This window comes from Fundulus heteroclitus, chromosome 2 (assembly GCF_011125445.2).
Source record: "Fundulus heteroclitus isolate FHET01 chromosome 2, MU-UCD_Fhet_4.1, whole genome shotgun sequence".
Taxonomy (NCBI): domain Eukaryota; kingdom Metazoa; phylum Chordata; class Actinopteri; order Cyprinodontiformes; family Fundulidae; genus Fundulus; species Fundulus heteroclitus.
This window is the reverse complement of record NC_046362.1, coordinates 25,388,144-25,459,564: the sequence shown is the minus strand read 5'-3', so window position 1 is coordinate 25,459,564 and position 71,421 is coordinate 25,388,144. Positions and strand designations below refer to the sequence as shown.

Genomic DNA, 71,421 nt, shown 5'->3' with positions numbered 1-71,421 from the left:
CACTGGCGCTGGCAGGTGCTACACTTTGAAGTGTTCCAGAAACATCTGCAGCCTGAGCTTTTAATTACCTTCTCTGTTACCCCACTGCTTCCTATCGGTCCGTCTCCTCTGCTCCGTGCCTCCTACATCCTACATCCTACATCCGTCTCCTAAACAGATTAAAGGGAAGACTAGGCCGTGTTTGAGGGTTTGCGTCCTAATATGTATTTATGCGCATGCTGGATTGAACCAACGTGGACATAACGACGCTAAATTTAAACAAGAGTAAACTGTGAAAAAGGCCTTATGTCTTCTGGATGTTTATTGAGGATTCAGTAAGGCAGAACCTGTGACAACATAACATCACAATACTTTTTTTTTTATCAAACAAATGATCAGATTCAACAATTGTGCAGTAAAACCACTGTGTAAATATCTAAAATGGATTTACTCTGAACAAGGTCTTTACAGAGAATTATTGTTTGCATTTCTGATTATTGCACCTTTCTATGTTTGCTAGAAACCAAGAGATGAAAGACGAGGCTCGCCGGGGAAAGAAATAACTGAGGGAGATGTTGACACAGTGAGGTTTACATCAGCATGTATTGCTTGGAGAGAAAAAAATACATCGGCACTTAGAGATTTCCTTGTTTTATCCACACTAGTTTGACATCACCACATTTTAAAGGAGACCTATTATGCTTCCTTTTAAACAAGACATGACAAGCCTATGGGTTATACAAAACATGTTCATTACATTTTTTTGCACAAAGTCATCCTCAGATAATGAGATTTCGCCTCCTCAGTTCCATCTTTTTTGAGCTCCTTTCAGAATGAGCTGTTTTAAGACGCTGTCGCTTTTATGCAAATAAGCCATAGCTGGCTGCCCCCCCAATTTAATGTTTACACTCGTGTTCTATACATGTGAAAATGGCTGCAAGCAGATGCACAATAGTACAACCTTAGCCGTTTGACCCTGAGTCAAAACAAGCGGAGCGTCCTGCACAGCAAGCAAGGATGCAGTTGCTTGGATGGTAAGTTTATAAAATGAGACGGTGTGCTAAATGACAAATGATGTTCATGCTAAACATCCATTGTACAGTGCATACAGCGGTAACACCAGCTGATTAAGTGAGCAGAGCTCCGCTTAGGTGGGTAGGTGACGGGCAGTGCCCGCTCATTCTAACTTAAAAATCTGGAGGTTTTTGAAATGACTCGTTTTCAAGACACCAACAAAACACTTAGTTATTGCCATAAAAATTGCTGGATGGGCTTTTTTTTAGCACTTGGACTGTTTCTAGAAGCAGTAGAAACCCAAATGGAAGTACAAAAATGTGCAACGTGAATTTTGCATAATAGGTCCCTTTTAATATCAGACAATCATAACAGAGTAAATAGTAAGTCCAATTGTCAAATTATGGTTTCATTTAATTAGGGAAAAAAGCATCCAAACTAACCTGCCCTATATGAAAAAGTAATTTCCCCCCCAAAAAAAAACATTTTACTGGCTTTTCCACCCTTGATGGATGAATTTTGCCCCACTTGTTTTTGGAAAATTGTTTTAATTTATTCACACTCGGATTTCAGCATAAAGTTAAATGTATGCTTTAGCATCTCAACCGGGTAAAATGTTTATTTAAAACAATAATCAAGCCTTGGTGCAGGCAGACAAAACCCCAGCAGGAGTCTGGCGAGGCTGGGAGCGGACATGCTGACAGGGCTGAGGCTCGAGCTGATCAGGTGTTGGACGAGAGCAAAGCAAGACAGAGAAATCCAGGAAATCAAGAACAAGGTCAGGAACACGACACGGCAAACAAGGAACGCTGGACTTTGAATCACACTTGGCTTTCAATAATCTGGCAAAGGCTGGAAGGAGAAACCCTGCGTGTAAAAGCAGAAGAACAGGTGAATGGAATGAGGCTGATTGCGTAAGCTCTGGTGGAGCACAGGTATCGCTGAACATAATAATTAAGTCAAGCACAGTCAGCCAGAACATGACACTGGGTTCTTCTGTGAGCCCCTGGAGGAGTCATGGATGTGATTTTGGAGTCATTTTTTGACAGGCTGGCCACTCCTGTTACGGTTCGCCACTCTTCCATGTTTTATCCGTTTGTCGATAATAGCTCTGACTTTTATTTATTAATGTCCCAAAGCCTTAGAAATGGCTTTGAATTAAATCCTAACTGGAAAACTGTATTTTTTTTATTTCCTCAGGATATTATTTTCTTTGTGTCTTACTGTGTTTGTGTATCTTAAGAACATAACTGTGACAAAAAAAAAAAAAAAAAACACTGAAACACTGATAATCTATAAGGGGGTTAATACTTTTCCAGTGCCTTGGCAAACAAATCTTGAACATAACCACTACCAGATGTCATTTCAGAGCTTGGCTTGTTCAACAAAGGCCCACTAAAACATTCTTATATTAAATATGTCCACATAAACCCTTCATCCGCCACTATTGCATTTTTTTTTCTCCCAAGCTGGAGCGATTGTTACACACACACAACGACATCCACCCCATGTGAACTCGCAGCCCTTCAGGCTTATACAAACTGGTTATTGCTGGCAAGCAGCTCGCTGGAAACTGTTGGCTGAACTGGGCAGCTACAGTGTTTGACAAATTAGCTTGTCATCAAAATACAGGGGAGACTATCGGTGTTCATCTGCAAACATTTACAAATAGGAGAGAGCAGCATAAGGAAGAAAGAATGAAAGGGGACTAAGAGTTTGTTTCAGGGGGATTTACAGTTTCAAATATGGAAAAAACCTTCTGCTATGCCATACCTGGGATTTAGATGCCAGAGAACGTGCTTGAGGACATTATTTTTCTTCCTACCCTATTAAGCACAAAGTTATGCAGAACTACCCCTAATGCTATGTTACACTGCTTGTCATCTGACTGAAGGCAGGCTACTATACTTTTACCTTGTTCCAAGGAAGGGATTTTTTAAATATTCAGAAATGTTTCCAGCTGGACAGTCACAGTATGGAAACCAAAACAGCACCACTGTTTCCAAGGAAGGCCTTTACAGCTTTTGTGGATTGATTCCTTCCAAATAGACATTCAAAAGACTGACTCCCTTTATTTTGATCTATTTTCAAGAAACCAGCCTTGGGTAGCTCAGGTGAACCGTTCATTTCAACCTTTTTGTCATAAGGTGACTTCATCAATATGTTGCTGTATTTTCATTGGCTCATACTTGTCATTTTGTCTTTCGAGTCACCGGCCACAAACTTGTCCTACTCTGCCCCCCTTAGATCGCTACATGCTAAATTCAGTCACTTGAAGGCATGGTGAAAAGACTGTAGATAACTTCAGCAGTGCTGAAGCCATGCTTCTGCGCTCCTCCCCTTGTGCATGTTCTCTGTCTCACTCAGTGGGAATGCAAACGAGGAGCTACTGTGCACGTCTTCGGGAAACTGCAAAACATAAAAGACGATATTGATTCTTGCAGCTGTGATTCAGTTCCCAGAGTTTTTGTCAGAGAGCAGGTCTGTAGATTCAGTGTAAACACCACAACTCTATGGTTTACTATAGGTTCACTATAGAATAACTAGAGATGATATTGTGTGAGAGGGATGTCTGTTTAGAAGCCAACCACAGCCTGTCAGCATCAACTTTTGTTAAAGTAGCTTCATGCCAATATACTTTGCGTTGTTTTTGCAGCAATTGACAAAACTTTTGCTTTTCCCTTTTCAAATTAAATCAGTTAGATTATGTAAAAGCTATATTTTGGTTTTAAATTTCTAAAACTAAGATATGTAAGGGATCAAAAACGCGACAGAAGATGTGGCAGGGCAGTTGTATGATCAACACATTTGCAATTGTTGGGATGCCGTTGTAACATAAATAAGGTGCCCTTTCATTATAAACGACAACAGCCTAAGGGGGCCACTAAGTAAGAATGTAGGGTAGATAATATTTCAGGACTTCTCTCAGAATAAACGTTCCCTTAGGTCACCGGATGTGTTCGAGCTATAATTTTCATCCATCATGTGCGGGTTAATATGGAAGCAGATGCAGGTTTTCTTGCTGAGGTTCAGGTAGAATAAAAGGTGAAGTGCAACCTAACCTACAAATTACCAACAAGTAGGCCTATAGTAAAATTATGAAAGGAATACCGTCACATTCACATAGATGCTTAGAGAGATGTGAATGTTTTTGTAGGATGTTTGAAGAATGGGAAACCCCCTCTCTCATCAGATAAATGTGTTAAAGTGTAAGTACAGGAGCAAACCCTCAAGACACACATGGATGCTTCATGCTGTAGTATCCTCCGTGTTCACATAGCACCATCAGTGGCCGGCTGGTGTTCATTTTAAATGTCACTACTGTATGTTAGCTGTACACTGACATGCCCATGAGTGAGGCTGTGGAGGGAAGATTTACTGCAGGGAGTCAGCCTCACTCTTTTCCCCTCCCGTGCACGGGCAATGCACACGCAGCTGCAGGACCGCTCTTCTGCAGCTACACTGCCCCCTGCTGGCTGTTAAAACGCACACTCTCCTGCTCCCAAAAGCTCCCAACAGGGACTTATTTCACCCTTTTGATAAGTCTCATGGAGACAGGGAATTCTCCCTTGCGTCGAAGGCAGCATGCAGGAAAATTCAGTCTCGTCTGACAGGATCTTGGGCAATGCGGATGAAGCTGGGCTTTAGAATTGCTGGCTTCCCACAACTCATCTGTTTCCACGTGGCATCATGAAATCCCAACCACAGTCATTTGACCCAGTTTGCTTCTGTTTCTCCTCTGTGTGCTGCAGCATTTATGGGCTGAACAGCCCTGGTAACAGCAAAACACGCTCAGTAAAAAAAAAAAAAAACAGTGGATATCCAAAAACTGGGATTTTATTACAGCTAATGCTAACAGAGGATTCCCAAAGGTGCTGTAAATTAGAGCTGATAAAAAACACTAAGCATGCATATTGCTTGATATCCACAGTTGCATTCACCTAGATTCTTCTACATTCACAATACGCACGTACACACTCGTTCAAATGAAGCATTTCCTCTTTAATCATAGCCTTTTTGCAATTACGAAGAATCTAATTGCAGTATAAGGAGCACACTGTTGGTAATCATGTAAAGGGTTTGGCTGTGGCACTGGATAATTAGGTTTGCTGTGTGCGCCTCACTAATCACAGGGACATTTAATGGGAGCGTAGAGCGAAGGACTAAAACAACTGCATTTAGCTGTGATAAATTCACTGATCACTCAGTCAGCGTGCACCGTCCCTATCGGCTTTCTCACTCATTATCAAGTTTGAGCTCAGCGAAACACAACACATATGGACGCCGAGAATATAACAATCCCTTCGCTGTGAGCACACCAGGGTTTATTAGGAGAAATCAGCAGTAAAAGCTGCTGTGATTAGCATTAATCACCAGGTGTTCGTTGCTTTCATTCTGCTTAGTTTACCGCAAATGTGCCACGTCTTCATTTAACAGAATCTGACTTAAGAGTATTTACCGGTTGTTCATACCCCTTGCTCTTTTCCACACATGGTTGATTTTCAACCAAAGACTTCAATATTTGTAAAGTGGAAGGAACTGACAAACGTTTCACACTTAGAAAAAAAACGTGTGGAGTGGACTCGGTCCTGCCCCTTTAGTTTGATGTCTCTGGATAAAGTCCAGTTCATGTAACTGCATTAGGAAGTGAGGGCAATAGTAAGTAGCCCTCTGTGTATAATTGTATCACATTGCCAATACAGATTGTTAGAGAACATTAGTTCATAAAACAGCATCCTGAGTTCAAACATCTCAGTCACTGTTCTATCCATGATCAAGACATTAATCAGATAAGCAGCCGGGAGTTGGAAAGTCTCTGGAGGAGGTGCGACGATGCACAACTCGGGTGGGAGAATCTAACAACTCAGCCAAAATAAAAAGCATATCATGTCATAAAGTAGAGGTATATATCCTTTTAAAGTGTATAAAGTGGCTAAAACTGTGCCTCCTGTAAGTGTAACTCACTCCAATATCAACTTTTTTTGCAGATAAACTATAAACTGGGCCTAAGGTTGCTACATTTATGTTACTGTGCATTTTTTATACTTCTATCTGAACTGGAATGAAATTATGAAATGAAAAGTATTGTCTATACACGTGCAACCGGCCCTTTTCATAACTTCATGACGCCAAAGTAGCCCCATATAGAAATGAGTTTGACACCCTTGCCATAGGAGGTCCCATTTGCAATTTAGCGCTCTCTGAGTCCAAGATGAAACTTTTTTGGCCCATGTACAAAGAAAAAAATCTTTGGAGGAAAATAAACATGGCACATCACCCTAAACACACAGTTTCCATAATGAAGCACAGTGGAGGCGGCATCATACCATGGGGATACGCGTCATTAGCTGGAACAAGGAAACTGATCCCATAAACAGGGTATTCCTTGAAGAAACCCTAATTGAGGCTGCAAAGGACTTACAGCCAGAGATACAATGGAATGGTTAAGTTTAAAGCAGATTCATGGGTTAAACTGGCCCCATATATATAGAACTAAATCCAATCGAAAATCTGGGGCAAAATGTGAAAAATACTCTTCACAGATTCTTTGCATCCAATTCTCCTGAGCTTCGGATCGTTTGGAAATCATATTTGGCGAAATGTCAGTCTGCAAATGTGCAGAGTTGGTGGAGAATAAAAAGAATAAACGATGGTCTCACGTGGTACGAACCCAGGAAATGTTGAATAAAAAATAAAACGGGCTGTACTTTGGAAATGTTTTATTCTACTAATTTTGAAGACCATGTACCATCGTTCTTCGACGTCACGGTTTACAGCTGTTCTGTGTTGGTCAACAACACAATTAAACTTGTCCGCAGGATGAATTCTCACGGTATTTGTGTGTTCACAAACACACGGGAGGGGTCCATCTTGTACCGCCCCGGCATCAACCGTTTGTATCCGAGCGAAAAGCGGGTCGGGCCAATCATGTTTTAGTATTGTGGTTAAAGGTGAGACATACCGGTGCGACAAAAGCAAGAGCGGTTGAGGACGCATGCGTAGCTGCTGCTATCACGTCTGTTTAGTAAGAACCCACAACTTCATCTTTGAAAGAAGAACAGCAATAAGTGCCTTGACCAGCTTTACCTTCTTGTGGTTTCACATGATGCGTGCTGCTTTTGTTTTAATTTGATACCGAGATAGGCTAAAAGCAACCTTTGGTAGGCGGGCACTAGGTGTCGCTTCGGCCAATCGGCTTGGAAGAGTTCTGCTGAATGTCCCTCCTTTCCCCAAACGGATTAGATAACAACCAGTCTCGGATTGATAATGTGCAGAACAGACCGTGCTACACACAATCAGACAATACACTGCTGTGCGTGTTGCGTGGTTATAATGTGACAAAAAGGTGACAAAGTTAAATGAGCACAAATACTTTTGCAAGGCTCTGCGTTTCTTTACATGTTTAAAAGAATTAACTATTTTTTTTAGGCGCTTTTAAGAGCATTCGCTTCAGGACTGACTCCTCAGGCGACCTTTTTTCCTGTTGTACGCCGTCGCTGTACCCTTGAAAATGACTCACTTACCACAGTGAAACAAGCTTTCGTCTCCTGCCAATTTGGAATCTGCTCCTGGCAATGTCACCACTGCTTTTAGAACGTGATTACAGCATATGTGCCAGCTACATGATCTAATGGGCTTATTTAAAGCGAACACATAAGCTACATCATGTATCATGTACATTGTGGTGGCGTGACACCTGATTATTCATCACTCCCCAAGCGCAACCACTAACCTTTCCACAGTCAACTCCCTTCACGGTCCCCCATGAGTTTCCTGTCCTATTTTTCCGAGGAATAATTACCAGCACCCACATATCAAAGAAGTGGGATAATTCATCAGACAGTTTGGAATTTTTTATATATATAAAAAATTGAATATTTTAAGATTTTTTTAAGTAGATAATTGGAGGAGGTTTAGTTCAAAGAGATGTAAAATGTCTGAATTTGCATGTATCGTCACAAAAATGTGAACCAAATGGTGCATAGGAAAATAGAGGATCATATTTTTGAGAGCAGATTCCAAATGGTTCCCCGGACCCGTCTAAGAAAACAGCTTCAGGAAAAGGCAGCTGGTATTGGCTTCTGACGAGCGGCGTGGCGACTGCGGCGGTGCGGCCATTTGTTCCCCAGTAACGTCGCGCTGTAATGATGTTGGCTCTGATCACCGTTCTGCCCGGCCAGGTTTCACGCCAGTCTATTTGTTTTAAACTTCAAACTTTTACACAGGAAGTGCAGGCTGAAGCTAGTAAATGAGTACCAGAGGAGGCTCAGCCTGAATTTTGTCCACGACTCCTGAATCTTACATTCAAACTCTGCAACAAAACTGGCAATATAAGATATAATCCAGGAAACACGACAACAGGAAACTACTTTACCTATTTTTGCACATTGTTTAATAATTATTACAAAACAAAACAGCTGTGAAAATTTATTTTCTGTTTGCATAAACAAGGATGGTGTTAAATTAGCAATGTACTTGTTAGCGACCGCCCCAGTAAACAACCTATTCATGGCCAAAGTCACAACATGTCTTTGTGGCCGGAGCAGTAACTGTAATTAATATTGATCTTAATTGCCCGCTGAGTTGAAAACGTCCCATTCTATACAGAGCTGAAAAAGCCATCCATCTATTCTCTGTGCCTACATGCAGGTGAGCCGCAGCATCTCCTTGTTGTGAGATACGAGGCGCTCCCTTCACACACTTCCAGCTCATCCCAAGGTTATGACACACATATTTACAGTAAATTCATACCTTAGGGTTATTTTGGCATCTTTAATTAATCAATCGTACATCTGTTGACCGTGAGATAGAATCAGAGCACCTAGGTAAATGTCACAAACGCGCTTGGAAAGCCACAGATAAATTTAGCAGAGATTTTGTTCAGAAAAGTTGCCGTTGCACAACAACATCAGTGCCGAACGAGACTGAAACTCTAACTTCATGTCATCAGAGAAAAAGAGCTAAAATGTATTAAATGACTGACTTTTTGGAAGTTTTGAAGGAGACATATTAAAAAAAAAAAAAAAAAGCTGATAGTATCCCAGAATCAAAACATTTGCCTTTTTTTCTTTCACAATATCCATTTTTCACAAGATGCCAACACTGCTGACCATTTGCATTAGCATTCCTTGTAAAGATATGTAAAAAGCCTTCAAATAAATTCCTCTTTTATTACCGTAGCAAAACATTCCCACTGTAAAACATATAATCAAAAAATCCTGCCTTTAATTTGAATACAGGTTAATCCCAAATTACAAAATAATAACTTTTAACAACGGCGACCAAAGGCCAGCGGGGGCCTCAAATAATAATTAACATTACAAGGATAGTAAAAATAAATAAATAAAAGATATTTGCACTCAGATTTATACATACTGAGCTAATGCAGTTACTGAATCATGAAATGTTATTAAATTAAAATTTTTAAACAAAAGTTTTGAATGTAAGACTCAAAAGAACTGACATTTTATGAGAAGAGCTGGTTCCAGAGTAGCTTACCACGAGAAATGCGACAGTCGTCGCCTTTACCCTGGATACATCTTTGTGTGGTGGCTCTTGTGAATCTCTCTCAAAATCTTAAATGAGCTTTGCTCCACAATATTCTGGAGGCTGCGGTTAACCTGGTTATTGTGCAACCATTTCCACCACCCCTTTTCCTTCCACTCAACTTTCCATGAATTTGGCCCGTGAACAGCGCTCTGAACAGCCGGCTTGTTCAGCAATGACTCATTGTGGCTCATACTTCTCGCGGATGGTTTCAAGGACTGTCTGCTGAACATCTATCAAGTCAGTGGTCCTCCCCATCATTGCTAGGCCCACAACTTAAGAATAGGATTGCTCCTCTGAGAAACTGGATTTTGAGTTGCCATAAGCTGTAAGTCATAATCATCTTAATTAATGAAAATGAAAATTTAAAAGACAGTTTTTGATGTAAATCATTGAAATAAAGTAACTTTTCATGATATTCTTACTTATTGAGGTGCACCTGTATACATTGTCATACCTTAGTAGTTAACCCTTTTAGGAAGTCCAAATTTAAGAAAAACGGGTATCAGCTGCTTGTCAAATATCATATACATTGCTGTAAATGGAGAGGTTCTACTACTTGTTTTGAAATTTTTCTTAACCAATTTAAACTGTATTACACCTCATTGAAAGATTTGAAATCTGTGTCTGCCAAAAAAAGTAACTGCCAGTATTTCTACTTTTCTTTTGTTTTAAATCTTGCTTTATAATCATTCATTGGCCTTATTGTTTATGTGTTGGTTCTTGTTTTTTAGCCCCATTGTTTGTCAATTTTTCTCTACCCATGTTGTAATGTTTGTACCTCAACGAGTCTTTGTACACTATTTGTTTGATATATTAATAAATAAATAAATAAAAATTCAAAAAGTTGTCTTGATGGTGTTATGATACCGATAAAATCTATTGTTTCCCACAGCCATAAAGCAACAGTTTACACAAAAGATTCCTGTTCCTATTTTTTTTGTGTTGTGTGTGTGTGACTCTCAGAAGTCTCAGAATCCTTATTAATTTTTTTTATTCCTCAAGCCTCAAGAGAGTTTAGTGCAGAACTCGAGTTATGACCAGAGACTGGAGGCCTTTCAGATGAAGTTCACCGCAGCAACGACAGCTTCAAAATCCCCACTCCCGTGTGGTCACTCGCAGCGCTCTTTGTCCCCGTCTCGGCGGGAGGGATGGCGTGAGGCTGAGGGGTCGGGGATGGAGGTGGGGAGCGGCGAGTGAGATGGATGGAGAAAAGGAGAGAGGCGACAGACGTGGACCGTGCAGGGGTGGCTCAAGCTGTTGGGAGCGGGGCAGCACTGGCAGATGAATTACCAGCGACATCTCCATCCCTGCTGACAACGGACTCTCCCTGTCACACACACACACACACACACACACACACACACACACACACACACACACACACACAATAACATGTGTCTCAGTTGATTGAAGCCAGCGGCTTGGCTCCACACCAGGCACAGTAAGAATTGACTGTCACCCTTTTTCTCCATCATCCCCCTACCTTAAACCACACATGCACACACACACACACTCACAGAGTTATATATGTATGTATAGGCTGCACTCTAGCTCCTTTTCTCCTTCTGTAGCCTCCGCTCCTCTCTCTGAAATGTCAGGCTGGCAGGGGGTTGTATGAGGTTCCTCTGGAGAGCAATAAAAGCTGATTGGAGTTAAAACAGTTGGTCAGGCCTCCCCGCCCCGGCATCTGCTGGATTACAGTCAGCCAACCTGTCATCTGTGAAATGAAGGCCAGCACGGGAGCAGAGAGGAGAGGCCGCAGCAGGGGGGGACGGGACAGACACAACCAGAGACGGAAAGGTGATGGGCTAGACTGCGAGGGGAGGGAATGTGTGGCTTCGGTTAAGCTTCGCTGTGTAAACTTTTCTTTTTCTTTTTTTTTTCCATCTCTATTTCTTCGCATTTGCCAGAGGAAGAAACAAAAAAACAGACAACGGGATCAGAGACAAAAGGAGGAATATCCGAGGGGGTCACGCTGAGGGTCAGACGGGCACGTGTGACCTTTACATGAACCATTTCATCTTTTATCCCCGGTGTATCACTACCTCTAAGCACAGGACGGCAGAAACATTCCCGTAGATCAACCTACCACCCTTCACTGTACGCTTCACTGTACTCACTCTTCCGTGCTCTCTCTCTCTCTTTCTCTCTCTCTCTTTTCCGTCACCCGTTCCTGAACCCACACACGCTGTCTCCACCTGCTACGCTCCCCCGAGGGAATCATTTTCACTCTAACAACTTCAATTAACCTTCCCCTTTCGCGCGCGCACACACACACGTGCGTCGTTTCGCGCGGCGGGCCGGGCACGCAGAGACGCACACGTGCGTCACGTAGACGGCGCCTTCACGGGCGCGACACCCCTCCCATATCAATCACCGGCGTTAAGGTCACCGGGCTGGGAGACAGAAGCCTCTGGTTGCTCCTCCGCTGACACGGAAAACAGTGTGAGGCCACACGTAGCAATGCAATATACATGAGCGGGCGCTGTCCTTAAGCAAATAACGTTGTCAGGAGCATAAATCCTCTAAAGTAATTAGGGCGGTGAAAGCCGAAAGAAAATGTGTTTCATTTCACGACCAGCTTCTAAGGCTGGATTTGGGGTTTTATTGTCTGACCTTTGGAGGGCATGGGATAAGATATCTTCCCAGGCGGGGCGAGGCATACGTGTTCACGGTTTGACGTTTACATGTAGTCATCAGGGCTGTGAATAACATTCGCATTTTGGACGATTCGTCTGACAGTTTGGATTTCTGAGCTGTTGACTTTGTGGATTTACTCTTCCACATATGTTCAAAAAATATATATATTGATTCCCACCAATATGGGGTTAAATGTCCCTACTGGTTGAATGTTTAACTGGTTTTGTCAGCAGGAATTATTGGCCTCATTTAAACTGGTTGGTTACCCGGAACAGACTTTTAGCCCACAGACATAGTTCCCTGATTTTTCATTCCCAAAGCTAGTCATAATGCGTAATTTGGATCCTGATGTAACAGCCAACTCTGTTCAAGTATCACTTTTTTTCCACATAAAAACAGTCACCTACAGAGGAGACGTTTTTTATTTTATTTTTATTTTTTTGGGAGGCTCAGGAATCATGCAAAAACCTCATAGGCTAAGGGCCTACTATAAACAATAATAATGCATTTTACTTACAAGTGCCTTTCATAACACTCAAGGTTACTCTACAAATAAAAGCTTAAAAACAACAACCATAAAACCATATAAAAAAAACATCAGATAAGTCATGTAGAGCAGTGCAATCACAACAGTTAGGTGGATGGAGTAGGAGGATCTGAGGAAGCAGGAGGAGATCAGAAAAGTAAGGAGGGGCAAGGTTGTAGATGAGCTTGAATGTAAACAGAAGGATCACAAACTTGATTCTGAATTTGACTGGGATCCAATGGAGCCGCTGTACAACTGGGCCGATGTGGTGAAATGAAAAAGTTCTGACTATGACACGAGGAGCTTATGGAGCTGCTCCGGTCATCATATGGAGCTTATGGAGGGAGACCAAAAAGAAGATAGTTACAATACTCAATACGGGAGGAGACGAGGCAGTGAACAAGAATTGAAGTGGAATAAGGGTAAAGGAAAGGACAGAGAAGATTAATAATATTCAGACTTATTATAAGAGGGGAAAGATAGGGAGCTATCAAGGAACACCCAGACTCTTAACCTGAAGTAGGAGGGAGAGTTTGGCACTGTCAATGGAGAGAGAAGATCTCTCTGTTTTAGATAATACTGATTTTGTCCCTATAAGAAGGTGATCCATTTTATCACTCTTTCGTTTTAGCAAGTTCGAAGTAAACCAAGATTTTATTTCAGACGACCAGGAGTGTGTGTCCTGTGTCCTATCTTGGGCCGTTCCCAAACCTGGATAAATGCAGAGGGTTGTGTCAGAAAGGGCATCTGCCGTAAAACTTTTGCCAAGTTTACCATGCAAGTCAATAACTTTATCTATACCTGATCGGTCAAAGTCCGGGTTCACAACGATTGCCACAGGCGCTGCTGACTGACAGGGTACCAGTAGAAATTGGGCTACTGTTGGTCAGCAAAGAAGAAGAGGAGGCAAAAGCGTCCATAGGCTGATAGAGAACAGGCTGCATCCAAAATGTTCTAATTATAGCTCCTAGCTCCTGTTCCTTGGCCTTTTATGAGATCAACAGTGAGAACTCTATCATGGGTGGGGAAAGGAGCTTTGGACTGCTGGTCCAATTTCGGACAGCCTTTAACTCCGACAGCATTACGCAACGGAAACACACATGGATGATTCTAGCTAAATCCAGGCCTACAGGTTTCCGAAAAATAACTACAAAGTGTGTGCTCTCTTCAGTGCTTATATGTCAGGCCATTCAAAGGATTGTGGGATTCCTTAGCTCCTTACCACCAGTAAGGGACATCGCGGGCTCCCTGTTCTACAGAGCTATGACAGGAAGCATAGAGACTCTTTTTCCTACCTCCTTCCTCATCTTGTGTAGACGATGTAACCTGAAGGAAGTCAGAGACTGTGAGGTAGTGGTTGGTAAGAGTGTTGCCTGACAGCACAGGATGGTGGTGTGTAGAATGAGTCTGATGGGGAGGAAGAGGAAGAGGACAAAGGCAGGGAAGCGGACAAAGAGATGGAAGCTGAAAAAGGAAGAAGGTTGTGTGGCTTTCAGGGAAAAGGTGGCCAGGAGGTGCTGCCAGATGACTGGACAACTACAGCTAATGTTATCAGGGAGACAGGTAGGAGAGTACTTGGTGTGGCTTCTGTAAGGAAGGTTGACAAGGAGACTTGAGATGTGGAATGAGGAAGTATTTGAGTGTATTTGGAGAAGGTGATCATGTCCTACTCACCAAGCTGAGTGCAGGTCTGTGGGTGTGTTTTCCTTTTCCTCCTCTCTGCAGGGTGGGATTGGTGGGTATCTTCCTACAGCTGCTGCTTGTGAAGACTGATTAGGTGGTGCTTAAAAAGAGCAGGAAGACAGTGGGGGGCACGCCAGGCTGTTAGATCTTTTTGCAAGGTAATCCGGCTACGTCTCTAGAAATTATTCTTTACTTAAAGTCCTTCTCTTACCTGAATGTTTTTCCTCCATCCTTCAGTGTCTCAGTCTGTTCTTGCTGCTCTCCACTCCCTTGCCCTCAGGCTCAGTGGTTAGTAGAAGCTGTAGGTTCCTCAAGTAGATTCACGTGCCAGTCCTCATGCAGCTCCTGGCGATCTCCCCCTCTCAGTCTCCGCTCTTATCCTGCTCGGCTACCTCCCGCCCACCCGTCCGACCTCCATCACCTTCTGCCTCCTAGAAGGAGATCTGAGTTAAGAGGACCGGTCTATCCTGCCGACCCCAGCTTCTGTGGGAAGCTCTCCTCCCCTGGAGATCTTTAATCTATCTGCCTCACCGTTCTTCCTTCTAATTTCTGCCGTTCTTCCTTCTAATTTCTGCTGCTCCCCTGTTAGTGCTCTACGTTCCTCCTCGGAGACGGCACATGTCACGCTCACTTTACCCGACGCTCCAGAGACACCAGCTTTTCTCTTAAATAAGTTCAACTTTAATGTGTGTCCGTAAATTTTCATCTGCGCCCGAGTCCCTTATTTACGTGACGACAGATCAACTCAGGAAAAAGTGGGACACAGTGAGGACCGAAGAGAATCGCCAGGAACGCTGGGGAGATGCACATAAAATGAATGTAGATGTAGGCGAGGTCAAACAGAGGGCATACAGCGACTTGTATGATAGCTTGGACGGTACGGATGGAGAAAAGGATTTATACATATTGGTGAGGTGGAGAGACAGCGATGGGAAAGATGTTAAGCAGGGTTAGGGTGATTCAGGATCGAGGTGGAAATGTACTGACAGGACCAACAAGTGCGATAGGAAGATGGAAGGAGTGCTTTGAAGATTTGATGAATGAAGAAAATGAGAGAGAACAAAGAGCAGAAGAAGTGACCTTTGTGGAAGTAGCAAAGATTAATAACGATGATGTAAGGAAAGCATGAAAAAGGCTGAAGAGTGGAAAGGCAGTTGGTCCTGATGATTATACCCGTGGAGGTGTGGAAGTGTTTTTGAGAGACAGCAAGAGAGTTTTTGACAAGATCGTACAGAGAATGGAGATACCTGAGGAATGGAGGGGACATGCTGGTACCAATTTGCAAGAACAAGGGAGATGTGCAGAGTTGTGGCAGCTACAGGTGAATTAAATTGTTGAGTCGTACAATATATTTATGGAAAAGAGTCACGGACCGTCGACTGGAGTCAGAAGTGAGCAGCAGTTTGGTTTCATGCCAACAGAAAGCACCACAGATGCAGTATTTGCTTTGAGCATGTTGATGGAGAAGTACAAAGGGGGTTAGAGGGAGCTGTGTTGTGTTTTTGTAGATCTAGAGGAAGCTGACTGTGACCTGGATACTGAGAAAGGAGCCGTGGTGAATGGAGAAGCAATTTTTTTTAATCATAAAATTAGACTAGAAATATTGAGCCACGTGAGCTACAAAGACATGAAGAATGTTTGGAGGAGTCAAATTGTGAAAGTTCAGTTGAACGACAATAAAGTCTAAGTCTTAAAGTGTCAATCTAATAAGGATAAGAAAAATGTATTGAGGACTCAAATTGATGCTTTTAAACTCAGGAATGTTGCTTCAGCTATAAAGCTTGGTGGTAGTAGCATAATGCTGATAGTCTGATTTGCTGCCTGTGAAACTGATGTCACTCAAAAAGGATTCTTCAAATTCAAACAGTAGAGTTGGGTGTTTGAACACAACAATGATCTCAAACACACATCAAGACAGATTTGGAATGGAGGAAACAGGCAAACATTTAGCTCCCGAAGTGGCTTTAAACTCCAACCTTTTTTAAATGTCTAGACTATGCTTAAAAACTTTGTCTGGGCCGGGGGGAAAAAACAACCAATTTAAATGAAGAATTAGGGTGAAATTCTTAGCCATGATGAAACTTGCCATGGGACTCTCAATCAAATGTTCCTTTGAAGTGTAATCCTAGATTTAGAGCTAAATTATTAAAGCCTCAATTCATTATGACATTCATGTGCATAACTGCATACAAAGTCGGACGTTAACCGAGTCCCAGATAGACATTTGCATTTACACATCGCGCTGCAAAAATCCAACACGCAACCCTAATTTGCTGTTATACTGAAGAACCAAACACATTCGTCCTCCACTCTACCTCGCTCTTTAAACGGCCACATGACTGAATCAAAAATAAAGCCAGACCAATGGTCTACTGGGGAAATGATTACTGAATTCTTTGGTGAAAAGCAAAAATAATTGAATCTATTTGTGAACCCCCCTTGCTGCACAGCCACAACATGCTGGAGCATCCATCTTGTACAAAGCTGCTGGTCTACTGTGTGTGTGTTTTAGATCCACGTTAATGTGTCTATTCATTCATGTACACAAGGGTCCGTTGATCCAAAGGCAATCTGAAAGAGGAGAGGGTGCATTCATACAGCTGTTCTTGAAATTGTACTTGGCTGGTGTGTGAATGCCTGCAGGCGGGGGGAAAAAAATATGATTCCACTCATTTTCATTATCATGTAGCCACTCAGTAAGAATGTGCCAGTTGGCTGTTTGGGATGCGATGTGCAAAAAAACGTAACAAATGCCAACACTTCATTGGGATCTTTCTAATGTGCTGTAATGACGGGAAAATTGGGTGTATACCAGATTTTGTTGATCTGGCTCACAGCCACCGCGATCATGTTTTGAAGTTTTCCTTCAGAATACCTCTATTGATCTCACTTCAGAGCTTAACGTCTTGCATCACGAGGAGATTAAGACCGGCGTAGACCTAAGCAGGCCTAATTGAATGTACTTGTGCGACACGTGTAAATGCGTACATAAACACGCAACGCTTTGCCCCGTACCAAAATGCTTCCAATCATCCCACAACTGCAGCATCTTGTAGAGATCTCCCTGGGCTTATCAGTGTGTAATTGCTGCTGATTGGTGTATTATTGCTCTGGTTAATCTGCCTGTGGGTGGCTAATAAAGGAACTCCATCAGGGATGTTATCAGTCTTCGGCAGAAGGTGTCCGTGGAGCGAAACTCCGAGAAAAGAGAACAGAAGGGAAAGGGGAGGATAGATGATCTTCAAGGGATTTCTTTGAGAAAGGGAAAGAAGAAAAGGTTTGGAACACGTTAAACGAAAAACAGATCGGAAAAGGAAGACCAAACGGGAAATTCTGGCATGACTGCAGCTCAGACGCTGGGGTTCAGGTTGTTTCTGTTTGAGCAGGAAAATGAGGACAGTTCAGCGAGCTGGATGTTGTTCTGTCACAGTTGCGAGCATGATGCTCGTCCCAGGAGAAACCCTTTGTGATTGATGAGGCCTTGTTCCTCTGCCTCAGTTCTATTTCTAAACACGAGCTGAAAGAGGAAGAGGTGGCTGCAACAAGGTGATTAGATTGCTCTCTATTACCATGGCAGCCTTAGACAGGTATCACCCGAAGCAGGAAACCCCTCAGTCCCAATGCCCCGTGCAATAACAACGTGTTGGAAACTGACCCCTGTGGTGTAAGAAGGTTGAGTTAACATGGCAAACCGATGTTTCTTTATTCCGCTGGGCTGTTGCAGGGATTGTGTTGGCATGCACTCCGGAGACTGCTGGAGACAAAGAGAAGCCAGACAGCAGCGAAGGCAGGAAGAAGTTGTTTGGCTGAATCTCTGTGGGCTAAATGAGAACATTAAAGCAGCAGGACACAGAGTTTGATCTCAAACGTGTCTAATGAAACCTAATCTATCTTCTGTAGCATCGTATACTGACACCGCAGCACCTAAAGCCCCTTTTTTATACAAGAGTGTGACTTTTAGATATTGGCAAAATAAATCTGCCAAAGTTTGATTCGAGGATAAACCCAAGAGTTAGCTTTTCCACAGCAGAATCAGAGCCTTGCTTCTCAATATTAAATGTAATATGGTAAATGGGCTGCACTTTACACAAGTACTCCAGTGAAATAGCTAATCTGTTGAATATTTTAGGGGGGAAATCTGCATTATTATTATAATTATTATTATCATCATTATTATGTTTTGGTGATAAAATATGTGAAACACAGGTCATATCTTTGTATAATTATACATAAACAATTAAAGTGTATTGTTTGTGTTTGCCACATGATTTTGCCAAATCTACTTTTGTAAATTTATCTTGAATTGTAAAATAAAATAAAACAAAAAAAGGATCATGTTAATCTCTATGATCTGTTTCCACAACTGAAGGTGCAGACCCGATGCCATGTTTCACGCCTGAATGGAGCTTCTGTTTACTGGACACCATGACCTTTCCTGTACAGCAGCACCCCCTGCTGGTCAGCATGAACTTAGACAGTGGCTGAAGATAAGTGGATACAGGCACTTCTAACAGACAATCTATTTTGTAATTGAAAAATCAACCAGCTTCACATTTAAGTGCTGCAAAACTTTTGAGAAATTAAATATTAATCTTGACAAAATTTAAATAAAATAAAAACAAAGCACTAATATTCCATCTTTACTGAGCATGTTTTATAATTTTTTAGAGATTTTTTATGACTGCACATCCCCCTACATAAACACGGTTCCATCAATTAATCTAGGTTTTTTTTCTATTAAAAGAAAATAACTCATTGTAGCCTTTTCTATTTTACATTCTGATCAACCCTCCAAATGTCATAGGATATAATGAGTTTTCAAAAAAAAGAACATTTACTATTGAAACATGATTCTTTTACATTAAATTTAAATTAATGTACACCGGCTTTAACCCAATTTTTTATTTTTTTTTAAACTTTGCTTTCAAGGAGCCAGACTTTTATGCAATCTTTTGAAGGGATCTTGTTCATCAGATCTTTGGCCTTTCTTAAGGTCTTCCGATTTCTGTCTTTGGTTTTTGGCTACCTTTGACAGCGTATAAAAAAGCCTTAAAAAAAACTTTCCACATCAGACAAGTTGGCAATATCTGAAAGCCATGTGTTTCAGACCAAGCATCCATTAAAGACCTGACAAAGAACACCAGGGATGCATTGCCAGGTGATTAATCTGTCTGCTCCGTTATCTTTAGAAATCCAGTCAAATTCAAAGCCAATGCAAAATATTGAAAGAGCTTCAGAAAAACAGAAAACTCAAAAGTCTAACTTTTAGGAGCTGAAATACAAAAGAATGCAAGTTGACTCAAGCCCGCAGAGCAGCAAAGTAAAATTTAAACTTAGCAGGAACTTTTTCAATTAAATGCACCAAAGTTAAATAAAATGCATCATTTCTGCAGTTTCACAGACAGGTCCGCTGATGAGCGGTCATTTGTGTCCAAGGAGAAGAGGAGTGGAGAGAAAACACAGCGTTGGGGGGTGGAACTGGAGATTGCTCTTGAGCGAGAGAAGATGCTCCCCAGCCTTACCTGCTGCGGTCAGTCAGGAAGCTGGCGATCCAGTGGCAGGGGTCGGCTGGCACTAGGAGCCGGGTGAGCTTCTGATGGAGTAGGGAAGCCGAGCTGAAGTCCAGAACAGGATTCTGGTATAGCTACATCCCTGAGTGGTCGAGGTGGATGAAGTTGCCTATACCTGCTTGTCCCATAAGCAAACTTCAGGGGGCCCAGCAAGGGTCTGTGATATCCTTCAAATCCCCACCAATCACCCGAAGGATGTCACGAGCACAGATGCCAGGGCGACAGGTCTGTAGTCGTTTAACCCTATGATGGTGCTTTTCTTGGGGACCAGGATGATGGTAGAGCATTTTCAAGCAGACGCGCTTCAGGAGCTTGTTAAAGATCTGACAGAAGATGGGGACCCATTTGGTCAGCACAGACTCTCAGGCAGAAGGGGGAAATACCATTAGCTTTTTTGATCGTCAGAGCCTTTTTACATCTTCCTCCGTGATCGTTAGCACAGGCAGCGGGTCAGAGAGTAGAGCGTAAAGGGTCCGTTTTCCTAACAGTCCCAACCACAGGCTTAGAGGTTTTCCGTTTTTGACCGTCTACCTGAATGAGAGGAAGCAGACAGTAATCAGAGAGTCCAAAAGCTGCATGTGGTATGCTTCCTTAAAGACTGTGTAAAGGTCATTCAGTGTACTTTTATCCACGGTGAGACATTTTACATACATTTTGCATTTTGGTAGTTCATTTGAGAGGTTGGCACTGTGTGAACCCCCAAGAACAGTGAGGAGAGGCTGGTTTTCTAACTACATCTGTCATCAGCTCAGCACACTGTTAATCACCCTCTGAAATGCGCATGCTTGTGGTGGGATGTAAACACGGGCCAGAACAAACCGAGAAGAGCTCACTCTGTGAAGAACAATGTTCACAGTTATTCCAGGCGAGGACTACATGTCTTCAATGACCCTGATATCAATACACAAACCTTTTCTTTTTAATAAAAGCAAATGATGGAGCAACGGATGGCCGCCTTGGTAATACGTTCACACATACTTTGTGTGTTTTTGTTTTTAATGTAAGTGACAAAAGATTTTAGCAGTTAAAGCTGTAGTGGACGATCTTTTTCGGCTTCAAGTTCCAGGGGTATCAGCTTATCTATTGGTTGTCCCACATGCCAATCATTGACGTGCTCGCGTAACGCCAGTGGGCGTACACACTCCTTGTTAGTTTCCGCTTGCTGCTGGCACATTTCTAGTGTTCATGTATCCAGCTTAGGTTTTGGACGTTCATTGTAGCTCCACTGATCGCACTGCATACTTCTAAAATGGCATCATGTTGCAAAACGTAAACTGTCTTACAAGTTCAGAAGAAGGCATCAGAAGCAAGAAAAAAGACCCGAGGATAGTTGGGACATTCTTTCACTTGATCCCCCTGAGGAGCGAAAGAGGATGGTGTTGCGCATGCGCAGTTATTGAAAAAGTGCCTTGGGCATTTCTTACCTGAATTTCCATAAAAATCGTCCTCTATGCCTTTAAGGTGGCTAAAAGTCAGGATTTTATAATCACCCCCATTTAAACACTGTAAATAAACAGCTCACTCTGTTCTCTGACGATAAAAGCAGAAAATTCAGTGAATGAAGAGGCTGTTTTGGGAATCTGGCCACTTCCGACAATAGAAGAGAATAAAGCAGACTTAAGGTCGGTTACAAATACTGGCAACAGCATAACTGATATGTTAAATGGCAAATTAAATCATGACATTTATGTACATTTTCTTGAAATTTAATTGAGACAAAATATGAACAATGAACAAGAACTATTAGATGTTGGAGCTGTGAACTTAGTTCAAAATGTTTGGGTATTGAACTTTGAACATTGATTTATTTATTTTACGCTATCTATTTTACCCCGTCTTCATCATTTAGAACTACTTCTTGTTAACAACAAACTGGCTCAACACTGTTGATATCTAACTTTACCAATCAAGAAATGAGTTACAGATTCAAGAATTTTACCCAACACAAACATGATTTATAGATAACAATCATAGCATAATTTAAATGAAACACTATTTTTGTTGATGTTACACATTCCCACCGACTATACCAGAAATTCATTGCACAACCCAGTGGCCTCTTGGAGATATTGTTCCTAATTTGCATGGCAGTATAGGAACAAATGTTTTTGCTTCCTTCGTACTAATGAAACTACTGCAACAGCAAATGTGGTATTACTATGGCTGACGTTCTCTGACCTGGTATTTCTATTACTTGAAGTCATATTTCTAGAAATACGTGACTAAAGCTAACAAGCTGACAAAGATATAAGCAAATGTCAAAAAAGGACATAAAAGAAATGTGCATTTTACCAATAAAAAGTTAAAAGAAATTATAATTTAAAAAACTGCATTTTGCATTTATGTTTTTTTTTTTTTTTTGGCTTAAATATTTTGGTCAAACAGTATCCTCAAAATTGGTGTTGGGGTTTGACATCGCCGTATTTTTGTGATTTCTCTTTTACAATAAAGGAGTAATAGGAAGACACAACCAAACAATTAAAATTTTTTTTTTTACTAAAATCTGATTTCTTATCTTTTGGTATAACAACCTGCATATCTGGAGCGTGGTAGTGTGAGAATACATATTTGTGTTGCAATTTAAGGTCAGCTGATGATAAAGCACAACTTAAAAAAAAAAAAATTAAAGTCCTTTGTTGAAACTATTATTCAACCCCTAGCTTTTCTAAACAGAATAAGAATTATCCGACCAGGAACATTCCTCCGATTTCTCCATATTAGTTTAGTTTTACGCTCAAAAGGTTGCGTCAGTCGTCTCTTGTCGGCTATAGAGGGGGGAGGAGAGGGGGCAGCCATCTTGTCTTGTTTTAACTTCCAGTGGACACGAGATGGCGCAAAAATGCAGCGGTTGCCTTATGTTTACGGCCATCAAAACGAGCTTGAATCGTCTTTATACCAAACTCAGACTAAACGTGGCTCCACGTTGGGCTGCATTACTATTTTGATCGGTAAATTACGCACTAAGGTGCAGACGGGGCCCACTGTTAGCTGAACAGTATGAGTCAGAAACACAAGGCAGGAAAAAAAAAAACACGTCATGGTCATCTACCCAATGAGAGGCAAGAAGCTCAGTGTAAATTTATTTTTAATGTTGTATATTTAATCATAATTTTCGATGCTCTTCTTTTAACGAATCAAATGGTAATTCAAATCGTTTTTTGTTTTTTTTTTTGCTTTTTTTTTGTTTTTCAAATCCTTCCATGACCGCCCGATCTGTGCCGCATCCTGCAGCAAACGTGACGCTCCACACGGCCGCAGCGTCATCGTCGTCATCATCATCATCATCTTCTTCATCCCGCCCGACCTCCCCGCCTTCATCATCCTCATCCTCACGAAGCCTTTAAATACCCGCAGCCTTTCCATAAGAGCAGCTGCACTTGTGCGGAAAGAGAAAAGGAGCAGTGACATTCCACCTCGTGTTTTCACCTTTCCTTTAGCTTAAACCGTAAAGGTAAGACATCTATGATTTATATAATTTAATCCCAGATTTAGAGGGAAAATATGCCTATTTACTCCCTGCTGTGAGCATCATCAGCTGCGTGTTTGTTTTTTTTCCCGATGATCAACAGATTGGGCCGTTATTCTACGGTTGCTGCGCTGTGTCAATGGCGTCCCGGGAATTCATTTTAATTGGTTGGGGAGGAAAAAAATCACATATTTCTGCTTTTTGCCGTTGCTTCTATTATTCCCAGGCGCATATCCTATTAATGAAACCATTATAAGACATTATCGGTTTGATTATCTATGTCTTAGCGTCTGTGGCAGGGTTGTTGTAATATGCGCAGTGGGTACGCCCTCCATCTTCCACTAGAGGTGACCAGCATCCTGGACATGATCATGGTTCTTAGTCTATTAGCCATTTGCTGTTAAAAAAAGGGACCGATTCTTCTAAAATTGACCCTCTGCCCTTGGATGTACACTTCCTTCGTTATTAGGAGGAAAGATCTTCATATTTGCCTCTGATTTGCATTAAAAAAAAGACTAAGAGCTCAACATGTGCTAAGCCAGCAGCTTGAATCAGGAGAGAGGTGGCCCTATAGCTGCGATGATATCCATCAGGTCCACCACACTCCAAAGGATTTGATTAAATATATGTTAAATAAATCACCAGTTTTTTGTTTTTATTTATTTACTTACTCTTTCAATCCAGCTAATTCTCATTTGGACCCCCTGCCCAGTATGCAGAGTGATCCTGTAACCTCAGAGCCCCTCTCATCAAGGGCAAATCCAATGTGAGGAGGCCCTTCTAACGTCTCACGCGAGGAAGCAAGCGATGGTTTGGGTAACAGGATTTAATGTAGGCCCCTGTTACTTATTGCTGTGAACAATCACAGCACGCAGATCTAAAAAGCCTCGCCAGGGGGGTAATCCCGCCAGGTTTGCCCCGCTACGTGCTCGCCTTCACATCACAGTGGAAAAGCCAGCCTCGTCATAGCGGTGACGCAGACGGGAGCGCTCAGTCATGTCCGCCCAGCCAGGAAACGAGAAGCAGCGTGTGAGGTGGGGAGGGGACGCCCCTGCTGCAGTGCCGTTCCCCCTGGGAAAGGGGGCTGCCATTGAGGGGAAGAGGGGGGCCCTGTGGAGCTTTCTGCATGTGGTGTGGGGAGAAAACACCGGTGGGAGAGCTGAGTGATCAAAGGGTTCGTGGTGAGAGAAGTGGCAATGTTTTAACTGTGAGGACCTGAGGAGGAAACTATAGTGTTGCTCAGCCTGTTTGGGTGGGAATGTGAAATAAGTCATGGATTCTGTGGTGTAGCTCCACTGGTGACGGCCTCAGACCCTTTCTCTGCTGTGCTTTAGCTCCTTTTTTATCCAGCTACTCTCTCCTTTTCTCGACTCCACAGATGTCCACCCAGGAGAAGCTCATCAGCCATGTGATGAAGGAGGAGCCTGTTGGCTGCAGGAACAAGGTGACCGTGGTGGGAGTCGGCATGGTGGGCATGGCGTCCGCCATCAGCGTCCTGCTCAAGGTGTGTATGAGGGGCTTCGGGGGGGGGTGAGCTTCTCGTAAGTCATGTTCTCCCGAACGCAGACAGTCGGCGGCAAGCCGAGACAATCTCAGCTCGCAGCGTGAAGAACACCCAGAATGGCTGTCAGAAATGATAGATGGCTGCCGACCAAAAGCTAGAAGCAGTGTGGCACCGTTCAAAATCCATCCATCCATTTTCTACACTCGCTTATCCGTGCAGGGTCGCGGAGGGGCTAGTGCCTTTCTCAGGAGGTCTGGAACATCAAAATAAAAATAAAAAAAAACATAAAAACACTTGGTGATATTACCACCACAGACTTAGAGCAAGACGGTGTATCTTTCTAAAAAAAAAAGTAAAAAAACAAAGCAACTGGACTTGTTTTCCGTAGTTGAAGACGTTTCGCTTCCTCTGCAGGAAGCATTCTCAATTCAAAAGGTCTAGAGTAATAATGAGTACCAAGCTTTATACTACTGCCCAAACAAAGGCCTTGTAATGGCTTAGATAACATACAAATTCAACCGAAACAGGTCCACCCCTTAAGCAAGACGGTGTAGAACATAAATGTTACGTCACAAGGGACATCCATCAATCCATCCGTTGCCTGTTCAATATGTTTTACGGCTAAAAATCTGAAAAGTGTGGTGTGCATGTGTATATTCAGCCCTCTTTGCTCTGATACACCTAAATGTGCCACCAACTGCCCTTCAGAAATCCCCGTAAGTAGTAAGCAGAGTCCAGCTGAGTGCAATTTAATCATATGAATCTAGCTGTCCCGTCAAGGCTTTAGAGTTTTGTTAAAGAACATTCGTGAGAACAACCAGCCTCACGAAGACCAAGGAGCCCATCTGAGAAGTCAGGAATACAGATAAGAAGTGTAAATACGGTGAAGAGTACATAAATCTATCCCAAGCTTTGAACATATCCCAGAGCACTGCTCGATCCGTCATCTGAAAAAGAGTAACATCCTACAAAGACGAGGCAGTTTGCCTAAAAACTAATAAGGTGGGCAAAGAGAGCGTTGATCGGAGCGGCAGCCTGGTCACTCTGCCCTGAAACTATAGAGCTGCAGCTCAAACCGTGTCAAAGCCCCGATCCAAATCAACTGTAGAATCTGGGGCTGAAACCTGAAAATATATGTTCCAGATGCTCTTCAGTGGGAATGAACAAGGCTTCAGCTTGTATGCGTGATGGAAGAGACTTTCCCCTAAAGAACGGCACATGCAACTGCAGCAAAAGGTGGTTCTAAAAAAATATAGCGGGGAACCGCAGATCCAGGCCATACCTTTCAGTTTTTATTTGTAAAAAAAGAAAAAGCCATCCGTGCATTGCCTTTCCATCTTTTCCACAACTATACCATACTTTCTATCAGTTCACGGCATAACATCATGATAAAATAGATTTTAGTGTAGACTATTGTGGCTGTAATGTAACAAAATGTGCAAAAAGGTTGACTCGTATGTCTAAACCCAAGGATCTGTGTGACGAGCTGGCCCTGGTCGACGTGATGGAAGACAAGCTGAAGGGCGAGGCCATGGACCTGCAGCACGGAGCCCTCTTCCTCAAGACGCACAAGATTGTAGCCGACAAAGGTGGGCGTCGCCGACCGGGTCTCCGGGCAGAGCCCCCCGTAACGACTGACTGCGTCCTAACCACTGAGCTATATAATACACTGGAGTGCTGATTTTGCCGAAAAACTGAAGTCACTGGCCGCCATCTTGCTACTCCCTACTCTCACAGAATGCCACAGGATTTGGTTGCAACAACAAGCAGTTTTCTGGCTGTGTGAAAATATTTCACAGGTAATTCTACAGTCATTGGATGTACTAACACTATTAACTACTAGGAAATTAGGTGCTGAAATATTTTACATGTTATTCATATTAAATATATATATGTATATATAAGTATGTGTATATGTATATATGTATATATATGTATACACATATGTAAATATATGTTTTTGTACAGTGTTATTTATATATTTATAAATGTTAAACATATATATTTAAATGAATAAAATGCAAAATATTTCAGCACATGACTTTCTCAATACTTCATATTTTAAGAACAGAACATAAAACTATATGGCATTTGACATTTTAAAAGTCTTAAACCCCCCCTGAACATGAGAAAATCCTCGTTATTCGATGCTGTAGCGCACATATTCCCTAGTTACTGGGGGGAAATAGGGAGTACCAATATGGCGGCTGGTGGCTTCACAGCGACTCGTTCAAACAGACGGTGATTAGCACTCCAGTGTATTATATAGCTCAGTGGTCCTAACGGCCTCCTTTGTCGTTTCCTCAGACTACAGCGTGACCGCCAACTCCAAGGTGGTGGTGGTGACCGCCGGCGCCCGCCAGCAGGAGGGCGAGAGCCGCCTTAACCTGGTGCAGCGCAACGTCAACATCTTTAAGTTCATCATCCCCAACATTGTGAAATACAGCCCCAACTGCATCCTGCTGGTGGTCTCCAACCCAGGTCAGTCAGGCGGGTAACGAGACCACGTCTGTCCCTGCTGGAGGGGAGGGGGGGAAAATACCCGATCACATGTTTGTCGTGTACTCCGTACTTTTCCAGTCGACATCCTGACCTACGTGGCGTGGAAGCTGAGTGGTTTCCCCCGTCACCGCGTCATCGGCTCCGGCACCAACCTGGACAGCGCCCGTTTCCGCCACCTCATGGGAGAGAAGTTCCACCTCCACCCTTCAAGCTGTCACGGCTGGATCGTCGGAGAGCACGGAGACTCCAGCGGTATGAAAAGGCTTTCTAAAAATAAAAGGAGACTTGCCTTCTCAGTTTTTTGCTATTTTGAGGTCGGCCGTTCAGAGACACACTAGCTCCAGCGCGTTCCGCTTGAACTTTTCCACATTTTGACGCCTTATGACAATATTCAGTGTGTTAGAGGAAAAAAAACAACCAATGCACAGAAGGAAAAGAAGCGACGGTTTTCACAATTCTGTTTACAAATAAGAATTTGACAAGCGTGATCTTTTGCACTGCAAAAAGTGACATTTTCTTGAAATCATTGTATTTTTCCTTGATTTGAGCAGCTAAATAAGACTATTTGCCAGTGGAATAAGATTTTTGCACTTAAAATAGGAACAATTCATCTCTACAATAAGATAATTAGATTTCCTGCATTTGAAATAAGACGATGGAGATGAATTGTTCCTATTTTAAGTGCAAAAATCTTATTCCACTGGCAAATAGTCTTATTTAGCTGCTCAAATCAAGGAAAAATACAATGATTTCAAGAAAATGTCACTTACTTTTAGTTCCCTTTTTGCAGTGTGCGCAATTACAGCTGCAAGTCTTTTTGGGTATCTAGCGTCTCACATTCTGCTGAAACTTTGCCTCCGCTTTCTAAAAGAAAAAGAAAAAAAATAGCTCACGCTCAGTCAGACTGGATAAATAGTGTCTGCTTATATCATATCAAGTCTTATTGCTCATGGATATAGATCTGTGCAAATCCGATCTTTTTGCTCATAGGCGACTCGTATCCGATCTTTTCACCCCCTCAAAAAAAAATACGATCTGTGCCACTTCCATATGTGGTACTAATTCGGATATATATCGGACACGGTCATATCGCATTTTATCCGTCTTTCACGTCACTCTCCTGTCTCTCGCTACACGTCCACACACACAGCAGTAGCAGTTAACGCTCCATAAAAGACTGTTGTTAATAGCTGTTCTGCTTTCTTCTTACCGTACTTTGTCCTGCTGTACGGTATATTGTCGGCTCTCATTGCTCAACAGCTTTCTAACAGTAACAAAGAGAAATGCAGACCAGTATCTGCGTTTATTTTCTTTTCCAGTTTTTTTTTTTAAACAAAACTTTATTGAACACTTCTAGAAACGATTACATCCACCTTTACATTCAAAGTGCGCTGCTCTGTGACATCTCCTTCTGTTATCTACACACGCGGGTCACTTTGCGGTCTTGAACGGTTCAGACAGAAGTCTGACGACGGCCGCATTTTATAGTAGTATGAACGGCCACCTGTTGAGCATCAAGACCTGCAGTGTGAACGTAGCCTAATAGTCGTCCCGTTGACAGATTCCTCCAACTGAGCGGAAAATCTCAGCAGACCCTCCAGCTGCCATCACTGCAAAGAGGGAACTCAAAGTAAGTACAATTTTCTTGAAATTAGTGTATTTTTACTTGATTTGAGCAGGTAAATAAGACCATTTGCCAATGGAATACGATTTTCGCACTCAGAATAAGAACAATTCATCTCCATCATCTTATTTCAAGTGAAGGATGTCTAATTATCTTATTTTAGGGGTAAAAATATTCATTCCATTGGCAAATGGTCTTATGTAGCTGCTCAAATCAAGGAAAAATACTCATTTCAAGAAAATTGTACTTACTTTTAGTTCCCTTTTTGCAGTGCACAAGCTTCTTGGCTGCTTCTCCTTGCCAGAACCTGACAGTTTAGCTGGGCGGCCATATCTCAGTATGGCTGCAGTCGTGCTAAACCTTTTAAATTTTCAGATGAGCGATTGAACAATGTTCTTTTTTTTCATGGTTAAAGCTGGGGATGTTGTCTTTGAACATAACCGTGCTTTAAAATTCCCCACAACCTTATTTATTCATACCTTTCTGGTGTTTTCCTCGGTCTGTTTGTTCACCATGGTTTACTCTGAGCCCACCAAAGAACAGTTGTAGTTACGCTCAGATTAAATTGTTGGTTCTGATTACTAACGAGACGATTTTTGACAGCAACCGCACTAGATTTCATTTAGGGATGTAACGATTGGGGGGGAGGGGGGTTACAAATGCAGACCACATTTCTCACATTTTCATTTAGTACAAAAACAATACTCTTTCCAAAAAGGTCTCAGTAAGTTACATCAAACCTTGTAGTTGTAATGCTACAAAATGTGAAACAGGTTAAAGGGTATGGACCCTCGCGAGCCACTGTTCATCGCTGCATGTGTTTCAGTGCGTTTTAGTGAAGCTTCCAGAATGTAAGAGTCTGAAATGATGCTTCCACAGTGGCTGTGTGGAGTGGTGTGAACATCGCTGGAGTTTCTCTGCAAACACTCAACCCCAACATGGGTGCAGATGGCGACAGCGAGAACTGGAAGGATCTCCACAAGAAGGTGGTTGATGGGTAAGTCCGACGCAGGCCGACCCGCTGACCGTCGTTTCCCCTTCTGTTATTTTTTTCTCTTAGGCTGAAATACTTTTTGACTAATTTACCGGTAAAGATGCTTTTCACATTAACTTCAGTTTGCCGCCAGATTGGATTTCAAATGTTTCATCTGTGCCCCTGAGGCCTCCAAAACCGATTCCGTTTTAAACTCCTGAAATAATTTGGGAATTAATCCGAACAGTCTATGCAACCATATTGTATTTCACGATGTTGATGTGGCATTTTTACAGCGGCCATCATGTGCGACCGCGCGGCAAACAACCAAACGCGTGGCAGACGCGTGAATGATGCCAACTCCAAAACGCACAAAACTAAAAAATATATATATAAAAGCAAAATAAAATCGCTGCAAATTAAAAAATGCCGCAATCAGAAAACAGACTGATGCAAGTTCCAAAACACAACAAATGCAAAAGAAAAATGCTACAATCACAGAAAAATGTTGCAAGTACGGAAAACAAGCAAGTTTTTAAAGAAAGCTGCAAACTCGGTCCAAATCAATGGTAGTTCACCAGAACACTGGGGAGACTCAGTAAGAACGCTAATATTCCCTATGTCAATAAGACTAATGTTCTATAATATTATAAAAGATTATGGCCACATGTTTTCTTTCTTTCCTCCAAAATTTCTTCATGGGATTTAGTGAGGGCCTGGGGGTCGACTCCCCCTTGTGGTCTGGCATACTTTCTTTTTTTTTTTTTCAAGAGCGAGTTTTTCTGTTGCAATTGTTGTTGTTTTGTGTGTGTGTGTGTGTGTGTGCGTGTTTTGGAAGTTGCATCCATCTATTTTCTGTGATCGCAGCACTTTTCTTTTGCGCCGTTTTTCTGTAGCAGCCCGTCGGCTGCGCCTCTGCTGCACGTTTGCACCCGTCGGCCAACATAGATTTTTCTGTGGGGTTCGTGATGCAAAGGTTTCAGAAGTTGCACCATTATATTTGTCAGTCACCAAGCGTGACTTATCTCATCTTAGCCATGTAGAACACAATAGGCTCACTTATCATAAATGTCAAGGTATCGGGTGTGAAATTGTGAGATTCAAATCCTTGGAACAAAGAGCGGTACGTTTACACAAAGTTTCTCAACAGAGTCAACGATTGGGAAAACTTCACAAAGGTGCTGTTTAACTGCATATTCAGCTAACTCGACCAACCACCGGGCACTTTTTTTTTTATATATATAATGTGAAGAAGATGGAAGATGCAAGTGTCTAAATTTTTAAAGTTCCAATGATTTGAAGTTAATTTTATTCTCATCTTTGAACATCACAGGGCCTACGAGGTCATCAAGCTGAAGGGCTACACTTCCTGGGCGATTGGCATGTCTGTAGCCGACTTGGTAGAGAGCATCGTGAAGAACCTGCACAAAGTTCACCCAGTGTCCACACTTGTCCAGGTATGAATAGAGAGGCACCCGAACGTTTTTTTTTGGATGCCTGTGAACCTGAAATTGGTCTCCCGACAGAATAATCCTCCTTCTTTCTCTCCGGTAGGGCATGCACGGCGTGAAGGATGAGGTTTTCCTGAGCATCCCGTGCGTCCTGGGCAACAGCGGCCTGACGGACGTCATTCACATGACGCTGAAACCCGAGGAGGAGAAGCAGCTGGTGAAGAGCGCCGAGACCCTGTGGGGCGTGCAGAAGGAGCTGACCCTGTGAAGAGCTGTCCTTTAAGACCCTAAACTCTCCCGACAAAATGGCAACAGACACTCTGCGGTGGACCCCCCCCCCTTCTACCTTACCTCTCATGTCCTTCCTAGAGCAACGCCACTTCTGAATATCATAAACGGCAAAGTGTTTGTAGTTAAAGCCACTCAAAGATAGGTGTTACACTTTTACGCTCGCACAGTGATATCCTTTTGCTTTTCCAGCCCCCACCTGTCCTCGTCCTTCTGTGGCCAAGAAACGTTCCCCTCCCCCCTCCCCTCCCCGTCCCGTATTTAAGGTCATCCTGTTTTAAGTAGAGTGCATACGTATCTATTTACTACTCTCTACTGAAAGAACTTCAGACCGATGCATATTAGTTGGATGTAATCTGTGTGCTGGCCGTAAGTTATTGTACTTTTATTATTTTCTTCTGCTGCTTTCTCTGTACCTTATGGTCTGTGAACCGTGTTTGTTATTTCTGTGGTTGTACCTCGTCATTTTTCCCCCCCATCTTGGTAAATCTCTGTTTATAAGAAGCAAAAACAGAGACATTCCATTCTCTGCGAGGAGTGATCACTATCAACTCATAGCCAAGACAACACTGCCACATATTGTACGTCACGGGGGCAAAAATCCTGTGACGCCAAAGTATCTTTATTATTATTTCAGCAGCTGAAGTCTTCAGAAGCAAGTCCTATAGCCACAAGTGCACTGACACACAGATCTTACAGGGGTTAGTGGTGGGAGCCAGGCGAGACTGGTCAGTCGGCGTATTCACTTTACTTTAGGTCGGAAAAAAACTATTTTTCTTTTTTTTTGCGTACAGAAATGCCCAGATGTTTTATATTTAACTCCAGAGAGAAATTATTTTGTCATCTATGGATGTAATGCAGAGAAAACAGTGTTGCTGCATATATAGATTTACCGTATCACTTACAGAAAGAACTGTTCCCGTCATGGCAGCTGGATATTTTTATTTGCTGTAACATCAATTAAACCTGCCAGAAGAGCGATGGATGTCTGTCTGTCTTTTCTTTAACCAATAAAAGGTGAGCGTGTCACAATTGGGACATATTTGACACGAGACGTCGGGACAAAGCCAAAAGGGGAGTGGTGCTACCTTAGTGGGGTCCAAGGCCACTTCAATCACATACTTGGCTTGAAATTTTGCATAAGAAACTATATTTTAAAGCCTTGCAATCTTAAATCAAGTGTGCTTTATGTCAAATGACTTTTGGTAAGGTATACAGGAACTTGAACTTGCAGAACAAAATCCAATCTCCCTCGTTACACCTAGGGTTTCTGTAATGTTTGGTCTTAAAATCCTTTACTGAGATCGTGTGGTGTTTATTACGATTACTGTTCTGGGAGATACGTTTGTGTCTGCCTTTAGACAGATCTCCACAAATCTAAAAATATAACGCTAATATTAAAACTTAAACATAGAAACCCTCTGAATGTCAGGTGGCAGAAAATTAGGAACATAATCCAATTCCCAATTAAATCTCAGTAAGTCGGTACTTGAAAAGCGACCGGGCCCAAACACCAGCGGCCACCAAAGCCACTTGTTGGTGTAAAAACGTTTTGCGAACATTTAAAGGAACACCTACATCGTTTGCTGGTTTCCTAGAACTCCCAGAAGCTTCATATCACTGCACAACAAATCCAGACAATTGAATCAGAACTTTAATTTTTAATGCTTTACATAAATCTACAGATACGGTCTACAGTTGAATTCGAAAACAAGAAAAATAAGGTTCTATGATACAATTCAAAGTGCATTTAGTAAAAAGGCTAAATTTAAAAGACAAAACTTTACATAACTTAACATATTGATTAGTTTAATAGTTCTTTTTTTTTTTGTACCCTTTTAGCCCTCAACGTTATTCACAACTTTTGAATGAAAACCAAATGCTCTCCCCGACAGGTAGGTACAACTGAAGAGTAAACGAACGAAAAGAACGAAGTAATCCTTTGTAACACCTTAATATCACGAATGCCAAGGCTGTACAAAGTGAAACAACTATTTAACTTAACTGACTGTTCAAAGCACCCAGACTGAAGTGTAAGCCTGGGCCGGTGAGAGAGAGAGAACCTAATACCTTTGGACTATCGGAAGGGGGAAAATCCAGAGAGGCTCAGACACTTTGAAGCTAAAACTGAAGCTTGGTGCCTGACCCATAAGACGACAGAAAGTCCACGAAGGTCATGACCCCCCGCAGTGTAAAAAACAATCCCTATGGCTCCAAGATTACTAAACATGACCCGAAACTTAAAACAGCATAAATCCTGAGGCTTGGCTCGTGTCATTTGGAGGATCTTTCCTGGGTGTTTCTGGTTTAGAATCATGTCTACTCATCGGTACTATATTGGTGCCAACTGGACAAAATATCTAGTCCACCAGAAGACCGAATTTAGAAATGGAAGGAGTGCAGGATGCTGCGTACAAATCACCATACAGCTTAGGTTTGAACCAACTTCAGTAGGAGCATCAACATTATTGTCGTAAAAGCTGCATGCGCTGTGCACACAACAGGGTTGAACTCATATTACACATCTCTCTCACGCGTGTCAAGAAACTTCCCAAGACAACGAAATTCACAAAGAGGACAGTTTTTTTTTTCTCCCCCCCAATGGACTCAAAGTCATTGCTGATCATTTGAGTTGTGTTTGTGACCTAGCACGGTGCCAAATAGAAAAGACATTACAGAATTCTTCAGAAATGCTTTTTCTTGCTCTTTCGGTTATAAAAAAAGGCAGCTGGCTGGTATACAAGAGGACCGTATAAAGGAAATAAACAGCAGGAAGAGGAGGAGGAGGAGTGTGAATGTATGCACGGTTCCGAGCGCTCGTTGTGGGTCAGTACAGGTCACTTAGGCCGGCCGTCTTACGAGCTTTCTGCATGAGCGCTCGCAGCTGGAACTGTTTCCTGGACAGGAGGCGTACGTGCTGCAACAGGAGAAAAACAGGTGTGAATACGGAGCCCGAGACGGAGGACGACAGTAAGATGCTGTCAGGGAGAGTTACCTTGAGGAAAACCTCCAAGTCTATGACGCCTCTGCGCAGGGCCTCTCCCAGGTAGAAGATCGTGTCTTCGATTGCGTTTTCTTCCGCGTACAGATTCAGAATCTGCTTGTAGAGCGGAGCTGTGGGCACGATGACGTCGTCTATGTCGTTATTCTCCGATTGGTTCTCCATTTTCTCCAGGGCTTCGGTTAATTCCTCGTCCTTCTTCTTCAGCAGATCGATGTTCCTGTCAACGTCGGTCTGTTGGAAGCAACAAAAGTGGAGCCACATGAAAACACTGAAGGATGATAAATAAAATGGAGATTTAATCGTATAAAGCACAGGTGTCAAACTCAAGGCCCGCGGGCCGAATCCGGCCCGTCAAGGTAAATAATCCGGCCCTCAAGAGCCAAAAAAAAGGCACATCGTGTCATAAAGTAGAGGCATATATCTGTTTAAAGTGTATAAATTGGCTAAATCTGTGCCTCCTGTAAGTTTAACTCACCCCAATATCAACTTTTGTTGCAGATAAACTGTATAAACTGGGCCTAAGATTGCTACTTTTATGTTACTGTGCATTTTTTATACTTCTATGTGAACTGGAATGAAATTAGAAATTGAAAAGTATTGTCTATACATGTGCAACCGGCCCTTTTAATGACTTCATGACGCCAAAGTGGCCCCATATAGAAATGAGTTTGACACCCCTGGTATAAAGGATAAGGAGCAGTACCACTTCCTGGTCGAGTCTGGAGATCATCTCCTCCAGCTTCTGATGGCCTTTCTTCAGATCCTCCTCGGTTCGCTTCAGGGCATCCAGCTCTGCCTGAGCCCGGTCCATCTCTTCCTTCATCCTCCAGCGAAGTTTGTCGCTTACGGCTGAAATCAGAGATGCACGAATGGTGTCTTCGCCAATGGTGCCATCCCTGGTTGGGCCTTAGAGGGACAGATTCACAATGCTCCGTGAGACAATGAGGTAAAACAAAACTGCACAATAGCAGTAACTCAGCAATTAATCTAGGACCTTTAAACTTTGAAGTTTACAATTACTGTAGGAGCTAAAAGACTAAAAGAATTTAGATTTAATAAATATATTTGATACTAGTATTAGAATAGTTCATATATATCTTTATTGTACCGTATTCTTCGGACAATAAGGCGCACTTATAAAAAAAAAAACTTAAATTTTCTCAAAAATGTATGGTGCGCCTCATATGTTTACAGTTGTGCTTACTAACTGATTTTATGTGGTACAATGCGCTCAAAAATCTATTTAAATGTGTAAGCACGACTTTGGTAAGCGATGAAGTCGCTCTGCTCCATGGATATTTGGAGCATTACGGTACACCTAATCGGACCCCTCAGTAGTCTACAAGACTGCCTGACTGTAATGTCAAAACTTACAAATCGCAGATTCTGCAATTTTTGGCTATGTAACAATTAGGGAATTAGACACGTCCATTAGGTGTTGGTAAAATGTTTAAAGTGGGTTTGCCTCCACATTGAAGGGAAGACAGTTGCAGCGGTGAGATAATCTAATTTTATTACTTGTTTTAGAGTTTATATAATCATACATAGCATTAAGTACAGGTCAATCAGTTTAATACATAGACTTGCTTGTTGGTTGCACTTTATGTTCAACAAGGATTGATGTCCAAATCAACTAAAAGCTGTTCTCTTGAATAATATTCTGATTAATAGAAACATTAAAAGTTCTTGTTTTAAATAGTCCTAGTTTACAAACGTCTTTATTTAGACGCCATTTTTGTTGCTTGTGGTTAATGCAGAGAAAAGTCAAAATTGCAATTTTGGTTGAAATATATCGTAGGCAGAACGCAATCATTTAAGTTTAGATGCTGCGGGTCTTTTAGCAACTAATCCTCACAGCGAGGAAACAAATTGATTTGTTGTTTGTATAGGTTTAAAAAGACGTGATAAATTAAACTGGAAAAAAAAAAAAATCCCATTAAATCCCAATATTAAGAAAAAAAAATCGCAATTAGATTATTTTCCAAAATCGTTCAGCCCTAGTGGGAATTGTTTGCCCTATAGGCAACAGTACGCTCGACTATGGAGGGTAAAACGTTCGTGGAGAGTCAGTGCGGAGTCTGCCAAGCTCACAGCCTCCGCACAGTACGCCGAGTATGTGGGAGCCTTTAGGTAGCCTGCACCCAGAGTACGCGCTAGCAACAACCTAGTAAGTTAATTCAATAAAAGTTACGTTTCTGTTGGCCTTATGTTAGAAACAGGGCAGTGTAGTCCAACTACTCTGTCCTCCTGATGGAGACGGATAGAGAGCTGTGTACGTGAATGGGCGGAGTGATATTACACGCTTGGGAAGAATATTTAGTGCACCATATATGTGGACAAACACACACATTGGCACTTTACTTCACTGTTCGCCTTATAGTCCGATGGGCCTTATGGTCTAAAAAATATGGTAAAAGATTTATAATAACATTATTACTTATACTTTCATTTTTTTTACAGAATAGTTTAAGTGTTAAAACTTGAGGCTACACATTATAAATGCGTGGACAGATTTCGCTAAAGCAATGCTTATGTGTGAAGTCAACAGTACAAGTGTCAGGTGACTCCAGTCGGACACAAAACCATTTTCCTGCCGTCGCTTAAGGGGCCACCTGAAGTTCTTCCTGCATTCTACTGGAGGAGCAGCGTTCACTACTGTAGAACAGTCTTTGTGTGAGATATTCTCAGTCAGAGTCAAGACAGTCTGTGGGGGGGGAGGGAGAGGCCATCCAGTCCTTTGGCCTTTAATACGCCCCACTCCAGTTACAGCTGTGGCCTTTCAGAGACGTGCCACTGAAGTCACTTGGAGGGGGAGCGAGTTGAAGCAAAAAGGTCAAGGGTCTTCATTCGGGGTCGCATAAGGAACAGAGAAATAAAAAAAAAATAAAAAAAAATACTGTATGGAGAAAATTAAGATGTGCTGTGACTCGAGATGTTGTCTTTTAAAATAAAAAATAAATAAAAACAAGATGGTGACGTGCAGATAATTAGTCTATGACTGCATATTTTCCACAATATTAGCATAAATCTTTGAAAAACTGCTCAAACCAACTAATGATCACTTTCCCTCACGCTGCTACATTCTCCTACTACTCTCCAATTTTGCATTATTTGCTATTATTTCAAGTTTTAACTACGTTCTCTGTTTTTTCCTACCTACATATACATCTGGCCTGGTGTTCTGTTTAGCTGTGACACTGTACTGCAGGGCAGCACTGGCTGAGCTATTGCTGCCAACAACGATGATGGCTAGATCCTGTCTTTCAGTGGCTAACCCTGTCTGTGTCCTAGACAAAACTACAGGCTGAGCTTTTACTGTGACTAACTGCATGTGCTCTTTGTCATCCTACAGAGTTAAAAACTTTCTAAGAGCGTATCTACTTAGCTGTGTCTCTGTTCTATATGAGGTCACAAGAAAAGGTACTGCAACCATTACGTTTTTAGTTTTCTCTCACATAGAAAGTATTCCTGGATCAGCGCTTCTTTGTTTTTTTTTTTTGAGTATCTCTACTCGGTCTTCTCTAACCCCACCGTCGGTCGTGGCAGATGACACTGAGCCTGTGACTTCCGTTTCTTTCTTTTTGTTAGAGGGGAGTTTTCCTCTCCACTGTCGTTACATGCATGCTCGGTGTGAGGGATTGCTGCAAAGCCAACGACACAATGCAAGCAACTTTCCGCTGTTGCTACACGCTCATCCAGGGCAAGTGAATGCTGCAAGTCAATGACTCGATACAATGTGCTTGGGTTAAGATTTTTATCTTCTTAACCAATCTGTATGATTTGATTGAACTGACTTTCTAAGCTACCTTGAGACGACGTGTTTTGAATTGCCGCTATATAAATATTGTAAATATAATTGAATCAGAGTGGGTCACCAAAAACCTAAATCTGATACATACCCACAGTGGACACGGGAGTCTGGGTTGGATAGTGTGCAGGTCCAGCAGTGGCAGGATAAGCGTTTCCCGCTGGGTACTGGTAAGCTGGGTAACCTCTGAAAATAGTTACATTATTAAAAAGGCAGTTTTTAAAACGTTTTTCCCTCTAAACAATATTTAACATTAAAACATGAGAAGCCAACTATAAGCTTACTTTATTTTTGACTATTATGCCAAGATAATATGGTTCCTTTTTCCACTTTTACAACATTTCTGTTCAACATAATCACTAAGCAGTTAATAGTGTGCAAAAGTGCCTCAATCCAGAACCAGAGGGTCTTTGGATTAAGGTCAATACGGACACAATCCATGGAAACGGATCAATCAATCTCTCAGAGCTAAGTAACTAGGGTGAATATAAGCCAAGTTTACACACTAATGAATCCATTAACCCTGGGTAAACTTGGAATAATGTCAGCTGGTCCAGAGCCAGGTAACCACAGGGAATCCTGACCAAATTTACCCAGGACATTAGGTCCCCCTGGACCTGCAGAATTGGAACTGAACTGAACAGAATTAGATAAACTGGAAAATCTTGGACCAGGTTTACCCTGGATAAAATCCACAGAACCTGTGTAAACTTGGACCAAAGACCCCTGGTCTCACTTTGTTTTCATCTGTGTATTTACATGGTAATATCTACTGGTTCCAAGCTCAAACTCAAAACAGTATTTAGAGCTACTTGATAATAATGTGTCGAAAAGATAATTCTAATACCTTTTGACTTTCACCATTTCTCTGAACTTGCTAGTAGTACTTAGGACAGCCCAACATTTCTTTTTTACGTTTCTTTTTCCACATTTAAATACATTTTTTTTTATTAAAATGCTTTTTGTAAGACGTAGAAACCTTTTTGATGAGTAGAATTGAAAGACGCAACAACAGCAGAGTGTTTTGAAATGTTCACAATTGTTTAAATTAGTTCTAATTTCCACTGACTTCAAAGCTTTACTTAAACTCAGACCTCTGTTTTGGATAATTATACATAACCAACATTTGTATTCAAATCATACTTAATTTACGAGAACAGTTAAGTAAGGATTTTTGGCAGTGAAAAAAAATTAAATCACAAAATATAAAACATCCTGGCACTTGTTGCTATAAACTCCTGTAAGGTGATGATGCTGTGAAGAAATGTCTTACCCTGGATTAGGATTCGGCCCATAGGGCGAGACTGCAGGCATCCCAGGCATGTAGGAAGCTGAGGAAGACCAATGTTTCACAGAGTAAATTAAAAAAGTACATTTTTAAGGAATAAATGACTAAGGATGTGCTGCCATGGCACATGAGCACCACCTGGTGCTGAAGGTGACACGTGCATCATGTGAAATATGGTGATAGACAAGACAGACGAAAGACGACTTAGATGTTTTGACGCAAGGCCAAATTAATTGGAGCCACTGCTAAATTATAACCTGTTTCTTGGTGCAATAGCAAAAATTAAGTACATTTTTCTACACTTCCTAAAGTACATATACTATCTTACAAATGTTTTATGAAATGAAAAACTTTGAAATCAGTCCTAATTAAACAGGTTCTATTCACAACCCAGCATGTATCCTTAAAACAAAAACATTTTTTTATTTAACCTTGGTTTCCATAAGGAATATTTAGTATGTGGTTCAAAATATGAATCCTACTCATAACATGAAAGTATATCTAAAATAAATTCTGTTGTCACTGATAAAAATATCAGAAGAACTTATATAGATACGCTGAATCATACTGATAGTAACTCTGTGAATATGTTGCACAGATATCTGTAAGAAAACAAAATTAGGAACAAGACATACCATGAAGCTTTTAAGAAAGACAAAGGCTCGTAAAGGATCCTATAAGCAATAGTCACTTCACTTACAGTTAGGGGGTCCAGCTGCTTGAAAACTTGGGAAGGGGGGCTGTGTGGTGGGACGGGAAAACACTGGGGGCTCCTCTCCAAACACGACAATCATCACCTGAATCAGACCATACAGGTCTGACTGAGGCTGTAACGCAAACAAAGATAGGTTTTACTAAGTCAGACCTAAAATAATGGAAAATGATCTGGTCTGAGCAGTTAGACCTAAACATTCTTGAAGCTTTCACACGCGCATTTTACGGCCAGGTACAGACAGGACTAAAAGTACACATGTCTAAAATATACGATTCCAATTGTTTATGCTACATACTATTGACAGCTGACACCATACTTACATGTTTCCACTCATGCAGGTAAGGCAGGTATATTTTGCCATTGGCATCAATGTGCTTGCCTGTTTTGATCATCATGGTACTGGTAGGTTTTACAAAACATATCGGAGGGTTATAGGGATACGTGTCCAGCAACCACAGACACACAGGGATGTTGTAGACATTGCCTAGATAAGAAGAAAAGCACAAAGTGTTTTAATGGCAATTAAGAGTTTATAGATATTTTCCGTTTGACTAAATATTATGACCTATTTGTTGTTTATAACTGCAGCTGGAATGTTACATAAACTTAATGTACAAATATGCCGCAGTGTCTCGCTTTATTCCTCTGCACTGACATACTAAGAGACTCACAATAAAAAAAAAAAAGGAAAACACAAAGATCACAGATTATTTTGTTAGTTAAGTACTGTTAATAAACTGAAATTGATTGATTAAATGTTAACCAAATATGAAACATTTAAGCCCAAAAAAAAAATCCAGGGCATAAAAGTGATAACTGTACCACGGTTTATGGGTATCCAAACTAATAAAAACACTACCAAACATAACAGGGGATATAATACATCATAAAAATTATGTGTTTGTTTGCTTACCACAGTCAATTTTCATTTATTTATTTTTTAGATTTTAAAGATTTTAATATGAACGTGAACCCATAATAAACAAGTTTGTTTGGAAAGCTAAAAAGAAGATAAAACATCAAATATGACCACACAACTGGATACGTTTACAATTGAAAAGTTTTCTGAAAAAAAAAAAAATTGTAGGTTCATAATTATCATTAAAGGAGAAATAAGCTAAATTTCACCACTAGTTGGGCTGTTGATTGCTGCGCGATATGGCTTAAAAAAAAAATCTCAGATTTTATCATACCAAATCCAATTAATTTTTTCCCCTCCTTTTCGTGTCACAAAAATTTTTTTTTATTTAAATTAAATTATTTTAAAAACTTGCTTTTATTGCAATAATTTTGTCTGGGGGTTGACCTGAATTCAAAGTGCAACTAAATACAAGTTGTGAATCATGCTTTTAAAACAAGGTGGCGTCAATGCCATTGTAAACAACGAAAATATAACAAATTGTTTGCTGCTAGTGGTATTACACAATTAGCTAAAAACAGGCTTCACTTCACTTATGTAACTTCAAATTAACTTAAAAAATACATAAGTAAATCAGTAAAATAAAGTGTCTTGTATTATGGTAAAAAAAAAGTTTCAATACATTTGTGTTCAATACAGAGTTCATTTGATATATATAAAAAAATCCCTTTTACCTCTATAGCTCACAGGGACAGTCCCAGTCAAGCTCATTAGGTCTCTCGATGAACCATCATTAAACACTAGAACATAAGAAATATGAGCAAACAGTGCAAACAAAAATCAAACTGTCAAAACATTGTAGTAGGTATACATTATTTTACCATAAGCATCCATAACCGGCTTCAGGTCCTTGTATTGGGAGATGACGTTGGTTATCTCACGAACTGTCAGATCTCTATATTTGTATTGCTGAAAGAAAGAGAAAAAAAAGGCAGTGAAATAAACATAAAAATATTGATTTAGGCTCAATCAAGATGTCTGACCAATCAGAGTGAAAAAATTATGCCGCATCCTTGGCTGATACAAGATGAGGCCTGCTCATATCAAATTTTGTCCATTAAGAAACAACATACAACTCATCGTAAAAGAAAACAAACTATTGCAAAAAGACAGATTGTTTAAATTTAAACCATGAGAGAATTCAAAGTTAAACTTTTTGCTTTACACAAAACTAGCTGACAGTGTCGTGACAGTATTTAAACATGTACATGATTATTCAAATCGGCGATTAATTTAATATTTTTGCAATAGTAAAACAATATATTGCATTAAAGTCATCAGCAGCTTTATCCAAATTATTATTAAGAACCAAGTGAACTCTGATGGGTTAATTCAACATAGCAGATTTTCTCGAGTATTAGTGAGAATTCCTTCATTAACACAGGAACCAAAGGGAATTTTGTCTAGTATGGAACATTAATAATTATTATCCTGTCACAATCTGATCATTGCAGTTCACCTGACATTCACCGATTGGCTATCAGATATATATATTTAAGCACCAACACGCATTAGTTTGAGTTCACTTAACAAAACGCATCCCATTATTGCACCTACAAAACAAAAATCCTAAATACTTTCCAAAAAGGCAGTTTCCCGGACCCCAAACCTATGGAATATTAGCCCACGGTTCTCTCTAAGCTAGCGTAGCCCATAGCCGTGGAGAACAGAGCCTACCTTCAGATTTTTCTTCAGGCCGCTTTCGCTGACAACTGCCATGTTGCTTGTATGTATGTTTAGATCACTCCTAATAAGTACCTGTGCCTCAAGAGTCGATGGTTTAACCCTGCTGCTGTGACAAGCAACATAAACTGAAGCGGTTAGCTAGCAAGAGTTAAATGCTAGGCTAATATTAGCCTAGCCCAGGGACGTGTACAGATAGCACTCGCGTTTCCTTAGAAATATTCAAAGTCAGTGTAAGTAATATCTCTGAGCGATACTTTGACAAAACAACGATTTATTAGCCACGATAGAAAGCTAAACTTGCTAATTTAGAGCTTTAGAAAACTATTAAAAAAAATAGATTCCGACGGTGTACAAAAGAAACGTCCGGGTGTCTTCTCAACTATTTCCGGTCTGTGACGTAATCCGGCGTTAATAGTGACGTCTCTTTTTCCAGGGCTCGTTCAACTCCGACAAAGGTCCAAAATACAAACAAGGATTTTTCATTGTATATTTGGATTGTGTAAAGATACATATGGTGTTGGAGAAATATAACAAAATAAGATAACTATTATTTTATTTAATTAAAATTAAATAATAAGGTAACATAGACCGATCAGTAAAAACAAACCATCCGAATTTCATAATCCAAGTGCCTAACATACTTGTGACTGCTACAATTTCTCACCAAGAAAAGAATCACAGTAATAACATTAACAAAATGCATAAACATAGAAAAATAAATAGGAATAAAATACAAATGATAAACACCCTTTCATTTTCAATGCTCACTAAAACGAATACAATTTATATGTTTATGAAATGGATGTAAAAAGTCCACAAAGTCATCTTAATGGCAGGCTTTTGTGATGTAAAGTGAAACCATTACAAAGAGTTTGAGAACTTGCTCCAATCGGGGGGCTCTCAGTAAATGACAACGTTTTAATAGTTTGTCTGAAATCTGGCTACGCTCTTCTATTCCAAAACTTAAATTTTCTTCAAGCGAAACCCTTCTTTTGTTGATTTAGAATAATTCTTGTTTTTGCATTGATGCAAAAACAATTTTTTATTACTCTTTATTGAGGTTTGTTGCAGACGCTTGAAGGTTTTGGTTTAAGACTCAGGTATGTAAAAATGTTCACGGCATCCTCCACCTTAACAAAATATTTTTTTCCAGCTGAGGAAAAGCAACCCTTGCATGACGTTACCGCCCTCATGCTTCACTCTGGGCAGGTGCTTTTGGTGACGGGTTGTGTTGTTTTCTTTGCAAACTTACCTTTTGGAAATGGGGCCAAAAGTCCAAGCTTATTTATATCGGAGCCTTCTATTTCGGGACATTTTAGCCAGGCCGTGATGTTTTCTTTGACGAAATACATTTCAGTCCTTTAACCATAACAACCTAGTTCATACATAGTTAGAATACATGAGATCATTGTCACATGTAAAAATTCCTGGCGTTCCAACTGGCAGGCTCTTAGTTACCATCTTGCTCTTTTTTTATTATTAAGGAGAAGCATCCAGTGTTAAGAATGTCATTGTTGTTCCATATTTATTATGCCCTGCTGGATATACAGTGTTGCAACTTGCTGACTTTAACACCTTTCTCCTGGCTGACAACCTTGGTGGAACAAGATCTTTTGATCCCTTTTTGACCCCTCCACTTACTAAAGGGTGCAAATAAGTAGTGGTTAACTAAATCTGACAAGGAAAGCCAAACTCTACTTCAGGTTATTTGGATTCTTCAAAACTGATGGCAGGTATGTATCGAAAAAGATCCCGATCAAAATTGTCGGACTGGGAAAGAAAGTGCTCTGATTTCGCATTGTTGAATCGTTATCAGATTTTAAGTAGAACTTCACCTTGACTAGAACTTCACCTCCTAGTCACTGAAGGGTTTCAAATGCTGTGTATCAAGCAACATTGGTTCATTGATGAACTATGTTACTTATCTGATGCATATATTAGACATACACAAAATGGACAAATAAGATTTCTTTATAAAAGGCTCTTTTTTTTACATGTACAAAACAGTTTTGAAAAGTCATGGTTGAAAATTCCAAGCATTTCAAATTACAAGTAACTCCAATATTAAGGATAAAGAAAAAAACAACGTAATAGTGTCAGAAGCTTCATCCAAAGATTTGTGTCTGCTTAGCTTGTGCAATTATAGTTCCTCAAAAGCTTTGTAACTGATACACATTTACTTGCTATGAAATGTCCTGTTTAGCTGTACTTGGTTGTGCGTGACTTTTCCGTCCAAAGGTCCATGAAATATCACCCAAGGGATCACTCAGTGCAAATAAAGTTTTTTTTTAGACTAGTTGTAAAGCAATTCAAGGTAGTGAACAAATAAAAGATAGAAGAAACTGAAACGCTGCAAAACATGACATTTCCACAAGACTTAGAGACAATCCTAAAGTTTGGTTAATGACTGGTATTTGCATTTATAATCTATCCTTACGCAGACAAAACATAGCAAAAACACAAAGTTCTTACACAAAACACTCAAATATGTACAAAAAAGACTAACAACTTGTTTCGTTCTCATGTTGGAAAGGTTGGCCGTCTCCTCTGGGTAAAGAAACACAATATCTCCCATCTGCTTGTCGGTGGAACTGCAGCCAACCTAAATAAAATAGTACAATTTTCGGTAAATAACGCGTCAAAGAACTCGGTTGTAATTATCATAATCTCAAGATTAAGTTGGTGTTTTAAAACTGCTGTTTTAAAACACGTTTGAGCATTACTTACACGAGGCTTGTTCAAGCTCCGGAGAAGAGCGCATTGCTAATGGAGGAAGCTCTCCGAACACAGCAACCATCACCTGCAGTAGGCTAAATAGGTCACATTCACCCTGGTGGGGGAGGGAAAACATCTCGGTGAAGTGAGCTTGTCCGTGCCCAGAAACATTAGCCGAGACGCATTGATTGTTCAAAGTTACAGTTCGGTCAATTAAAATCACAAGAAATTGTTTCTTACCTTCTTCCAGTCTTTCAGGTAAGGCATTTCGACTTTGCCGTCGCTGGAGATATACTTTCCTTTGACGATCATCATTTCACGTGTGGGCCTTACATAACACATGGGTGCAGCCTTAGGGTAGCTTGGCTCAATCCAAACACATACAGGGATGTTGTAGGTCTTGTCTTGTATAAAAATAAAGGCAGAAATATATCTAAGGCGACAGAATAAAGTATTTTTTTTCCGTCTCGCCCTGTCGGTCATACTACAATGATGTTACAATCAGCTTTGCATGCATCAAAGTACAAAGTCGGTTACCTGAAACCACCACCGGGATGGTTCCTTTAAGGCTCATCAAGTTCTTTGTGGTTCCATCTGTGTATACTGCACAAATTAAAACAGATGCTGAATCTGGGAATTTAAAATTTCCTTGGCTGGATAGATTCTGAGTGTTAAGACTAAGAACCAGTTTGAGGCGTTATTTTGTCGCTTACCGTACTCTTCCATCGCAGGCACGAGGTCTTTGAAGTAAGTTATGGCGACGTTAATTTGATGGGCCACATATTTTCGCATATATGTCTTTAAAATATATAAAACAGAGCAAATATATGACAAAGGCTTTAAAAAAGGGATGAGCTCATCGCTTTTAGTTACATTTAAAAAAACAAAACAAAAAACTTACCCTAGGAAGCATTTTCTTTATCATATCCACATTGACTGACATGATTGATTTGGATTTCTCTTTAAAAAAAAAAAAAGGTTAAGAAAAACAAGAACAAAAGGACGACGATGAGTCTCTCCTCGCGATCAGCTTTCAACCTGTTTACCTTTAGGACAACCTCCTGTCTTTTACAACTCTGGAAAGCAGGGAAGGGAACAGCCGCACAATTGCGGAAATGAGTTGCCCTCCAAAGAATACGAGCCACATGGTTTTAAAAAGCAAGCGAGAGGAAAAATACAAACGTGTTCATGTTTTGGATCAGTTGCACCAGTTCTGTTCTGTTTCTAAACCTAATCAATAATAACTTTGCTTCTTAAAATATATAAAAAAAAGGACAAGGAAGTATGTTTTATTGCTGCCATTAAAGTTACAACATAACAGTAAGATATTAATAAAGCCTCAACAGCAGCACCAAGAAAATGCAGCCTCCAAGGGGGGGAAAAAAAGCAGGTTTTTCAACAATAAATGTATTTCAGGTTTTATGTATTTGAAGTAAAATGATCTTTCCCAAGAATTTCACAAGTGATATTCTTGCATAATCATTGCTTGCCCCCAGTTGAGGTGGAGCAATAAAACCAAAGACAATAACACAGCTGACCTATTTTCGGGGCAACCTTTTCAGATTTCTTCATAAGGTAACATGCACCTAAAAGGAATTTGAAATAAAATAAGATACAAATATAACGGGTGCAGCTTTCACAGTGGATGATCAATTTGAGTAAAAAAAAAAATGGCATATATGCGGTTTGGATTTAAGAACAGTACATTTTCTTGCAGCTTGCACACATTTGACTCTATAACTCTTGTGTTAACGGTATTTGTGCTATGTCTTTGAGCCAGTGGTAAAACTATGCTTCCCTGTGATGTTGCATTTTGGACCCAGAACAGCCCTGACCAGCTGTTGGACTCCATTAAAACCCTCAGGGTGTACTTTGGGATCTGGCAGCCGATCCTTTAATTCCTGTCAGTTCCAGGCTGGGGTCTGTATTGATCGGAGCTGTTGGTTCAGCACATCCACCAAATGCTCAATGAGATTAAGAGCTGGGACCTTGTTTTTGCGCTCCCCAAACCGTTCTTGTCAGGACACTTTATGCTGCTTTAACAGCCCACATCCACGATCGCATCCTGCCACCTTGACTCGCCTCCCACTGATGGATTACTGACCACTGCCGACCAGAACACCCTGGTGTGGTTATGGACATGCTCTGACCTAGATGCCTGGGCATCACAATTTGGCTCTTCTCAAATTTAACGGTCTTAAATGTACACAAAACCTGCCATGGTCACAGAATAAGATAAGAAAGTGGCTACATTTGGGTCAAACGGGTGTCTACTTTCTCTGAACCCACTTGGGGTTTCGTCTCCCGGCGCCGTCAGCTCTCGGTTGCAGGGATTGTCAGCTTTTCTGTCTGCACAAGGTTACTCTGAGGTTTTTGTTTCTGTGGTATAGTTTGGACACATTTGTGGATTCCAGAACCAAAGTATTATACACTACAGTATGTCATATTGGTAAGTAAGCTGGCTCGTCTCAACCCAAGGTGCTCCCAGGCAAAACAAGCATATCGTGCAGGAGATTTAGAGATCAGTCGGTAAAGGAGAAAAATGAAGCGACCAAATCTTTTAAAAAAAAGGGGATCAAGCTTTTTCATTTTCCTGACAGGTCTCTCTTCTTGGTTCTGGTTCTGTATCTTCCATTTTGTCTGGACTTTTGTCTAACTCCTCTTCTGACTTATCACTGTTTACGTCAGAGAGAGACTCAGTTGGGAAGCAAATGGCATTTACTACCTTGTTGCGTCACAGTGTCAAGGTATATTTCAAGACAAAGCTCAGAGTTCTGTTTTTTTTTTCATCAAATATTAAGCTTATTCAATTCCATAATAAAAGACATATTTTGACATGGGGTCACAGTCATGTCATATATCTACAGTCATATTCAATACTGTGCAATAATCCTGAAAGAAGTGACTTCTGCTGCTATTGCCACCTTAATATATGTCAATACATATGTATATAAGTCACCGTGAATGTACATAAGACATCCTCTGCCTTTTTTCTATTTTGTATTTTTATTCTTATTGTTCTTATTTACTTCTTTTTTTGATCCACTGTATAAACGAGGACACACTGTATATAACCGATGCACCTTGTCCTACTTTTGGCACCTTCTTCTGATTATTGACCACTGAGCCGATGTGACAAGTGAATTTCTCCAATGTGAGATCAATAAAGCCTATCTTATCTTATCTCTGTCTTAATAAATGATTTGTTCTGATGAGGCCTGTTTGTTAGATTAAAAGCACCTTTTTGAATATCACCTTTAAGCAGGTATTAAACACGTTTCATTAAGCCAACGTTTCTGTGTTAAGATGTTTTTTTTTTATTGGTCTGAAGTAATATTCTGATCACGAATGTCGTTTTGTACAGCTAATGCATTAGGTGTGAGCAAAAATAACAAAAAAATAAAGGGTCGAATAAAGTCTAATCTATAATGTGTTTCACTTCATTAATTGAGTTACAGAAATAAATTCACCTTTGAATAATTTTCTAATGCATGAGTATGACTAAACAGTTGATCTCAAACGTGTAAGAGTGATAAACATGGAACTTGAACATGCTTGAACAATCTACGGCTCGACATCTGCACAACAAAATATCTTTCTAGAGTCCTGATGATGGCCTTCCTGCACAAAACTACTGGTCAGCGCTAAAGGTGTGCATGCATGTCTACATCTGTGTAAATATTGTGCAATGTAATGGGTGGCTGAATTAGTGGGGATATTAGGTGTTTTGCAATCTGAAAGATGTGAATTTGATCCCAGCTTCCTCCTGCTACACGTAGATTTACTCTTGGGGAAGTATCTGAGGATCAGTGCATGAACGTGTGCCTGCTTTTGAGTGCAATTGGGTGAATGTGGCTTTAGCGTAAAGCTCTTTGAGTGGTCAGTGAGACTTGAAAAGCACTATAAAATTCAGTCCAGTTGACATTCATGCCCAGATTTCCTGCTTTTGAAACAACTTTCAGAGCAAATTCTTCACCGGCTGCCTAATACATGCCACTGTTTAACAGGTGCCATGATAGATAGATAACTAGTGTCATTCACGTCACAGACATATATACGTAGACGCGTCATAGGGCGCAGGTTCGCACGTCAACGTCACCGCCATATTGTATGTGGCAGAAAAAAGTTGAGTTCTGTTATTGTGAACGTGGATCAGAGAAGATGCCTCATTCCTGTGCTGCAATAAATACACACACACACACACACACACACACACATATATATATATATATATATATACATACATACATATATATATATATATATATATATATGTGTGTGTGTGTGTATGTGTTATGAATATAAGGATCAATTTGTTAAATCTAAACATTGTGGTCTTCATTATTTCATAAAACCGTGTCACATGTGAACCTTTAGGTACAGACTTTTTGGGTGAGTATTAAAGAGGTAAAATTAATAATACGAGGAAAAAAAGTCCTAGGTCAATAAAGTAAAAATAAACAAACACAAAAGTCATAATGTTATGATAAAAAGATCATATTATGAGAATTAAGGGGGAACATTTCCAGAATAAATACAGTTTGCAGAATTATTTCACTTCTGGAGTAATAGGGCCAAGTTAGATTATTTTAAATATTTTTATTCTTTAGGAGAATAAATTCAGGAGAATTAAGCTAAAGGGATACGAAAATAAACTTGTAATATTACAAAAAAATACTACGAATACAAAGTATATTAAGAGATTAAAGTCCCTCTGATAGTGTTTAAGTGACTGAGTAACTGCAGATTTGCCACATTTAAGATGGCGGACGCTCTGACGCATCGCAGCATAGGCAGAACCCGCCCAATGACGCGTCTACTCTTATATTATGTCTATGATTCACGTCACCTGTCAGTGATCACAATGTTATGCCTAGTGAACAGATCTGACGTTCACACAGGCCACATTCCTCAAACACACTTCACACATCAGCCAGTAGATGGCAGCAGACGAAGGACAAAAAAAAAAACAACAGTGGGAACGCTTCGTCTTGACATCTTTATTCTTCTCCTGCAATACATTTGCCACATTTTTCTTTAAAAGAGTAAATACATTTTAAATAGCTACACAGCTGACATTTTCACCAAGTTCTTTCACACTCGTTGAATCTCTGTGCAAACCACCAAAAGTCCCCTCTCAGCGGTCCATACAGTCGTAGACGGGGCTTCAAACAAGTCTGCAGGATGTAGGTGATTTGCTGGCCGAGTATAGCAACAACATGCTTCTGCTTTTTTCATGTGACAGGGGGTTTATGTGCATAGATTTATGGGATTCTATGATTATATGTGTACTGCTGAATTAAAAAAAAAAAAAAAACAGGGAGGAAAGGCTTTTCACTACAACTGTAACTGTGTGTTACAAACTCCATTTTAAAAAAAAAACCCAAAATAAAACAACAGCCCAAGGTGGGGTCAGAGATGATCCCCGACATCATTTCCGTAATCTTAGCACAAGGCGTCTTTCAAACTAAATCTAAAAGAACACATTCACAGTTTTTGTCCCTTCCCCGGAGGAGAAATGAACAAGTAATGCAAAACAAACTGACCACCAGAGTCCACGCGATAACCAGACTGGTCAACCTCTCCGGTTTCGACTGTACAACAATCAGCTAAGAGCAGACACGATCAAAACGCAGCCGAGTAACGTTTGAAATCATTCACTGAAACCTGAAAATAGGCCCAAGATCCAACAAGGGAAGCAAATTTCACAACCTGCAAGTGCGGCACATTTGTTTTATTCTTTTTTTTAAACGTTAAATGTGAGATTTTGGACTCGCTCCATTTTACTTTGATTTTGGCAACACGTTTTACACAAGGCTCTTCACTCGCTTGACATTTTTACGTCCTGTTTTTTTTTTGTTTAACCAGCAAATATCCAATCCAGAAATATGTCATTTAGAGAAGATCACAAAATAATAATCTGTAGTGTTTTTTTTATTTATTTTTTGTGATTTACTTTTCTTTTTAAACACAATCATATATTTTCAGATCAAACATTAAGAAAATAGCAAAAGATCACCTCCGGTACAGCTTGCTGCTAAATGTGAGGTAATGACTAGATAAAAAGATAAGGCAAAAATAAACACGTCGGTCTCATTTAGGCAGCAAATGAATTAGTTACAGAGAGCCCAAGCCTAGAAGCGTTAAAAAAAAAAAAAAAGTCCACGCAACGCGCTCCTAGAACCTACCATCCATCACTTGTTGCACACATTAGTCCCACATTTACAGTAAATATGGTCTCAGTAAGCACCTCACTTGCTGTCGCTCCTTTAGGAGAGCTGTAGGTGTCAGGGAAAGAGGAACAACTTGAGGGTAGAACGGTGTGTGTGTGTGTGTGTGTGTGTTTGTGGGAAAGAAAACCTGACGTTCGACTCTGAGGCAGGACTTGTGTGCGCTACAACAGTCTGCAAACACCAACGTCTGACACGCCTCACTTTGGCTGCCAGGGGCAAGTTAGGTGAGCCCTTTCCTGGACCTCGGTTCCTGAGCCTTTATGATTTAAAGAAGCGGAATCTTGCCGCCTAAAAACAGGAATAATCCGTGAGTAAACGGGCGTACGCGCTACGGTCCACTTTCCTCGTGAAACCAGACCCAAAAAAAAAGAGAAGAAGTCAGAAGGAGAAGGTTTATTTCCAACGCTCGGAGTAGTTTGGAGGGCGGAGTCCTATTGCACCAGAACGTTACGTACACTAGCCGTCACAATTATTATTTCGCAAAAACACTTCACAACGAGACATCTGTAAATAGTGAATGCGGCTGCATCCCTGAAATCAACCTATTTCAGCAATCTCCTCTCAATAGCTCTAGCCCAGAAGAACCTTCTACCATTTCAAAGATGGGGGGTCAGTGAAAATGAAATGAGCACTCTTCCAGTGGCTTTTTTTAAATCTACCAATCACAACAAAAATCCACACCTTTCTTTTAAGATTTAAGCGGTTTAGTATGAACAAAAATTGCTTTTCTCCCCCAAGTAGAAGAGTCCAAAAAGCCAGAGCCGCTCCAGGAAACCCAGCGCAGGTAGAGCGGGGACGGTGGAGGTTGATCGTTTATGCAATGGTAGTAAAACGTTGAGGTTCTTTCCAGTTGTTTTCCCAAAATGAAAGTCAGTCAGTACTTCCAGAGAGGCTCTGTAGGGAGGGTGGGGGTTAGGTTTCAAGGCGAGAGGGTGAGACCGTAAGAAACGGCCCCCTCTTTGCAACCAGTGTTGAGACTGAAAACAATAAGTTAGCGAGAGAAACGTGGAGCAACCCAGCTTGTTCCAAGTCGTTAGTGGTGTCGCTCACAGGTCGACGCAGACCAAAAAAAAAAAAAAAAAAAAAAAAAAAAAAAGGGAAAGAAATTAGGAAACGGGACTGATCCAGTTCAGGTGGACACTCAGGCACCAGTCCAAAAAATCCTCTTTTACATAAGAGTCTATGGTTCAGTCAGCCATGTGGGTTTCCTTGTGAGCTTTCACCTCAGTCATTGTCCTTTAGAAAAAGTCCGTGTGTCATCTTTAAGTTGTTTTATCCATCAGTTTTTTTGACTTCATGCTGCCACGTCGCGCTGTAGCATTTCTCCTCGACGTATAACGGAGAGCTGGAAGAGGAAATAACACAAGACGGCACAGACATTAGTACCCTGTTATCATTTCAGGGGGAAAGCGACACAATTCTATCACATTAAAAGGTTAGTATATACACCCGTCATGCGTATGAATGTTACGTTCACTTCTGGATTTAAATGTTTGAGAATTTCTTTTTTGGTTTTTCAGCAGTGGAGCGACAAAGAATTTGGTACATAAATTCAAATTTAGGATGGATCGTTCTGTAATCCCCACAGGATCAAAATCAATCAACACACTTCAGGCGTCGCTGCTGCAAGTTTGACGGCGTTTATCAAATCCTAAATAAGAATGTTTATTAAGAGTTTATTTCAATTCTTTGTTTCAAGCACTCTTATCTGATATAATAATCATGGTTGGGGCTGTTTAAGAAGCTCAGTGCTGCCCAGCTCTGTTTTTTTTGTCATAATTGTTCTCTTGCTACACCCAGTTACACCACGCAACTTAAACTGTCACCTGCGAATAAAAGGAAATTGGTAAAGATGCCCGAGAAAAACCTGCAGAGCAACAAGGCACACGCCTATCCTAACAGGAAGCTGGCGTAACCCCTCTGTCCCTGTCCATAGTGAAGTCAACATCAACATCAACATGGACCGACGGTGCTGGCCAAAAAAATAAAAACACCTGCTTCAACGCTGTCTTCAGGCTCAACAAAGATTTGACCTGACCACATGGACCACCTTATGGCCTCCTGGGCTAAAGTGTCATGGTTGGATGAGGTAAAGCCGAAGTAAATGGCCACATTGTCAAGAATAATGTTTGGAGGAATCGAGATGAAGCTTTCAGACCTAAAAAACCCGGTACAAACTGTCAAGCGCGGTGGTGGTAGCGTCATGGCGAGGGTCCGTCTTGATGCCGGGGTTAACGGTGCACAAAATGGATGGAATGAATTGGGAGGGGGAACACCTCGAGATTCTTTAACTTCACCTAAATTCAGCAACTAAACGGCTGCAGTTTGGAGTCAATTTGGTTTTCTGACAAGAAAATAATGCCCAACACACATCGCAACTCAATGTAGACTAGATGTAGAATGTAGAATAAAAAAGCCTCTGTGGGTGGAAAGGCTGACCTCAGGCCTTTTGAAATTTTATGGACTATTTCACAGTCTATATCGGGAAACCAACTCATTTAAATCAAATCTACCATAGATCTCTGATAAGAAGAGTGGTCAAATATCCTCCCAGAGTTAGAAGAGAAGCTTGTTGAAAGGCAATAAAGAGTGTAGTTTCTCTGGAACTTGCTGAGCAACATTAGGCCAAATTTTAGGGTGTGTGTGTTAGGGCGGGCCGATAATAAAAAAATAAATACATTGATCGATAGATGTGTGGTTGACTAGAAAAAAAGGGGTCAAGTTCAACAGAACAGTTTTCCTTCCTTTAGCATTGTAGCCCATCATGTAGGTTAATACTACAGTCATTACACCCACCCAACCAATCACAACAGACCCCAGGACAGCTCCTTCACCAAGCCCCGCCCCCTTTAGAGAGCCCAGAGAGCACCTGTTCCTTTTTTCTTTTTTCAACACTTACAGTTTTGGGAAAAAGTTGCTTGAATAAAGGGTTATATTTGAAATTCATGTTCTTTATTTAAGAATAGGTCATTAAGCAACAACATAAAATATTTGTTTTGAGTTTATTGATAAATATTGATATCGGTCAATATGACTTCTATTTTATTGATGTGCTTTTTTTTCCTATATCGTCCAGCCCCAGTGTGTGTATAAATTTGACCGTTTGCAGATTAGAGGAAACTCCCAGATAAACTTGAGCTCTGTTATAAAAAGTGTTCAAGTTGTGTCATTATTGTATTTGAATCCTGGCTGCATGTAGTTTGCATGTTCTCGAAGAAGTTCTCCCTGTACATGTTTAGCTCTTCGATTCTTAAAAAGACCATAATAACCACCCAGTGGCATGATAAGTTAAGTGGGGCACAAAAACTCAACTCCTATTAGCAGCAACTAATTTTCTGTGTGATTAATGCATCCTGACTTTGATCAATTTGAAATGAAACAGACAAATTAGCATAAACCAACACACTAGAAATGCCAATTTATATAACCTAAATGTTATTTCATTTTTATACATAACATTACAAATAAAGACTCACTCATAATGTTCATTTACTTAAAAGAAAAGATTTACATCAATCCTTCAGTGAGCTAGCAAGAACAACCAACACTGGATGGTCGCACACTATCCGGCGGAACATAAACGCAACGTGTGCGATTCCAGAATTTTGATTGGACGATCCGAGCTTGGGGCCGTAGGATTTGTGCCCCACAGCTGTCTACTAAATGCGCGTTGGGCATGCGCACTGCGATTTCTGATATTCATTATTTAAACAAACGTTGGTGGGCCGGCGCCAATATCAAGGCGTCTCAAGAGAATTTAGCCTACTAAGCTTGTTAGTATTCTGGCAAGCTTGGATATATATACACAAATGTTTCTAACAGAATTTTATTGGTAAGGGAATCTGTGTTTTTTTTTTTTTCAATATTAATATAAAGAACCATCCTGTCCAACTGATTATTGTGAACACAGAGATCCACGGCCCCAAATGCAGAGACGCCTTAGTTACCACGACATTCATACCCATGGTGTATGCAAACCTTTTACCGCACCGACGGAGGGACAGATACTGAGTTCATAATGTCTTACCTGCATCACGATACCACACACCTGCAGCTCATACAGTCCTGATCACTCTCGTTGGGCGGGTTCAGCTTCCTCAGCTTGTGCTGTCTTATTTCCCTCACCAGTGTGTAGAAGGCATCCTCCACCCCCTGCGAGCACATAAAACGGTTACAGAAAAATGCTCAGTGAAAACTGAAGGGCCCTGTTCGTACCTTTAATAACCGACAGCAGGCGTCTACACCACTGGTTAAAAGCAACCCCCTCCCCATTATGGAGCTAAACCAGCGACAGCTTGCAGTGATATTGAAGAGAGATTTGGCATTGTAAAATCAAACATGGAAAAAACATCAAACATTTATAAATCAAACATTGTTAGAAAGTAAAAACCGTATGATGATGTCCTCATTTTGTGCTGCAGTTTTTTTTCCCTTATGGAAAGCTCCAGTTAAGTACCGCTGCTCCACCACAAGAAAGGGTATCATTTTCATTAATTCCAAAAAAAAAAAAAAAAAAAAAGTAAAAAACAAAGCAACTGGACTTGTTTTCCGTAGTTGAAGACGTTTCACTTCCTCTCCAGGAAGCTTTCTCAATTCAAAAACTCTGGAGTAATGATGAGTACCGAGTATAGCTTGGTACTCATCATTACTCCAGACTTTTTGAATTGGGAAAGCTTCCTGGAGAAGAAGCTAAACGTCTTCAACTACGGAAAACAAGTCCAGTTGCTTTGTTTTTTACTTATTTTTGGAATGACCATGACCTGGATGACTGAGACTCTTCACCAGCATTTTCATTAATATTATCTTCATTAGCTGTATAAGCTAATGATTGTAGTGACATGAAAATAATACCCTTCCTTGTGGTGGAGCAGCGGTACTTAACTGGAGCTTTCCATAAATTCACTGCAGGTAGATGATGAGGAGTACTGGAAGAATGGAAGGCCCATGAAGGAGCCTTTAACTTAGCCCCGCCCCCGACGGCAAAACAGTGCCAGCGCGTAGTGACATCGTAGCTGAAGGAACTCGGCAGTGACAATGAAAACATCTCTCATCGAAAAACAGCTGCAGCATAAAATAAGAGTCATAAGATCATCAGAAGTTACTTTTTCATTTTTTAATGCCAAATCTCTTTTGCGATGTCATTGCAAGTGATTTTTCAATGTTTCATTTTGCAATGTCCGATTTTACAATGCCGAATCTTTTCAATATCCCTGCAAGCTGTCACTGGTCTAGCTCCATACCCCATTTCTGACACCACTTTATAGAGAAACCTTGATCAGTACAGAAAAAGCTATGCTCAATTTTGTGTAGACGTTATGAGGGGGGGAAAAAATCTACAAGTTCTAGTCTGAATGTGAATCTATAAGTACCTACGTAATGATATGTGACAGTGAGCCACAGAAAGTGGGAGCTATGCAGCAACCGCTCCATAGGTCTTTCAGATGATGCAGCTCTATTCTCAGGCCAAGGTAAGCTTGCCATGACTCACTGCCTGCGGCACAATGAAAATGTTCTCGACAACAAAGACGACATCACACCACACCGCTCTTTGTGTTCGCGAATATGTGAAAGGTAAAAATCTTGAGACCAAATTTGAGCTGCGAACATTAATGGATTAGATGTCAATGCAAACTGACATTTGCACAATTTGTACTTAACAGAGAATTAAACTTTGAAGATAAAACCGGGAAAAAAACAACAACGAACACCTACTTGTCGTGTTTTAGCTGAGGTCTCGATGTAAGGGATGCCGTAGGAGCGAGCAAGCTCCTGGGCTTGCCTCGTGTCTACTGTGCGTGCCGGGAGGTCACATTTGTTTCCCACAAGCACCATGGGTACGTCATCAGAGTCCTTCACGCGCTTGATCTGTTCTCTGGGAGTTAAAAAACAGAAAAGTGCAGAAGTTGGGCTAAATTTTCCAGCAAAAAAACAAAACAAAAAACATATTTTTTCTAGTCAACAAGTAATCTAAGCAGTACCAAGGGCCGCATAAAACTGGAAAATCAAGCAATGATATGAGCGATATACTCTGTAGTCCTTGCAGTGACACAAATTATCCACAATCACATAAACGACCACAACACCTGAAGTTCTCCACTGATTTCTATTCCCAGCAACTCCGCAGGAGAAGCAACCACCCGGGGAACTTTAGGACCCAGAGGTAGAGCCACGGCTGGTCTGTGCCGGGCCATGCTGCACTGCCGAAGGAGGACGGAGGGGAGTAACAGCAGAGGGGTGGGAGGGGTAGACAACAGGCAGGCGGCAAACAGCATTACCTCATCACTACAGCAGCAAGTGCACAACGCTGTGCAGCCTGCAGGGAGGGCAGGGGAGGGGAGGGGAGGGGGTGGCGGAGTGAGAGAGCAGTGGGTCACATCAGCTCAACTCGTGCTTCTGCCACTGTCAGCCCCGGTCCGTTTTCATCCTAATGCACTAAAACCACACGTATATGATTCTCTCCAGCGGGCGTTCAGGGCTGCTCTTTTAATGCTCTGTCATGTGCTACCAGCAGACGTCAACAGTCAAGAACAAAACTTCGGAAATTCAACGACGCCGTCCTGTGAAACTGACGAGATCTTTGGATAACTCGACGGCTCTAACTGGGGCCGACATCTATCCTGTGCGCGCTCGAACACACCGTACTTTCAACAGGGCTGTGGTCTAAAAACAGGCTGGCGCTGCGGCGGCTGAGAGTTGGCTGCTAAAAAATGTTCATGGGTCCAATGAGGCGCCTTGTTTTACTTGAGGAGTCTGGGAAATCGAGAGTCTAATGTGACGAGAAAGACAAAACAAAGAGCCCCGTCATCTCCTGCAGAAGCTCGCCGCCTCCCGCCGTCTCTCTCCTTCCCCCTGTCCTTGGGAGCGCTACCTCTGCCTGCTCCTCTAATTGAGTCAGGATCAATTTCATTGGCACCACACTGTAAGCCTCCAGTTGGGGGCTAAGCTTTCTTTAGCTTATGTTAAACGCTACAGCATGACATCACCCCTACTGCTGCAGAGAGCTGGCGCACTCACACGTCTGCACAAAAGCCTCTGAATCCACACCCCACAGGAGCCCTTGTACCACCCATGTATACGTTTGCACGTATCGAGGAGCTAAAAAGGGCGACTTAATGATTTCGTCTATCAGATCCATTGAAGGTAAAATGTATGTCCTCAACACACCTGTACTGGTGGATGTCCTCAAAAGACTTGGTGTTGTTGATTGCAAAAACGCAGAGGAAGCCCTCTCCTGTTCTCATGTACTGGTCCCTCATGGCGCTGTACTCCTCCTGACCGGCAGTGTCCAGGATGTCCAACAGGCACGTCTCCCCGTCGATCACCACTTGTTTCCGGTACGAGTCCTTCAGAAAAAAAGAGACACTCAAATGTTTTCATTTATGCAACAACGAGAAAGAAAAGCACCGTAGTCCAAATGCAATGTGGCAGACAAAAGGGTGGAAACGTGGGGATCCCTCTCAGAGACGTTGCAGGAACAGAACACCGGACATTAAAAGTTCCTCGCAGTTTTGGTAGCGCAGCATCACCAGGCTGATATGGGAGCTTTCTGCAACAAATGCCTTAAAATGTGTTAAGTCCATGCATGTAGGGAAGCAGCAGACACATATCGGACGGGGACGGTAACCTACCCAAGTGATTTAGTCAAAGTAAATTTTAACTAGACAAGTAGAAGATCCTGACTTTTAAAACATGAGGGTTGTAGAGTATATTTGCCCAGGCTGTTACCAGGGATAGCATGTGAATTTTTCACTTAGATGAGATTGATCAAAGAGTTTAAAACAGGATAATAATCTCATTTAGGTCACTTCAATATACAGAAAACCCCGCTCCCACAAGACCAGGAAAGGAGCCGATCGCCCGTTCTCCAACTCCAGCTTTGTCAACTGTTGTAATCCTAAACTGCGATTTTCCAAACATCCAACCTCTATGCCAGAAGGAACAGCGCCACCAGCCAATCTTGGGACTCAACTCATCCGAACTGAAAGACGGATCCTAGAACTGGACGTCCAGAGACCAAGGCCTATTCTATAATTTCAAAACGCAATCAGTCGGACCTCAAGTAAGGCACTCCCTGCTCTACTAATGGTCCTTTCTGGTTCTTGCAAAATTGACTTATCCCCAAAGAAGTCCTAAAAATCAATCCCAGTCCCCTTTCTAACATTGCCTATTTGCTTAAGGTTGGATGAACGGGATTGGAAGCAGGCCATAAAACCTTTTTCCTTTAGGATCCTGATAAACTATTAAACTGATCTTTTTTTTTTTTTTGATTTTTAGAAAATACATAATTGCGGCGGTGATTGGCCAGCAAGCTAGTCAGACGTTAGATGACTTAAGCAATTTATATCAACTCAAAATGAAAGTGATAATATCCATGAGTTACAGCCCTTAGTGGATCTACCATTTCACGACAGACCCTTGTGACGCTTGGTGCCGTTTTGTATAGCCGAACAATTTCCACGATTCTGCATCAGCCAAGCCAGCCAGCTATATCAATCAGCTCCATAAGCAGCAATTTAACAGTGACTTCTTGCTCTGGCAAAAACAGTGTACACCTTTAGGCTTTATGTCAGTCAGCGTCAAGGATAGTAGTTACCAAACAACCTCCAAGGTTTTCGACCACACCATAACCAGTGCCAACTCTTTTTCGCAGCTATGGTCCGGCCGCAACAGTTTTTATTGGTTCCACTATCGGGACGGAACCAATAATGGTTACATTGAGCCATTCGGTAAATTAAAAATATATATAATTGTGTCAATTATTTTACTGTTTGGTAAGGATTACAAAAACTAAATCCTATTTATGACCTGGTAACAATTTTAGGACCTAAGAAAGACTGATTTAAGACATTTTAATGCCAATTAAGGCCTTAGTTTTATATTACAGAATTCAATGCCTTTTAAGACTTTTTAAGGATCCGCGGGAACCCTGCAGTCAGCATCAAAGATGGTATGTTCCAAAACCTCCCAGGTTTCGTAGCTGTGGGTGAAACTTTATCCTTAAGGACTTGTGTTTAGCTGGGTCGTCAAAGACAGATGAGACAGATTTAAACAGCACACGCCTGACGAGCCTGTTAGCTTCCATCACCTATAAGGACTTAATTTTGAAGAAAAGCGGTTCTTGTTGGCGAAAGGTCAGATCAGTGTCTGTGAACGCCACAGCACAGTAACATTGGAAATAAAGTGGAGCTGATTTAGCACACGTCTACGGCAGTCAGTAGCCTACAGGAATAAAGTTAATCTGATCAGTGATTTGTCCAGATTAGTCCATTATATATATATATTGCATGGCAAGTGGGAGAAAATAAACTGAAACATTGCTCAAGTATGTGAATTACAAACACATAGCTCAGGTGGGACCTGCCGCGGGTTGTTGTTCGATCCAGTTGAGAGCTCCTTGAGGTTTTGGTCATTGAGGGTTAAGAAAGATGTCCAACAGAGGGCTAGATGTTGCTATGTTTTGGGCATCATGAGTCAATCTCTATTTCCCATTAAATATTGGTCCACTTTCAGATCACATGAAAAAAATCAAGGGATCGGAGGAACACGGTGTCAGAGCCAATGTTTAGTCTTCCAACATGCAGTCACAAAAAAAAAAAACATGGAGGGCTCTCCCTTTGTTTGTTCGAGCACAGGGGCCAGGAATGCAAATACACAAAAAGGACATTGTCTGGCCAGAGGCAGGCGTGGTGAGAAAGTGAGGGAGAGAGAGGGGGGGGACACACAGAAAGAGAGAAAAGAGAGGAAAAAAATATTCTCGCTGGCTGGCTTCTTGATGCAAGCTTTGCTAGCTTTTTTTTTCCGTATCGTAGATCCATGACAATGGAAGGTATAAGGAGAGAGCAAACTTCGTCTAAGTCTGACCGTTTTGGGGGTAGGGCAGAAGATCCAACAAATTTTTAAGGAACCACGTTTAAAATCAAGCCTTAATCCCAGTGGGGTCCACTATATGCTTTCTGCTAGGCGTACGGTTTGAAATTCAAGGTTTTAGAGTTTCTTGTCATAGCATTCTCACAGCTTGAAGTGCCTCTAATAAGAAACTAGTTAGCAAGTTTTAAATACAGGTAATTAGATATATGCCACAGGTTTTTCTTTTACATGTTTTTGTTAGTATGGAAAATATGGCAACCCTACGGTGAGAACGTGACACCAGCCAGTGCCTAGCTTTGGCTACGTTCACACTGCAGGTCTTAATGCTCAATTCTGATTTTTTTTTTGTGAAATCTGATTTTTTTTGCGTGGTCGTTCACATTTCCAAATATATGCTACTTGTATGTGATCTCCTGTGTGAACTGAATGCGTTCAACCCAAGTGTCCCGTATGCAACACTCGAGGACGCGATGACGTCACACGTAGCGAGCGTCCTCAGTGTTTGCGGAAGTAAACATGGATTATAATGCTGGAGCGCATTTTGCGGTCATTAATTTATGTTCTAACCGGAGTTTTCCGTTCATTGACAGCTCTTCTCATTGTAGTCCGCTATGGGTGTCGTCTCTCTTCCCGCTTCTGCATAGCAGGACGCAGAATAGTGACGTTTGTCGAGTATCAGTGACGTACAGGTCGGATAAATGCGACCCGGCCGTACAGACACAGGTTGCATTAGAAAAGATCAGATACGTATCGGATTCAGGATAGAGCTGGGCAATAAATCGATTTAATCGATTAATTCGAATTTACAATTCTTTAAGATTTCATTTTTGGAAAATCTGGATTTTATTTTGCCAATACACTCATTGGGTTTCCATGAAGAGAACAGCATGTGATGCTGAATATATGTTTAGGCAAATGTATTGTCAAAATATTGTTAAGTGGAAACTTTTTTTTTTTACCATAATACGAGGTACTTCATTTACTTATTTACTTTTTTTTAACTTAGTTTGAAGTTCACAAGTGCAGTGAAGCCTGTTCTTAACTCAATGTGTCATACCACTAGCAGCAAATGTTTTGTTATATTTTCATTGTTTATAATAAATCTTGTTTTACAAGCATGTTTCACAGCTTGTTTTTAGTTGCACTTTGAATTCAGGTCAACTCCCTGATGAAATGCTTGACATAAAAGCAAGGTTTTAAAATAATTTCTTTCATTTCTTTTTATGAAACAAAAAGGAGGAAAAAAATCGATTAATCGGATTTGGTATGATAAAATCGGAGATTTATTTTTTAATCCATATCGCCCAGCCCTAATTCAGGACCACATATCCAAGTGGTCTGGGTCGCATTTGAAAAAATCCGATCTGTGTCGTTCAGACTGTCATAAAAAGATCAGATACAGGTCGCATATGGGCAAAATAAAAAACCAGAATTGGGTCACTTCAGGCTGCTGTGTGAACGTAGCCTTAGAGGTATAATCCAAGACTAGAGACCAACCGCACATAATCCATGAATGAATAAAAGCATAAATAATACAAAAAAACAACAGTTCTAGAGGGGATAATTAAGTTTTTTTTTTGGACATTATGGTCAACCCCTTGCCACTTCCAGTTAATTTATTCTTGTGAGAATAAACAGACATGCAGCCATACCTCTATAGTAGGGTCATATTCATCCACAAAGTGGTTCTGGATGAGCTGGATGGTGAGTGCACTCTTGCCCACGCCTCCAGCTCCCACCACCACCAGCTTATACTCCGTCATGTTTTGCCGCTGTCGTCCACAACACGACGCTGCTGGAGAGAGGACAGAGGGAATTAAAAGGGAACTTGTTAATAAAATACAACACACATCCGAGCGTTTCAGCGCGGACAAAGTTATGAAAAAGCTTTCTCGTGCCACGGTGTCATCCCCGACGTGGTGCAGACAAAACATCTGATGATACCATTACAGCCCGTTGGCAAAGGGGGAGGAAGGGGGTGGGGGGGCCCAGTTGGAGTAGGTTTTCAGAGGGGGTTGGAAGTGGAGACCCTCAAAAGGGGAATGTGAAAAATGTGTTGAACCTACATAGTGTTCAGATGCGTTAGTGCATGAGAGGGGGGAGCGGCGAAGGAAGAGAAAATATGGAGGGAAACAAGGACACTGGCAGGCAGATCTTCATCACTCAGGCTTCAGATTACTAACACGGACCTTTTAACCTTCATACAGAGACGCCAGAGACAAATAAAGGAAACTAAGACAAAATGTGGATAAGACTGAATCTCCACCGGTTTGTTACCTAGAGCTTCCATCAGAAGCTTGCATACGCTCAGCAGGAATGTGACACATAAATTATGGGTTTGTAACGGGGTGTGATGTTTGAATTTATAGAAGTTTTTTTTTTTCCTCTCCTTCAATCCACACAGAATCAGCTTTATTTGCCAGGTATGTGTCCACATACGAGGAATTTGACTGGACTGTACGACGCTCAAGATGTGCTTTCTTATACAATAACACAATAATCCAGTAATAAAAGTTAAAACACAGCCAGCAGAACAGAGCACAGGGTTGAAAGTAGGACTGTGCATAAAAATCGATACAAAGATTAATATTGATGTTTTTAAAAAACGATTTAATATCGATATTCTGGCTTTCAATATCGATATACCTCCCAACCTCTAGGGGGCGTTATTACATCGCTCCATTACTGTTCACAGTGAGGAAGTGCTAGTAAGACGAATTTGCGGAATAGCTGACAGGATTTTAGAAGCATCTTTGTCCCTAAAATCAGATGTTTGAACACATTTTGGGTTTCTGTGATACTTTAAATGCATTGAACATTGAATATCGAATGCATTGTTTAATAAAGTGAACATAAATATATTTGGCTGTTTTTTTGATTGAATGACTTTGAGCATTAATTTGAAAGTAATAAATATCGATATTGGAGTCAAATCAAATCAAGCTGAGCTATATCGAAAATCGTATTGTATCGTGAGCTATGTATTGAGAATCGTATCGAATCGGCTCACCCTAGATGATACCCAGCCTTAGTTGAAAGGATTTGTACTCAGGTATACACATCACTGAAATTTGGATAGATGTCCCATACCAAGGTGCAGAGTTTTGTCGACCATCAACAAGGTCCTGGGAAAAAATATTTGACTGGTTTTTAAATAGAAATGGTAAAGTTTCCAGTGTCGGAACTAGTCAGTGCCAGTGGATTTGCTGACTTGGCTTTTGAGCATAGTTCAGACATTCTTTAAAACCTTGAGGTCTGACGGCGTTCCAGAAGCTAAAAGTTAGCCAGCTCTGTCAATTCCAAAATCTGCTTGGATATATATTTAGGATAGTTATCCGACTGGAGCATTTGTCACCTGGAATTGGTTTGCATGATTAGAAACCAGAAAAAGACTGAAGCCTCAGGATGGTGGAACTCCAGTGTTGGTGTCCAGAGGTTGTAGTGAAGTGAGGGGAATTTAGAGGGTGCCAACAAAGAAAGAAGTCCCTGCGCTCAACCGAATGGTTAGGTTTAATCAATTTAATCGAGCGTTTAATCGATTGAATTGACTTTGTAAAGTGCCTTGAGATGACGTGTTGCAAATCTGTCCTATATAAACTGAATTAAATTGCATTCAGTGACAAGAAGAATGCAAAATCAGATTATTACCATAATGCTGATGGTCTGCGACTCTGCCAGTGGTACTAGTGCATTTAATATTGGGTGGAGTAGGGGGAAAAAGAGCCACTTCTAAATGCTTCAAGTTAATAAAAAAACAAACAAACAAACAAAAAAACAATAGTACCAACACTAACAACAGCCTGGTCAATGTAACAGGATTTGTCCTCTTAAGAAGCATAATTGCTTTTCTGACAGGAAAAGCTGAAACAACTAGATAAACTCATTTGTGTTAGTGTGTTAGTATAAATGTATCGGGAGTGAGGCCGGGCTGTTATCGTATCGTTTTATCATTATCATGAACATTTTCTTATATGAATTTGGAATTTTGATTTATTTCGATGAAGATCAATTCCAAGCAGGGGTGTCTGAAAACCCCCAAAACTGCCAATATTGTCAGGACTGCTAGTTTTCCTATTTTCTCCAGTCAGTTTATTGAGAACATCAATAAGTTATCAAAAAATTAAAAAATATAATACAATTTAATTACTGTGTGCAGTTAGGTAATAAATATCACAGTTCTTTATGTAACCAGTGTCCTGATGAAACATGTTTGTTTTAATGCAAAATGTTTTCTAAGGACAGTATTTGAGTTTATTGGGTTATAATTGACATGCAGTCACAGCCACAGTTGTCTGAAAAAGACTGCAAGCTGTAAATAGTCTTTGCATCATCACTTGTACTGTTATAACATAACCAGAGTATATATTGTATATACATATCGCCCAGCCTCTAATCAGGGGAATTTCAAATTAAATGAAAACCAAAAGCAAAAGCTTGAAACAATTTTCTTGTTTCTGATTGAATGTCACAAAGTACAAGAGATGCTTGATCAACCAACCAAGACTTCCTCAAAAGAAACTTGCAAAAATGGCAGTTTTACCATATCTAGGCCATAAAAATCCAAACGTATGTATTTTTATCTACGCAAAGCATAAAGCAAAGCGATATAAAGAAAAACTCACAGATTGCGTGACAGAAACAAGCTGTAACGCTGCTCCACTGTAATAGTCCAGGTGTTATTTCAGCAAGTGGAAAAAGTAACCACGTGGAGATTTTCCACGTTGTCCTGTGGTAGCACGTGACTCAGTTTGTGGAAAAATTGCAAGGTTTCAGAACCTATGACCTGAAAATGACCCAATACCAAAAAAAAAAAAAAAAAAAAAAACCTAACCAAAAACAACCTTTGAGTCAGAATTTTTTTTTTATAATTTCTAAATCCGAAACAGGTTCATGACTAACCCACTGATGTCTGCTCCGCTAGAAGCCTGCGGCGCCAGCCTGACGTCACGCAGAGGCTGAGTGGCCAGGTGACGCCATCATGATGTCACCTCCCATTGCACACCTTGGAGGAAAATGACGGGGATTTTTTTACAAGTGTGAAGACATAATTGTTCTTCGGAAACTGCACACTGTCATTTTCGATTTGATGGAGCATTTATGTTCGTCATTCAGACCTTAATTTAGTATTAAAACATAGACCTGATACTTAATCCAGTTTTTTTCTCTCTCTCTGAAACTCATTCATTTGTCCTGATTTAAATGCAACCGGTTTTAACGATGCAAGCTTAGAATACATACAATCCTTCTGGGTTATGACATCAAATAGGTGTGACATATCTGTTGCACCGCAGTCCTACATCCTAACCAAAGTGTATTTTTTTTTCTTAATTTCTTGCAGTTTTGATGAAGACCTGGGAAAAAAAAAAAAAAAAAAAAAAAAAGCTAGTGGGGTCAAACATGCTCATTTACAGTGTCTCTGCCTAATGTTCTGTAAGAGGGTTGAAAAAGAAAATCATTAACCCGCACCACCTGCTACAATGCGTATCCAGTGCATTAATGTATCATTACCGCCAAGGGTCGCATACGCCATTGAACCTTGTGTGGGCAGAGAAAAAAAAAAAAAGCCTTCTCTAATATGAAATGCACTGTTATGACCGTCAGACAGACTCCGCCATCACCATTCAGCTACAGTTCGCACAAACTCGGGAGTGTACATCAAAATCCTGTTTTTAGAAAGGGAAGAGCAGCAGGTCCCAGAAACACTGCCGCGAGACAAAAGAAACAAAAATAAAAAAAAAAAGCGGATGAATCATAACAGAAATGCCTCCGTGAGGCAAAACGAGTGCAGAGCAAAAAAATATCTGAGGTCTTGCTGGTGTTATTTGCATCTAAACTGTGCCGCCGTGCTGTGGGCGCAGACTAATATTAGCCAACAGAACGACCGGTACGACGTTAATGATTGCCAGGAAAGCAGGACTCCTTACTGAAAACCGGCAGCTGTTCTCATTTAATCATAAAGATACACTTTATGCTCCAGCGTAACATCCCCTTTACATATAAACCTGGGCGGAACAGGTAGCTCTAAAGGCCATCGGTAAGGTCAATAACGCTGCCTAAAACTCTTGTATATCTTGGGTACAAATTTGTTGGAGACACAGAGTTTAAAAAAAATTTAGTTACAGAAAAATACGAAGTTTTTCATCATCACCACGTTACCTACGGTTTAGCACTGCCCCTCCCCCACCTACTGCTATGCACAGCTGTTCAGCTGGCTGGACGGCTAGTAAACCTTTCCTTTGCCTATAACAACTACTTAAAACTTGCATTAAAGGGTTTCCCCCATGAAAATGGGCTTATCCTGGCGGTAGGTGTTGCTGCTGTTGGCTCTGGGAAAGTCCCGCGTTAGAGTGTGTGTGTAAAGGCCCATTCATACCCAACGTTTGGCCTACACGTCCGTATTTCTGTCTGTACGTTCTATCCGTTGACTCCTTCATACCTCCGTCCGTTGAGGTGCGCAATAACCAATATTCCCTCTAGGTGGCAGTGCTGAGCGCCAATGATTCGTCACTGATCAAACACGGCGACGGTCCAATACGTGATTTTGTTGTATTTGCTCCGTAAGTAAACTTTTTGTTTGTCCCTGTGCCCCGGACACGACACATCATATGTGTGGGTAGTTGCGGACAAGCTCTGCAAGTTGTTCCTCGAATCCCGCCATTGTTTAAAGCCCAGAATTACAACCTTCTTCGTGATTTTGTTGACATTTTGTACTACAAACTCAATAGCGCCCCCACCGTTTCCGGTAGTATTGCTCCGTATTGATCCGTTTCGTCCGTAAGCGTAAGCTCCCAATTTTCGTGTCAAAGTACGGACGAAATCGACGGTTAGAACGTATGAAACACTCCACACGTATCCGTATTCGTCTTTTACGTGAGGTATGAATGGGCCTTAAGGGGTGGGGGGGTTCTACGGTGGAGCGTCATAATGTGGACGTAGAGTCCGTTGAACTAATAACAGGTAGCATGTTAGCTATTTAGACAGCGGTTTTCTCCCAGACTGGAACTTTAGTCAACGTTTTATGTCACTCTCAAACATTGGTGCATTGAAAAAAAAAGGTTAGCCTAGCGGCCCCCAAGGGTTAAAGTACGCATTACTTCAGTTGACAGGGGACCCGAATGCTAACGATATGCCACGCGATTTGAACAGCTTTCTTTCATTATATTTTGTATTTAATGGGTTTTCAAAAATAATAATTTTCTTTTTTAAGGGTGAAAAAAATATCTTTGGTGATAAAATAAAAGTCACTGGTGCTTGATAAATAAGCTTCACTACATAGACAGGTGTATTATGCATTTTACTGCAATTGTCACCAGTTTTTTCGACCCGATCTGCTTTTAACCAACCACACCTGGGCCTTATCTAGTCATCTACCCTGAAGTGCCCACTTCAGTCATAAACACAGGTTCATTTAAGAACGTAGTCAAACCTACACAAAAGGTCGGGACTAAGGCCACGTTCAAACTGCAGGTCGTGATGCTCAATTCTGATTTTTTTGCTGAAATCTGATTTTTTTTAGTTCATAAATTCTTACTATTATTAACTGCGACCGCCGTCATGGTACTGTCTGAACGTTCAAGACCGCAAACGCCCCACATGTGCAGATAACAGAAGGAGATGTCACAGAGAAGCGCACTGTTTGCGGTATTGGTGAATGTAATTGTTTCTAGAAGTGTTCAATAAAGTTTCTGTTAAAGAAAAAAAAAACGCGGATCTCTACTTATTATTAGAAGAATTTTGAGCAATGGGAGTCGGCAATATTAAGATCACATTATAACAAAACCAAGTATGGTAAGAAGAAAGCAGCACAGCTTTTAACAATGGACTTTAGTGGAGCGCTAACTGTTACTACTGTGTGTGGACGTGGAATGAGAGGGTGGCATTTTTTGTATTATGGTTGTTTAAAGTAGTTACAAGAATTATACCTTGCACACCTACTTAAACGAGGTTTCTTTGTAGAGAACTGCATAACTCCAGATATGCAATCAGGAAACCGAGCTACCCAGAGTTACGCAGGGGCGCCTGAGAAAATCAAATTTTTTGATCATTTTAACTTCTGAAACCTGAACAAATGTCTGTCATTTAAAGGAATGCTTCACTGTAGACTTTTAAACTGGTTCACTTTTAGGTCCACGTAACTTGATCTGTTTTGCAATACCGAGTGGCAGACAGAAGGTGTTGAAACAGTCAACACAGCTTGTTGCAACACAAACTGTCTTCAGTATGAACAGTCTGATGCAATAAAAGACTGTATCTACAAAAAAATGGCTACGGAATTTTTTTTAGCCTAGAGTCTTTTATTTTGATTTTTTATTCAGCTACAAATGGTTGTATAAGAGCCATTCTATTAGCCAATGTAAAGAGCTCTAAATGCCTTCAGAGAGTAAGACACTGACTGCTTATAAGTAGTTTTCACAACCCCACTTTAATGTGGGGGTTCAAAATCGTTAGCATTATATATGATTCCATCTATAATATAGTCCCTAACCAGGCATAAAGAATTATGCTGTAGATAATTTATAATAATAAAAAAAAAATTAGGCAAGTGAAATTAGTAGTATGAAAATTAAACGTATTAAAACATTTACTGGAAAGGAAAAATGGAGCTCAGGATTCAGCAATGCCATTCATTAATATAAAAAAATGTTCCACGCATTTTTTTTTTTTTTGGTTTACACCCACTACATGTATTAAAGCAACATGTTATATAGTCGGGTCCATAATGCTTTGGACAGATAATTTTGGTTCTGTACATTACCATAAATAATTCTTCTAAGAACTGTGCTAGCTTTTTTTATTACTAGTCTTTTTATTCTTGAGGCTTATGAATGGCTTGCACCTTACAGTGAACCCTCTGTATTTACTTTTATGCAGTCTTCTATTTATGGTAGACTTGGATATTGATGTAACGGTCTGCACAGTTTTTGGTTTTTGTCCTGTCTTAGCATTTCAGTGTCTTTAGATTATATTTTATTCCCTGTTTGATATCTCAGTCTTTTCTTAGTCATCCTAGTGATTTTCCTTACATCGAGGTTTTCCCCTGGTCGTCCTGTTTTTCTTATACTTATTAGATCAGCCTCGTTTCAGGCCCCTTCTTTACAGTCGTTAGTTTATTTCCCTTGTCTAGTTGTCCTCAGTTACATTTAGATTATCTTTCTTGTTCCCCTGTTGCTCTCTCTCTCCTCGTTTTTTTCCTCCAGCTCCTTCTCCACACCTACCATCAATTAGTCAATCAACTCCTGCCATTGTTCCACCTCTCATCCTCCCAGTGTTTGAGCTCCTCTCATTTTTCCACTCGCTGCTGGTTTCTACTGTTCGCTTCTACTGTCACCTTGCCCGATCTCTTCCTCGTTTGCTTCCCGGATCTGCGTTTTGTTTTTGCCCTGGCTCCTGCATCCACCAGTGTTTTTGTGAGTTTT

The 71,421-nt window shown here is 40.9% G+C and overlaps 4 protein-coding genes and 1 long non-coding RNA gene across 5 annotated transcripts; 1 reads left to right on the top strand and 4 right to left on the bottom strand.

Moving 5' to 3' along the window:
* Window positions 1–11,060: 11,060 nt before the first annotated feature.
* On the bottom strand, window positions 11,061–11,692 carry LOC110366957. Its single transcript, XR_002427123.2, has 3 exons — window positions 11,664–11,692; window positions 11,254–11,356; window positions 11,061–11,168 (listed from the first exon to the last, which is right to left on the bottom strand). It is a non-coding gene; the product is annotated as an uncharacterized LOC110366957 (long non-coding RNA).
* An 11,639-nt stretch (window positions 11,693–23,331) lies between these two features.
* ldha (lactate dehydrogenase A4) lies at window positions 23,332–32,750 on the top strand. The gene is given in 8 exon segments (NM_001309915.1): window positions 23,332–23,413; window positions 24,807–24,932; window positions 26,404–26,521; window positions 27,240–27,413; window positions 27,513–27,686; window positions 29,938–30,055; window positions 31,365–31,488; window positions 31,586–32,750. Coding segments are annotated over 7 exon segments (999 nt in total). The 5' UTR covers window positions 23,332–23,413; the 3' UTR covers window positions 31,751–32,750.
* A 656-nt stretch (window positions 32,751–33,406) lies between these two features.
* tsg101a (tumor susceptibility 101a) lies at window positions 33,407–43,223 on the bottom strand. Its single transcript, XM_012853257.3, has 10 exons — window positions 43,182–43,223; window positions 42,326–42,413; window positions 42,179–42,244; window positions 40,906–41,069; window positions 40,571–40,697; window positions 39,856–39,913; window positions 38,674–38,768; window positions 35,478–35,680; window positions 34,766–35,005; window positions 33,407–34,687 (listed from the first exon to the last, which is right to left on the bottom strand). The coding sequence occupies exons 1-10, from the start codon at window positions 43,221–43,223 to the stop codon at window positions 34,598–34,600; spliced, it is 1,173 nt and encodes a 390-aa protein (XP_012708711.2). The 3' UTR covers window positions 33,407–34,597.
* A 1,922-nt stretch (window positions 43,224–45,145) lies between these two features.
* zgc:123278 (UEV domain-containing protein) lies at window positions 45,146–46,997 on the bottom strand. Its single transcript, XM_036151505.1, has 6 exons — window positions 46,807–46,997; window positions 46,619–46,703; window positions 46,443–46,508; window positions 46,146–46,309; window positions 45,918–46,020; window positions 45,146–45,792 (listed from the first exon to the last, which is right to left on the bottom strand). The coding sequence occupies exons 1-6, from the start codon at window positions 46,846–46,848 to the stop codon at window positions 45,692–45,694; spliced, it is 561 nt and encodes a 186-aa protein (XP_036007398.1). The 5' UTR covers window positions 46,849–46,997; the 3' UTR covers window positions 45,146–45,691.
* A 3,888-nt stretch (window positions 46,998–50,885) lies between these two features.
* Window positions 50,886–63,800, bottom strand: hrasb (HRas proto-oncogene, GTPase b). Its single transcript, XM_036151498.1, has 5 exons — window positions 63,658–63,800; window positions 59,303–59,481; window positions 57,851–58,010; window positions 56,166–56,290; window positions 50,886–53,483 (listed from the first exon to the last, which is right to left on the bottom strand). The coding sequence occupies exons 1-4, from the start codon at window positions 63,766–63,768 to the stop codon at window positions 56,171–56,173; spliced, it is 570 nt and encodes a 189-aa protein (XP_036007391.1). The 5' UTR covers window positions 63,769–63,800; the 3' UTR covers window positions 50,886–53,483; window positions 56,166–56,170.
* Between the last annotated feature and the right edge of the window lie 7,621 nt (window positions 63,801–71,421).

What these genes read in the sequence shown, in the direction of transcription:
- tsg101a (XM_012853257.3), bottom strand. Translation starts at nt 43,223, where the DNA reads ATGGCAGTTGTCAGCGAAAGCGGCCTGAAGAAAAATCTGAAG. An exon ending in AGCAGCTGGACCCCCTAACT is followed by an intron (nt 39,914 to 40,570) that starts GTAAGTGAAGTG and finishes GGTCTTCCTCAG; the next exon opens with CTTCCTACATGCCTGGGATG. An exon ending in CCAGACTCGACCAGGAAGTG is followed by an intron (nt 35,006 to 35,477) that starts GTACTGCTCCTT and finishes TGCTTCCAACAG; the next exon opens with ACCGACGTTGACAGGAACAT.
- zgc:123278 (XM_036151505.1), bottom strand. Translation starts at nt 46,848, where the DNA reads ATGTCAGTCAATGTGGATATGATAAAGAAAATGCTTCCTAGG. An exon ending in CATCCCGGTGGTGGTTTCAG is followed by an intron (nt 46,310 to 46,442) that starts GTAACCGACTTT and finishes TTTTTATACAAG; the next exon opens with ACAAGACCTACAACATCCCT. An exon ending in ACCTGAAAGACTGGAAGAAG is followed by an intron (nt 46,021 to 46,145) that starts GTAAGAAACAAT and finishes CTCCCCCACCAG; the next exon opens with GGTGAATGTGACCTATTTAG.
- hrasb (XM_036151498.1), bottom strand. Translation starts at nt 63,768, where the DNA reads ATGACGGAGTATAAGCTGGTGGTGGTGGGAGCTGGAGGCGTGGGCAAG. An exon ending in AATATGACCCTACTATAGAG is followed by an intron (nt 59,482 to 63,657) that starts GTATGGCTGCAT and finishes TTTTTTCTGAAG; the next exon opens with GACTCGTACCGGAAACAAGT. An exon ending in GAGGACATCCACCAGTACAG is followed by an intron (nt 58,011 to 59,302) that starts GTGTGTTGAGGA and finishes TTTAACTCCCAG; the next exon opens with AGAACAGATCAAGCGCGTGA.